This window comes from Ovis canadensis, chromosome 5 (assembly GCF_042477335.2).
Source record: "Ovis canadensis isolate MfBH-ARS-UI-01 breed Bighorn chromosome 5, ARS-UI_OviCan_v2, whole genome shotgun sequence".
NCBI lineage: Eukaryota > Metazoa > Chordata > Mammalia > Artiodactyla > Bovidae > Ovis > Ovis canadensis.
Window position 1 is genome coordinate 11927836 of NC_091249.1, and position 70116 is coordinate 11997951.

Below are 70116 nucleotides of genomic sequence, written 5' to 3' on the forward strand. Positions count from 1 at the left end.
GGTACTTCTGGAGTCTCCCCAGGGGAGTCAGTCCTCGTCTCGAATGCGGGCATGCACTTGTGCTTTCCTCCAGAGCGGTAGCAGGAGTGTCACGCAGTCCGCCGCGTGGATCAAAGGATCTATCGTTTTCCCTCGAGTCTTTCCCACGAGGCTTTCCCACGAGGCTTTCCCACAGGGCTGTACCACGTGCAAACGTGGTGGGAGTCGATCCTCGGCTTGAACGTCAAGGCAGTGCAGGGAAAACAGGTTCCTCTGGAATGGACTGACACATCTAGGGGACTCGTGTAATGGTGGCACGACCCTGGAGTTCCTCTCGCCTTTCCTGTGGAGAGCGCCTCCTCTTGAGATGCGACGGGAACGAGGGAATTCTTTCCCTACGAAACAGGGAAAGGATCCCTCATCTTAAGCTAGGAGGCGGATACGGGGCTCCCCTGGATGTGTGCGGGACCCCATGTGCTTCCTCTCGAGTGGAGACCGGTATGTCGGGGAACTACTTGAGTTGCAGCAAGGGTGTGAAGGACCCTTTGGAAGTTCCAGTGGTTCGATGTGATTAGCCTCGAGAAGCCTCAGCGGAAATGGGCCTCATCTCGCCTGGAGGGCAAAACCTCCTGGATTTTCTCGAGTTGCGGCAGGTGCTCTCGACTTACGACGGGGACCTCAGGGACCCGCTCTGGTGGCCTCAGGAAAGGCCAGTCCCAATGCGAGTTCCTCGGGGGCCTCTCGGGATTCCTCTCCCGTCGATGCCGGGGCTTAAGACCTTGTGTGGAGTCGGGGCCGGAACCTGAGGATTCCTCTCCAGTGCTGACATGGATCTTGGGGTACTTCTGGAGTCTCCCCAGGGGAGTCAGTCCTCGTCTCGAATGCGGGCATGCACTTGCGCTTTCCTCCAGAGCGGTAGCAGCAGTGTCACACAGTCCGCCGCGTGGATCAAAGGATCTATGGTTTTCCCTCGAGTCTTTCCCACGAGGCTGTCCCACGAGGCTTTCCCACAGGGCTGTACCACGTGCACACGTGGTGGGACTCGATCCTCGGCTTGAACGTAAAGGCAGTGCAGGGAAAACAGTTTCCTCTGGAATGGACTGACACATCTGGGGGTCTCTTGGAATGGTGCCACGACCCTGGAGTTCCTCTCGCCTTTCCTGTGTAGAGTGCCTCCTCTTGAGATGCGTCTGGAACGCCGGGAATTCTTTCCCTACGAAACAGGGAAAGGATCCTTCATCTCGAGCTAGGAGGCGGAAACGGGGCTCCCCTGGATGTGTGCGGGACCCCATGTGCTTCCTCTCGAGTGGAGACGGGTATGTCGGGGAACTTCTTGAGTTGCAGCAAGGGTGTGAAGGACCCTTTGGGAGTTCCGGAGGTTAGATGTGATTAGCCTCGAGAAGCCTCAGCGGAAATGAGCCTCATCTCGCCTGGAGGGCAAAACCTCCTGGATTTTCTCGAGTTGCGGCAGGTGCTCTCGACTTACGACGGGGACCTCAGGGACCCGCTCTGGAGGCCTCAGGAAAGGCCAGTCCCCATGCGAGTTCGTCGGGGGCCTCTCGGGATTCCTCTCCCGTCGATGCCGGGGCCTAAGACCTTGTGTGGAGTCGGGGCCGGAACCTGAGGATTCCTCTCCAGTGCTGACATGGATCTTGGGGTACTTCTGGAGTCTCCCCAGGGGAGTCAGTCCTCGTCTCGAATGCGGGCATGCACTTGCGCTTTCCTCCAGAGTGGTAGCAGCAGTGTCACGCAGTCCGCCGCGTGGATCAAAGGATCTATGGTTTTCCCTCGAGTCTTTCCCACGAGGCTTTCCCACGAGGCTTTCCCACAGGGCTGTCCCAGGTGCACACGTGGTGGGAGTCGATCCTCGGCTTGAACGTCAAGGCAGTGCAGGGAAAACAGTTTACTCTGTAATGGACTAACACATCTGGGGGACTCGTGTAATGGTGGCACGACCCTGGAGTTCCTCTCGCCTTTCCTGTGGAGAGCGCCTCCTCTTGAGATGCGACGGGAACGAGGGAATTCTTTCCCTACGAAACAGGGAAAGGATCCCTCATCTCGAGCTAGGAGGCGGAAACGGGGCTCCCCTGGATGTGTGCGGGACCCTCGTGCTTCCTCTCGAGTGGAGACGGGTATGTCGGGGAACTTCTTGAGTTGCAGCAAGGGTGTTAAGGACCCTTTGGAAGTTCCAGTGGTTAGATGTGATTAGCCTCGAGAAGCCTCAGCGGAAATGGGCCTCATGTCGCCTGGAGGGCAAAACCTCCTGGATTTTCTCGAGTTGCGGCAGGTGCTCTCGACTTACGACGGGGACCTCAGGGACCCGCTGTGGTGGCCTCAGGAAAGGCCAGTCCCCATGCGAGTTCCTCGGGGACCTCTCGGGATTCCTCTCCCTTCGATGCCGGGGCCTAAGACCTTGTGTGGAGTCGGGGCCGGAACCTGAGGATTCCTCTCCAGTGCTGACATGGATCTTGGGGTACTTCTGGAGTCTCCCCAGAGGAGTCAGTCCTCGTCTCGAATGCGGGCATGCACTTGCGCTTTCCTCCAGAGTGGTAGCAGCAGTGTCACACAGTCCGCCGCGTGGATCAAAAGATCTATGGTTTTCCCTCGAGTCTTTCCCACGAGGCTTTCCCACGAGGCTTTCCCACAGGGCTGTCCCACGTGCACACGTGGTGGAAGTCGATCCTCGGCTTGAACGTCAAGGCAGTGCAGGGAAAACAGTTTCCTCTGTAATGGACTAACACATCTGGGGGACTCGTGTAATGGTGGCACGACCCTGGAGTTCCTCTCGCCATTCCTGTGGAGAGTGCCTCCTCTCGAGATGCGACGGGAACGCCGGGAATTCTTTCCCTACGAAACAGGGAAAGGATCCTTCATCTCGAGCTAGGAGGCGGAAACGGGGCTCCCCTGGATGTGTGCGGGACCCCATGTGCTTCCTCTCGAGTGGAGACGGGTATGTCGGGGAACTTCTTGAGTTGCAGCAAGGGTGTGAAGGACCCTTTGGAAGTTCCGGAGGTTAGATGTGATTAGCCTCGAGAAGCCTCAGCGGGAATGAGCCTCATCTCGCCTGGAGGGCAAAACCTCCTGGAATTTCTCGAGTTGCAGCAGGTGCTCTCGACTTACTACGGGGACCTCAGGGACCCGCTCTGGAGGCCTCAGGAAAGGCCAGTCCCCATGCGAGTTCCTCGGGGGCCTCTCGGGATTCCTCTCCCGTCGATGCCGGGGCCTAAGTCCTTGTGTGGAGTCGGGGTCGGAACCTGAGGATTCCTCTCCAGTGCTGACATGGATCTTGGGGTACTTCTGGAGTCTCCCCAGGGGAGTCAGTCCTCTTCTCGAATGCGGGCATGCACTTGCGCTTTCCTCCAGAGCGGTAGCAGCAGTGTCACACAGTCCGCCGCGTGGATCAAAGGATCTATGGTTTTCCCTCGAGTCTTTCCCACGAGGCTGTCCCACGAGGCTTTCCCACAGGGCTGTACCACGTGCACACGTGGTGGGAGACGATCCTCGGCTTTAACGTCAAGTCAGTTCAGGGAAAACAGGTTCCTCTGGAATGGACTGACACATCTGGGGGACTCTTGGAATGGTGGCACGACCCTGGAGTTCCTCTCGCCTTTCCTGTGGAGAGCGCCTCCTCTTGAGATGCGACGGGAACGCCGGGAATTCTTTCCCTACGAAACAGGGATAGGATCCCTCATCTCGAACTAGGAGGCGGAAACGGGGCTCCCCTGGAAGTGTGCGGCACCCCACGTGCTTCCTCTCGAGTGGAGACGGGTATGTCGGGGAACTTCTTGAGTTGCAGCAAGGGTGTGAAGGACCCTTTGGAAGTTCCAGTGGTTAGATGTGATTAGCCTCGAGAAGCCTCAGCGGAAATGGGCCTCATCTCGCCTGGAGGGCAAAACCTCCTAGATTTTCTCGAGTTGCGGCAGGTGCTCTCGACTCACGACGGGGACCTCAGGGACCCGCTCTGGTGGCCTCAGGAAAGGCCAGTCCCCATGCGAGTTCCTCGGGGGCCTCTCGGGATTCCTCTCCCGTCGATGCCGGGGCCTAAGACCTTGTGTGGAGTCGGGGCCGGAACCTGAGGATTCCTCTCCAGTGCTGACATGGATCTTGGGGTACTTCTGGAGTCTCCCCAGGGGAGTCAGTCCTCGTCTCGAATGCGGGCATGCACTTGTGCTTTCCTCCAGAGCGGTAGCAGGAGTGTCACGCAGTCCGCCGCGTGGATCAAAGGATCTATCGTTTTCCCTCGAGTCTTTCCCACGAGGCTTTCCCACGAGGCTTTCCCACAGGGCTGTACCACGTGCACACGTGGTGGGAGTCGATCCTCGGCTTGAACGTCAAGGCAGTGCAGGGAAAACAGGTTCCTCTGGAATGGACTGACACATCTGGGGGACTCGTGTAATGGTGGCACGACCCTGGAGTTCCTCTCGCCTTTCCTGTGGAGAGCGCCTCCTCTTGAGATGCGACGGGAACGAGGGAATTCTTTCCCTAGGAAACAGGGAAAGGATCCCTCATCTCGAGCTAGGAGGCGGATACGGGGCGCCCCTGGATGTGTGCGGGACCCCATGTGCTTCCTCTCGAGTGGAGACGGGTATGTCGGGGAACTTCTTGAGTTGCTGCAAGGGTGTGAAGGACCCTTTGGAAGTTCCAGTGGTTAGATGTGATTAGCCTCGAGAAGCCTCAGCGGAAATGAGCCTCATCTCGCCTGGAGGGCAAAACCTCTTGGATTTTCTCGAGTTGCGGCAGGTGCTCTCGACTTACGACGGGGACCTCAGGGACCCGCTCTGGTGGCCTCAGGAAAGGCCAGTCCCCATGCGAGTTCCTCGGGGGCCCCTTGGGATTCCTCTCCCGTCGATGCCGGGGCTTAAGACCTTGTATGGAGTCGGGGCCGGAACCTGAGGATTCCTCTCCAGTGCTGACATGGATCTTGGGGTACTTCTGGAGTCTCCCCAGGGGAGTCAGTCCTCGTCTCGAATGCGGGCATGCACTTGCGCTTACCTCCAGAGCGGTAGCAGCAGGGTCACTCAGTCCGCCGCGTGGATCAAAGGATCTATGGTTTTCCCTCGAGTCTTTCCCACGAGGCTGTCCCACGAGGCTTTCCCACAGGGCTGTCCCACGTGCACACGTGGTGGAAGTCGATCCTCGGCTTGAACGTCAAGGCAGTGCAGGGAAAACAGTTTCCTCTGTAATGGACTAACACATCTGGGGGACTCGTGTAATGGTGGCACGACCCTGGAGTTCCTCTCGCCATTCCTGTGGAGAGTGCCTCCTCTCGAGATGCGACGGGAACGCCGGGAATTCTTTCCCTACGAAACAGGGAAAGGATCCTTCATCTCGAGCTAGGAGGCGGAAACGGGGCTCCCCTGGATGTGTGCGGGACCCCATGTGCTTCCTCTCGAGTGGAGATGGGTATGTCGGGGAACTTCTTGAGTTGCAGCAAGGGTGTGAAGGACCCTTTGGAAGTTCCGGAGGTTAGATGTGATTAGCCTCGAGAAGCCTCAGCGGAAATGAGCCTCATCTCGCCTGGAGGGCAAAACCTCCTGGATTTTCTCGAGTTGCAGCAGGTGCTCTCGACTTACTACGGGGACCTCAGGGACCCGCTCTGGAGGCCTCAGGAAAGGCCAGTCCCCATGCGAGTTCCTCGGGGGCCTCTCGGGATTCCTCTCCCGTCGATGCCGGGGCCTAAGACCTTGTGTGGAGTCGGGGCCGGAACCTGAGGATTCCTCTCCAGTGCTGACATGGATCTTGGGGTACTTCTGGAGTCTCCCCAGGGGAGTCAGTCCTCTTCTCGAATGCGGGCATGCACTTGCGCTTTCCTCCAGAGCGGTAGCAGCAGTGTCACACAGTCCGCCGCGTGGATCAAAGGATCTATGGTTTTCCCTCGAGTCTTTCCCACGAGGCTGTCCCACGAGGCTTTCCCACAGGGCTGTACCACGTGCACACGTGGTGGGAGACGATCCTCGGCTTTAACGTCAAGTCAGTTAAGGGAAAACAGGTTCCTCTGGAATGGACTGACACATCTGGGGGACTCTTGGAATGGTGGCACGACCCTGGAGTTCCTCTCGCCTTTCCTGTGGAGAGCGCCTCCTCTTGAGATGCGACGGGAATGCCGGGAATTCTTTCCCTACGAAACAGGGATAGGATCCCTCATCTCGAACTAGGAGGCGGAAACGGGGCTCCCCTGGAAGTGTGCGGCACCCCACGTGCTTCCTCTCGAGTGGAGACGGGTATGTCGGGGAACTTCTTGAGTTGCAGCAAGGGTGTGAAGGACCCTTTGGAAGTTCCAGTGGTTAGATGTGATTAGCCTCGAGAAGCCTCAGCGGAAATGGGCCTCATCTCGCCTGGAGGGCAAAACCTCCTAGATTTTCTCGAGTTGCGGCAGGTGCTCTCGACTCACGACGGGGACCTCAGGGACCCGCTCTGGTGGCCTCAGGAAAGGCCAGTCCCCATGCGAGTTCCTCGGGGGCCTCTCGGGATTCCTCTCCCGTCGATGCCGGGGCCTAAGACCTTGTGTGGAGTCGGGGCCGGAACCTGAGGATTCCTCTCCAGTGCTGACATGGATCTTGGGGTACTTCTGGAGTCTCCCCAGGGGAGTCAGTCCTCGTCTCGAATGCGGGCATGCACTTGTGCTTTCCTCCAGAGCGGTAGCAGGAGTGTCACGCAGTCCGCCGCGTGGATCAAAGGATCTATCGTTTTCCCTCGAGTCTTTCCCACGAGGCTTTCCCACGAGGCTTTCCCACAGGGCTGTACCACGTGCACACGTGGTGGGAGTCGATCCTCGGCTTGAACGTCAAGGCAGTGCAGGGAAAACAGGTTCCTCTGGAATGGACTGACACATCTGGGGGACTCGTGTAATGGTGGCACGACCCTGGAGTTTCTCTCGCCTTTCCTGTGGAGAGCGCCTCCTCTTGAGATGCGACGGGAACGAGGGAATTCTTTCCCTACGAAACAGGGAAAGGATCCCTCATCTCGAGCTAGGAGGCGGATACGGGGCGCCCCTGGATGTGTGCGGGACCGTCGTGCTTCCTCTCGAGTGGAGACGGGTATGTCGGGGAACTTCTTGAGTTGCAGCAAGGGTGTGAAGGACCCTTTGGAAGTTCCAGTGGTTAGATGTGATTAGCCTCGAGAAGCCTCAGCGGAAATGGGCCTCATCTCGCCTGGAGGGCAAAACCTCCTGGATTTTCTCGAGTTGCTGCAGGTGCTCTCGACTTACGATGGGGACCTCAGGGACCCGCTCTGGTGGCCTCAGGAAAGGCCAGTCCCCGTGCGAGTTCCTCGGGGGCCTCTTGGGATTCCTCTCCCGTCGATGCCGGGGCTTAAGACCTTGTGTGGAGTCGGGGCCGGAACCTGAGGATTCCTCTCCAGTGCTGACATGGATCTTGGGGTACTTCTGGAGTCTCCCCAGGGGAGTCAGTCCTCGTCTCGAATGCGGGCATGCACTTGCGCTTTCCTCCAGAGTGGTAGCAGCAGTGTCACACAGTCCGCCGCGTGGATCAAAGGATCTATGGTTTTCCCTCCAGTCTTTCCCACGAGGCTTTCCCACGAGGCTTTCCCACAGGGCTGTCCCAGGTGCACACGTGGTGGGAGACGATCCTCGGCTTTAACGTCAAGGCAGTTCAGGGAAAACAGGTTCCTCTGGAATGGACTGACACATCTGGGGGACTCTTGGAATGGTGGCACGACCCTGGAGTTCCTCTCGCCTTTCCTGTGGAGAGCGCCTCCTCTTGAGATGCGACGGGAACGCCGGGAATTCTTTCCCTACGAAACAGGGATAGGATCCCTCATCTCGAACTAGGAGGCGGAAACGGGGCTCCCCTGGAAGTGTGCGGCACCCCACGTGCTTCCTCTCTAGTGGAGACGGATAAGTCACGGAACTGCTTGAGTTGCAGCAAGGGTGTGAAGGACCCTTTGGAAGTTCCAGTGGTTAGATGTGATTAGCCTAGAGAAGCCTCAGCGGAAATGGGCCTCATCTCGCCTGGAGGGCAAAACCTCCTGGATTTTCTCGAGTTGCGGCAGGTGCTCTCGACCTACGACGGGGACCACAGGGACCCGCTCTGGTGGCCTCAGGAAAGGCCAGTCCCCATGCGAGTTCCTCGGGGGCCTCTCGGGATTCCTCTGCCGTCGATGCCGGGGCCTAAGACCTTGTGTGGAGTCGGGGCCGGAACCTGAGGATTCCTCTCCAGTGCTGACATGGATCTTGGGGTACTTCTGGAGTCTCCCCAGGGGAGTCAGTCCTCGTCTCGTATGCGGGCATGCACTTGCGCTTTCCTCCAGAGTGGTAGCAGCAGGGTCACGCAGTCCGCCGCGTGGATCAAAGGATCTATGGTTTTCCCTCGAGTCTTTCCCACGAGGCTTTCCCACGAGGCTTTCCCACAGGGCTGTCCCACGTGCACACGTAGTGGGAGTCGATCCTCGGCTTGAACGTCAATGCAGTGCAGGGAAAACAGTTTCCTCTGTAATGGACTGACACATCTGGGGGACTCGTGTAATGGTGGCACGAACCTGGAGTTCCTCTCGCCTTTCCTGTGGAGAGCGCCTCCTCTTGAGATGCGACGGGAACGAGGGAATTCTTTCCCTACGAAACAGGGAAAGGATCCCTCATCTCGAGCTAGGAGGCGGAAACGGGGCTCCCCTGGATGTGTGCGGGACCCTCGTGCTTCCTCTCGAGTGGAGACTGGTATGTCGGGGAACTTCTTGAGTTGCAGCAAGGGTGTGAAGGACCCTTTGGAAGTTCCAGTGGTTAGATGTGATTAGCCTCGAGAAGCCTCAGAGGAAATGGGCCTCATCTCGCCTGGAGGGCAAAACCTCCTGGATTTTCTCGAGTAGCGGCAGGTGCTCTCGACTTACGACGGGGACCTCAGGGACCCGCTCTGGTGGCCTCAGGAAAGGCCAGTCCCCATGCGAGTTCCTCGGGGGCCTCTCGGGATTCCTCTCCCCTCGATGCCGGGGCCTAAGACCTTGTGTGGAGTCGGGGCTGGAACCTGAGGATTCCTCTCCAGTGCTGACATGGATCTTGGGGTACTTCTGGAGTCTCCCCAGGGGAGTCAGTCCTTGTCTCGAATGCGGGCATGCACTTGTGCTTTCCTCCAGAGCGGTAGCAGCAGTGTCACGCAGTCCGCCGCGTGGATCAAAGGATCTATCATTTTCCCTTGAGTCTTTCCCACGAGGCTTTCCCACGAGGCTTTCCCACAGGGCTGTCCCACGTGCACACGTGGTGGGAGTGGATCCTCGGCTTGAACGTCAAGGCAGTGCAGGGAAAACAGGATCCTCTGGAATGGACTGACACATCTGGGGGACTCTTGGAATGGTGGCACGACCCTGGAGTTCCTCTCGGCTTTCCTGTGGAGAGCGCCTCCTCTTGAGATGCGACGGGAACGCCGGGAATTCTTTCCCTACGAAACAGGGAAAGGATCCCTCATCTCGAGCTAGGAGGCGGATACGGGGCTCCCCTCGATGTGTGCGGGACCCTCGTGCTTCCTCTCGAGTGGAGACGGGTATGTAGGGGAACTTCTTGAGTTGCAGCAAGGGTGTGAAGGACCCTTTTGAAGTTCCAGTGGTTAGATGTGATTAGCCTCGAGAAGCATCAGCGGAAATGGGCCTCATCTGGCCTGGAGGGCAAAACCTCCTGGATTTTCCCGAGTTGCGGCAGGTGCTCTCGACTTACGACGGGGACCTCAGGGACCCGCTCTGGTGGCCTCAGGAAAGGCCAGTCCCCATGCGAGTTCCTCGGTGGCCTCTCGGGATTCCTCTCCCGTCGATGCCGGGGCCTAAGACCTTGTGTGGAGTCGGGGCCGGAACCTGAGGATTCCTCTGCAGTGCTGACATGGATCTTGGGGTACTTCTGGAGTCTCCCCAGGGGAGTCAGTCCTCGTCTCGAATGCGGGCATGCACTTGAGCTTTCCTCCAGATCGGTAGCAGCAGTGTCACGCAGTCCGCCGCGTGGATCAAAGGATCTATCGTTTTCCCTCGAGTCTTTCCCACGAGGTTTTCCCACGAGGCTTTCCCACAGGGCTGTACCACGTGCACACGTGGTGGGACTCGATCCTTGGCTTGAACGTCAAGGCAGTGCAGGGAAAACAGGTTCCTCTGGAATGGACTGACACATCTGGGGGTCTCTTGGAATGGTGACACGACCCTGGAGTTCCTCTCGCCTTTCCTGGGGAGAGTGCCTCCTATGAGATGCCACGGGAACGCCGGGAATTCTTTCCCTACGAAACAGGGAAAGGATCCCTCATCTCGAGCTGGAAGGCGGAAACGGGGCTCCCCTGCATGTGTGCGGGACCCCATGTGCTTCCCCTCGAGTGGAGACGGGTATGTCGGGTAACTTCTTGAGTTGCAGCAAGGGTGTGAAGGAACCTTTGGAAGTTCCAGTGGTTAGATGTGATTAGCCTCGAGAAGCCTCAGCGGAAATGGGCCTCATCTCGCCTGGAGGGCAAAACCTCCTGGATTTTCTCGAGTTGCGGCAGGTGCTCTCGACTTACGACGGGGACCTCAGGGACCCGCTCTGGTGTCCTCAGGAAAGGCCAGTCCCCATGCGAGTTCCTCGGGGGCCTCTCGGGATTCCTCTCCCGTCGATGCCGGGGCCTAAGACCTTGTGTGGAGTCGGGGCCGGAACCTGAGGATTCCTCTCCAGTGCTGACATGGATCTTGGGGTACTTCTGGAGTCTCCCCAGGGGAGTCAGTCCTCGTCTCGAATGCGGGCATGCACTTGCGCTTTCCTCCAGAGCGGTAGCAGCAGTGTCACACAGTCCGCCGCGTGGATCAAAGGATCTAAGGTTTTCCCTCGAGTCTTTCCCACGAGGCTTTCCCACGAGGCTTTCCCACAGGGCTGTCCCAGGTGCACACGTGGTGGGAGTCGATCCTCGGCTTGAACGTCAAGGCAGTACAGGGAAAACAGGATCCTCTGGAATGGACTGACACATCTGGGGGACTCTTGGAATGGTGGCACGACCCTGGAGTTCCTCTCGCCTGTCCTGTGGAGAGCGCCTCCTCTTGAGTTGCGACGGGAACGCCGGGAATTCTTTCCCTACGAAACAGGGATCGGATCCCTCATCTCGAACTAGGAGGCGGAAACGGGGCTCCCCTGGATGTGTGCGGGACCATCGTGCTTCCTCTCGAGTGGAGACGGGTATGTCGCGGAACTGCTTGAGTTGCAGCAAGGGTGTGAAGGACCCTTTGGAAGTTCCAGTGGTTAGATGTGATTAGCCTCGAGAAGCCTCAGCGGAAATGGGCCTCATCTCGACTGGAGGGCAAAACCTCCTGGATTTTCTCGAGTTGCGGCTGCTGCTCTCGACTTACGACGGGGACCTCAGGGACCCGCTCTGGTGGCCTCAGGAAAGGCCAGTCCCCATGCGAGTTCCTCGGGGGCCTCTCGGGATTCCTCTCCCGTCGATGCCGGGGCCTAAGACCTTGTGTGGATTCGAGGCCGGATCCTGAGGATTCCTCTCCAGTGCTGACATGGATCTTGGGGTACTTCTGGAGTCTCCCCAGGGGAGTCAGTCCTTGTATCGAATGCGGGCATGCACTTGCGCTTTCCTCCAGAGTGGTAGCAGCAGTGTCACGAATTCCGCCGCGTGGATCAAATGATCTATGGTTTTACCTCGAGTCTTTCCCACGAGGCTTTCCCACGAGGCTTTCCCACAGGGCTGTCCCACGTGCACACGTGGTGGGACTCGATCCTCGGCTTGAACGTCAAGGCAGTGCAGGGAAAACAGGTTCCTCTGGAATGGACTGACACATCTGGGGGTCTCTTGGAATGGTGACACGACCCTGGAGTTCCTCTCGCCTTTCCTGGGGAGAGTGCCTCCTATGAGATGCGACGGGAACGCCGGGAATTCTTTCCCTACGAAAAAGGGAAAGGATCCCTCATCTCGAGCTAGGAGGCGGAAACGGGGCTCCCCTGGATGTGTGCGGGACCCCATGTGCTTCCTCTCGAGTGGAGACGGGTATGTCGGGTAACTTCTTGAGTTGCAGCAAGGGTGTGAAGGACCCTTTGGAAGTTCCAGTGGTTAGATGTGATTAGCCTCGAGAAGCCTCTGCGGAAATGGGCCTCATCTCGCCTGGAGGGCAAAACCTCCTGGATGGTCTCGAGTTGCGGCAGGTGCTCTCGACTTACGACGGGGACCTCAGGGACCGGCTCTGGTGGCCTCAGGAAGGCCAGTCCCCATGCGAGTTCCTCGGGGGCCTCGCGGGATTCCTCTGCCTTCGATGCCGGGCCTAAGACCTTGGGTGGAGTCGGGACCGGAACCTGAAGATTCCTCTCCAGTGCAGACATGGATCTTGGGGTACTTCTGGAGTCTCCCCAGGGGAGTCAGTCCTTGTCTCGAATGCGGGAATGCCCTTGCACTAACCTCCAGAGCGGTAGCAGCAGTGTCACGCAGTCCGCCGCGTGGATGAAAGGATCTATGGTTTCCCTCGAGTCTTTCCCACGAGGCTTTCCCACGAGGCTTTCCCACGAGGCTTTCCCACAGGGCTGTCCCACGTGCACACGTGGTGGGAGTCGATCCTCGGCTTGAACGTCAAGGCAGTGCAGGGAAAACAGGTTCCTCTGGAATGGACTGACACATCTGGGGGACTCTTGGAATGGTGGCACGACCCTGGAGTTCCTCTCGCCTTTCCTGTGGAGAGCGCCTCCTCTTGAGATGCAACGGGAACGCCGGGAATTCTTTCTCTACGAAACAGGGAAAGGATCCCTCATCTCGAGCTAGGAGGAGGAAACGGGGCTCCCCTGGATGTGTGCGGGAGCCTCGTGCTTCCTCTCGAGTGGAGACGGGTATGTCGGAGAACTTCTTGAGTTGCAGCAAGGGTGTGAAGGACACTTTGGAAGTTTCAGTGGTTAGATGTGATTAGCCTCGAGAAGCCTCAGCGGAAATGGGCCTCATCTCGCCTGGAGGGCAAAACCTCCTGGATTTTCTCGAGTTGCGGCAGGTGCTCTCGACTTATGACGGGGACCTCAGGGACCCGCTCTGGTGGCCTCAGGAAAGGCCAGTCCCCATGCGAGTTCCTCGGGGGCCTCTCGGGATTCATCTCCCGTCGATGCCGGGGCCTAAGACCTTGTGTGGAGTCGGGGCCGGAACCTGAGGATTCCTCTCCAGTGCTGACATGGATCTTGGGGTACTTCTGGAGTCTCCCCAGGGGAGTCAGTCCTCGTCTCGAATGCGGGCATGCACTTGCGCTTTCCTCCAGAGCGGTAGCAGCAGTGTCACGCAGTCCGCCGCGTGGATTAAAGGATCTATGGTTTTCCCTCGAGTCTTTCCCACGAGGCTTTCCCACGAGGCTTACCCACAGGGCTGTCCCACGTGCACACGTGGTGGGAGTCGATCCTCGGCTTGAACGTCAAGGCAGTGCAGGGAAAACAGGTTCCTATGGAATGGACTGACACATCTGGGGGACTCGTGGATTGGTGGCACGACCCTGGAGTTCCTCTCGCCTTTCCTGTGGAGAGCGCCTCCTCTTGAGATGCGACGGGAACGCCGGGAATTCTTTCCCTACGAAACAGGGAAAGGATCCCCCATCTCGAGCTAGGAGGCGGAAACGGGGCTCCCCTGGATGTGTGCGGGACCCTCGTGCTTCCTCTCGAGTGGAGACGGGTATGTCGGGGAACTTCTTGAGTTGCAGCAAGGGTGTGAAGGACCCTTTGGTAGTTCCAGTGGTTAGATGTGATTAGCCTTGAGAAGCCTCAGCGGAAATGGGCCTCATCTCGCCTGGAGGGCAAAACGTCCTGGATTTTTTCGAGTTACGGCAGGTGCTCTCGACTTACGACGGGTACCTCGGGGACCCGCTCTGGTGGCCTCAGGAAAGGCCAGTCCCCATGCGAGTTCCTCGGGGGCCTCTCGGGTTTCCTCTCCCGTCGATGCCGGGGACTAAAACCTTGTGTGGAGTCGGGGCCGGAACCTGAGGATTCCTCTCCAGTGCTGACAAGGATCTTGGGGTACTTCTGCAGTCTCCCCAGGGGAGTCAGTCCTCGTCTCGAATGAGGGCATGCACTTGCGCTTTCTTCCAGAGCGGTAGCAGCAGTGTCACGCAGTCCGCCGCGTGGATTAAAGGATCTATGGTTTTCCCTCGAGTCTTTCCCACGAGGCTTTCCCACGAGGCTTTCCCACAGGGCTGTCCCACGTGCACACGTGGTGCGAGTCGATCCTCGGCTTGAACGTCAAGGCAGTGCAGGGAAAAAAGGTTCCTCTGGAATGGACTGACACATCTGGGGGACTCTTGGAATGGTGGAACGACCCTGGAGTTCTTCTCGCCTTTCCTGTGGAGAGCGCCTCCTCTTGAGATGCGACGGGAACGCCGTGAATTCTTTCCCTCCGAAACAGGGAAAGGATCCCTCATCTCGAGCTAGGCGGCGGAAACGGGGCTCCCCTGGATTTGTGCGGGACCCTCGTGCTTCCTCTCGAGTGGAGAAGGTTATGTCGGGGAACTTCTTGAGTTGCAGCAAGGGTGTGAAGGACTCTTTCGAAGTTCCAGTGGTTAGATGTGATTAGCCTCGAGAATCCTCAGCGGAAATGGGCCTCATCTCGCCTGGAGGGCAAAACCTCTTGGATTTTCTCGAGTTGCGGCAGGTGCTCTCGACTTACGACGGGGACTTCGGGGATCCGCTCTGGTGGCCTCAGGAAAGGCCAGTCCCCATGCGAGTTCCTCGGGGGCCTCTCGGGATTCCTCTCCCGTCGATGCCGGGGCCTAAGACCTTGTGTGGAGTCGGGGCCCGAACCTGAGGATTCCTCTCCAGTGCTGACATGGATCTTGGGGTATTTCTGGAGTCTCCCCAGGGGAGTCAGTCCTCGTCTCGAATGCGGGCATGCACTTGCGCTTTCCTCCAGAGCGGTAGCAGCAGTGTCACGCAGTCCGCCGCGTGGATCAAAGGTTCTATGGTTTTCCCTCGAGTCTTTCCCACGAGGCTTTCCCACGAGGCTTTCCAACAGGGCTGTCCCACGTGCACACGTGGTGGCAGTCGATCCTCGGCATGAACGTCAATGCAGTGCAGGGAATACAGGTTCCTCTGGAATGGACTGACACATCTGGTGGACTCTTGGAATGGTGGCACGAACCTGGAGTTCCTCTAGCCTTTCCTGTGGAGAGCGCCTCCTCTTGAGATGCGACGGGAACGCCGGGAATTCTTTCCCTACGAAAAAGGGAAAGGATCCCTCATCTCGAGCTAGGAGGCGGAAACGCGGCTCTCCTGGATGTGTGCGGGACCCTCGTGCTTCCTCTCGAATGGAGAAGGGTATGTCGGGGAACTTCTTTAGTTGCAGCAAGGGTGTGAAGGACCCTTTGGAAGTTCCAGTGGTTAGATGTGATTAGCCTCGAGAAGCCTCAGCGGAAATGGGCCTCATCTCGCCTGGAGGGCAAAACCTCCTGGATTTTCTCGAGTTGCGGCAGGTGCTCTCGACTTACGACGGGGACCTCGGGGACCCGCTCTGGTGGCCTCAGGAAAGGCCAGTCCCCATGGAGTTCCTCGGGGCCTCTCGGGATTCCTCTCCCGTCGATGCCGGGGCCTAAGACCTTGTGTGGAGTCGGGGCCAGAACCTGAGGATTCCTCTCCAGGGCTGACATGGATCTTGGGGTACTTCTGGTGTCTCCCCAGGGGAGTCAGTCCTCGTCTCGAATGCGGGCAGGCACTTGCGCTTTCCTCCAGAGCGGTAGCAGCAGTGTCAGGCAGTCCGCCGCGTGGATTAAAGGATCTATGGTTTTCCCTCGAGTCTTTCCCACGAGGCTTTCCCACGAGGCTTTCCCACAGGGCTGTCCCAGGTGCACACGTGGTGGGAGTCGATCCTCGGCTTGAACGTCAAGGCAGTGCAGGGAAAACAGGTTCCTCTGGAATGGACTGACACATCTGGGGGACTCTTGGAATGGTGGCACGACCCTGGAGTTCCTCTCGCCTTTCCTGTGGAGAGCGCCTTCTCTTGAGATGCGACGGGAACGCCGGGAATTCTTTCCCTACGAAACAGGGAAAGGATCCCTCATCTCGAGCTAGGAGGCGGAAACGGGGCTCCCCTGGATGTGTTCGGGACCCTCGTGCTTCCTCTCGAGTGGAGACGGGTATGTCGGGGAACTTCTTGAGTAGCAGCAAGGGTGTGAAGGACCCTTTGAAAGTTCCAGTGGTTAGATGTGATTAGCCTCGAGAAGCCTCAGCGGAAATGGGCCTCATCTCGCCTGGAAGGCAAAACCTCCTGGATTTTCTCGAGTTGCGGCAGGTGCTCTCGACTTAAGACGGGGACCTTAGGGACGCGCTCTGGTGGCCTCAGGAAAGGCCAGTCCCCATGCGAGTTCCTCGAGGGCCTCTCGGGATTCCTCTCCCGTCGATGCCGGGGCCTAAGACCTTGTGTGGAGTCGGGACCGGAACCTGAGGATTCCTCTCCAGGGCTGACATGGATCCTGGGGTACTTCTGGAGTCTCCCCAGGGGAGTCAGTCCTCGTCTCGAATGCGGGCAGGCACTTGCGCTTTCCTCCAGAGTGGTAGCAGCAGTGTCACGCAGTCCGCCGCGTGGATCAAAGGATCTATGGTTTTCCCTCGAGGCTTTCCCACGATGCTTCCCACAGGGCTGTCCCACGTGCACACGTGGTGGGAGTCGATCCTCGGCTTGAACGTCAAGGCAGTGCAGGGAATACAGGTTCCTCTGGAATGGACTGACACATCTGGGGGACTCTTGAAATGGTGGCACGACCCTGGAGTTCCTCTCGCCTTTCCTGTGGAGAGCGCCTCCTCTTGAGATGCGATGGGAACGCCGGGAATTCTTTCCCTACGAGACAGGGAAAGGATCCCTCATCTCGAGCTAGGCGGCGGAAACGGGGCTCCCCTGGATGTGTGCAGGACCCTCGTGCTTCCTCTCGAGTGGAGACGGGTATGTCGGGGAACTTCTTGAGTTGCAGCAAGGGTGTGAAGGACCCTTTGGAAGTTCCAGTGGTTAGATGTGATTAGCCTCGAGAAGCCTCAGCGGAAATGGGCCTCATCTCGCCTGGAGGGCAAAACCTCCTGGATTTTCTCGAGTTGCGGCAGGTGCTCTCGACTTACGACGGGGACCTCAGGGACCCGCTCTGGTGGCCTCAGGAAAGGCCAGTCCCCATGCGTGTTCCTCGGGGGCCTCTCCGGATTCCTCTCCTGTCGATGCCGGGGCCTAAGACCTTGTGTGGAGTCAGGGCCGGAACCTGAGGATTCCTCTCCAGTGCTGACATGGATCTTGGGGTACTTCTGGAGTCTCCCCAGGGCAGTCAGTCCTCGTCTCGAATGCGGGCATGCACTTGCGCTTTCCTCCAGAGCGGTAGCAGCAGTGTCACGCAGTCCGCCGCGTGGATCAAAGGATCTATGGTTTTCCCTCGAGTCTTTCCCACGAGGCTTTCCCACGAGGTTTTCCCACAGGGCTGTCCCACGTGCACACGTGGTGGGAGTCGATCCTCGGCTTGAACGTCAAGGCAGTGCAGGGAAAACATTTTCCTCTGGAATGGACTGACACATCTGGGGGACTCTTGGAATGGTGGCACGACCCTGGAGTTCCTCTCGCCTTTCCTGTGGAGAGCGCCTTCTCTTGAGATGCGACGGGAACGCCGGGAATTCTTTCCCTACGAAACAGGGAAAGGATCCCTCATCTCGAGCTAGGAGGCGGAAACGGGGCTCCCCTGGATGTGTGCGGGACCCTCGTGCTTCCTCTCGAGTGGAGACGGGTATGTCGGGGAACTTCTTGAGTTGCAGCAAGGGTGTGAAGGACCCTTTGGAAGTTCCAGTGGTTAGATGTGATTAGCCTCGAGAAGCCTCAGCGGAAATGGGCCTCATCTCGTCTGGAGGGTAAAACCTCCTGGATTTTCTCGAGTTGCGGCAGGTGATCTCGACTTACGACGGGGACCTCAGGGACCCGCTCTGGTGGCCTCAGGAAAGGCCAGTCCCCATGCGAGTTCCTCGGGGGCCTCTCGGGATTCCTCTCCCTTGGATGCCGGGGCCTAAGACCTTGTGTGGAGTCGGGGCCGGAACCTGAGGATTCCTCTCCAGTGCTGACATGGATCTTAGGGTACTTCTGGACTCTCCCCAGGGGAATCAGTCCTCGTCTCGAATGCGAGCATGCACTTGCGCTTTCCTCCAGAGCTTTAGCAGCAGTGTCACGCAGTCCGCCGCGTGAATCAAAGGATCTATGGTTTTCACTCGAGTCTTTCCCACGAGGCTTTCCCACGAGGCTTTCCCACAGGGCTGTCCCACGTGCACACGTGGTGGGAGTCGATCCTCGGCTTGAACGTCAAGGCAGTGCAAGGAAAAAAGTTTCCTCTGGAATGGACTGACACATCTGGGGGTTCTTGGAATGGTGGAACGACCCTGGAATTCCTCTCGCCTTTCCTGTGGAGAGCGCCTCCTCTTGAGATGCGACGGGAACGCCGGGAATTTTTTCCCTATGAAACAGGAGAAGGATCCCTCATCTCGAGCTAGGCGACGGAAACGGGGCTCCCCTGGATGTGTGCGCGACCCTCGTGCTTCCTCTCGAGTGGAGATGGGTATGTCGGGGAACTTCTTGAGTTGCAGCAAGGGTGTGAAGGACCCTTTGGAAGTTCCAGTGTTTAGATATGATTAGCCTCGAGAAGCCTCAGCGGAAATGGGCCTCATCTCGCCTGGAGTGCAAAACCTTCTGGAATTTCTCGAGTTGCGGCAGGTGCTCTCGACTTACGACGGGGACCTCAGGGACTCGCTCTGGTGGCCTCAGGAAAGGCCAGTCCCCATGCGAGTTCCTCGGGGGCCTCTCGGGATTCCTCTCCCGTCGATGCCGGGGCCTAAGACCTTGTGTGGAGTCGGGGCCGGAACCTGAGGATTCCTCTCCAGTGCTGACATGGATCTTGGGGTACTTCTGGAGTTTAACCAGCGGAGTCAGTCCTCGTCTCGAATGCGGGCATGCACTTGCGCTTTCCTCCAGAGCGGTAGCAGCAGTGTCACGCAGTCCGCCGCGTGGATCAAAGGATCTATGGTTTTCCCTCGAGTCTTTCCCACGAGGCTTTCCCACGAGGCTTTCCCACAGGGCTGTCCCACGTGCACACGTGGTGGGAGTCGATCCTCGGCTTGAACGTCAAGGCAGTGCAGGGAAAACAGGTTCCTCTGGAATGGACTGACACATCTGGGGGACTCTTGGAATGGTGGCACGACCCTGGAGTTCCTCTCGCCTTTCCTGTGGAGAGAGCCTCCTCTTGAGATGCGACGGGAACGCCGGGAATTCTTTCCCTACGAAACAGGGAAAGGATCTGTCATCTCGAGCTAGGAGGCGGAAACGGGGCTCCCCTGGATGTCTGCGGGACCCTCGTGCTTCCTCTCGAGTGGAGACGGGTATGTCGGGGAACTTCTTGAGTTGCAGCAAGGGTGTGAAGGACCCTTTGAAAGTTCCAGTGGTTAGATCTGATTAGCCTCGAGAAGCCTCAGCGGAAATGGGCCTCATCTCGCCTGGAGGGCAAAACCTCCTGGATTTTCTCGAGTTGCGGCAGGTGCTCTCGACTTACGACGGGGACCTCAGGGACCCGCTCTGGTGGCCTCAGGAAAGGCCAGTCCCCATGCGAGTTCCTCGGGGGCCTCTCGGGATTCCTCTCCCGTCAATGCCGGGGCCTAAGACCTTGTGTGGATTCGGGGCCGGAACCTGAGGATTCCTCTCCAGTGCTGACATGGATCTTGGGGTACTTCTGGACTCTCCCCAGGGGAGTCAGTCCTCGTCTCGAATGCGGGCATGCACTTGCGCTTTCCTCCAGAGCGGTAGCAGCAGTGTCACGCAGTCCGCCGCTGGATCAAAGGATCTATGGTTTTCCCTCGAGTCTTTCCCACGAGGCTTTCCCACGAGGCTTTCCCACAGGGCTGTCCCACGTGCACACGTGGTGGGAGTCGATCCTCGGCTTGAACGTCAAGGCAGTGCAGGGAAAACAGGTTCCTCTGGAATGGACTGACACATCTGGGGGACTCTTGGAATGGTGGCACGACCCTGGAGTTCCTCTCGCCTTTCCTGTGGAGAGCGCCTTCTCTTGAGATGCGATGGGAACGCCGGGAATTCTTTCCCTACGAAACAGGGAAAGGATCCGTCATCTCGAGCTAGGAGGCGGAAACGGGGCTCCCCTGGATGTGTGCGGGACCCTCGTGCTTCCTCTCGAGTGGAGACGGGTATGTCGGGGAACTTCTTGAGTTGCAGCAAGGGTGTGAAGGACCCTTTGGAAGTTCCAGTGGTTAGATGTGATTAGCCTCGAGAAGCCTCAGCGGAAATGGGCCTCATCTCGCCTGGAAGGCAAAACCTCCTTGATTTTTTCGAGTTGCGGCAGGTGCTCTCGACTCACGACGGGGACCTTAGGGACGCGCTCTGGTAGCCTCAGGAAAGGCCAGTCCCCATGCGAGTTCCTCGAGGGCCTCTCGGGATTCCTCTCCCGTCGATGCCGGGGCCTAAGACCTTGTGTGGAGTCGGGGCCGGAACCTGAGGATTCCTCTCCAGGGCTGACATGGATCCTGGGGTACTTGTGGAGTCTCCCCAGGGGAGTCAGTCCTCGTCTCGAATGCGGGCATGCACTTGCGCTTTCCTCCAGAGCGGTAGCAGCAGTGTCACCCAGTCCGCCGCGTGGATCAAAGGATCTATGGTTTTCCCTCGTGTCTTTCCCACGAGGCTTTCCCACGAGGCTTTCCCACAGGGCTGTCCCACGTGCACACGTGGTGGGAGTCGATCCTCGGCTTGAACGTCAAGGCAGTGCAGGGAAAACAGGTTCCTCTGGAATGGACTGACACATCTGGGGGACTCTTGGAATGGTGGCACGACCCTGGAGTTCCTCTCGCCTTTCCTGTGGAGAGCGCCTTCTCTTGAGATGCGACGGGAACGCCGGGAATTCTTTCCCTTCGAAACAGGGAAAGGATCCCTCATCTCGAGCTAGGAGGCGGAAACGGGGCTCCCCTGGATGTGTGCGGGACCCTCGTGCTTCCTCTCGAGTGGAGACGGGTATGTCGGGGAACTTCTTGAGTTGCAGCAAGGGTGTGAAGGACCCTTTGGAAGTTCCAGTGGTTAGATGTGATTAGCCTCGAGAAGCCTCAGCGGAAATGGGCCTCATCTCGCCTGGAAGGCAAAACCTCCTGGATTTTCTCGAGTTGCGGCAGGTGCTCTCGACTTACGACGGGGACCTTAGGGACGCGCTCTGGTGGCCTCAGGAAAGGCCAGTACCCATGCGAGTTCCTCGAGGGCCTCTCGGGATTCCTCTCCCGTCGATGCCGGGGCCTAAGACCTTGTGTGGAGTCGGGGCCGGAACCTGAGGATTCCTCTCCAGGGCTGACATGGATCCTGGGGTACTTGTGGAGTCTCCCCAGGGGAGTCAGTCCTCGTCTCGAATGCGGGCATGCACTTGCGCTTTCCTCCAGAGCGGTAGCAGCAGTGTCACCCAGTCCGCCGCGTGGATCAAAGGATCTATGGTTTTCCCTCGTGTCTTTCCCACGAGGCTTTCCCACGAGGCTTTCCCACAGGGCTGTCCCACGTGCACACGTGGTGGGAGTCGATCCTCGGCTTGAACGTCAAGGCAGTGCAGGGAATACAGGTTCCTCTGGAATGGACTGACACATCTGGGGGACTCTTGAAATGGTGGCACGACCCTGGAGTTCCTCTCGCCTTTCCTGTGGAGAGCGCCTCCTCTTGAGATGCGATGGGAACGCCGGGAATTCTTTCCCTACGAGACAGGGAAAGGATCCCTCATCTCGAGCTAGGAGGCGGAAACGGGGCTCCCCTGGATGTGTGCAGGACCCTCGTGCTTCCTCTCGAGTGGAGACGGGTATGTCGGGGAACTTCCTGAGTTGCAGCAAGGCTGTCAAGGACCCTTTGGAAGTTCCAGTGGTTAGATGTGATTAGCCTCGAGAAGCCTCAGCGGAAATGGGCCTCATCTCGCCTGGAGGGCAAAACCTCCTGGATTTTCTCGAGTTGCGGCAGGTGCTCTCGACTTACGACGGGGACCTCAGGGACGCGCTCTGGTGGCCTCAGGAAAGGCCAGTCCCCATGCGAGTTCCTCGGGGGCCTCTCGGGATTCCTCTCCCGTCAATGCCGGGGCCTAAGACCTTGTGTGGAGTCGGGGCCGGAACCTGAGGATTCCTCTCCAGGGCTGACATGGATCTTGGGGTACTTCTGGAGTTTAACCAGCGGAGTCAGTCCTCGTCTCGAATGCGGGCATGCACTTGCGCTTTCCTCCAGAGCGGTAGAAGCAGTGTCACGCAGTCCGCCGCGTGGATCAAAGGATCTATGGTTTTCCCTCGTGTCTTTCCCACGAGGCTTTCCCATGAGGCTTTCCCACAGGGCTGTCCCACGTGCACACGTGGTGGGAGTCGATCCTCGGCTTGAACGTCAAGGCAGTGCAGGGAAAACAGGTTCCTCTGGAATGGACTGACACATCTGGGGGACTCTTGAAATGGTGGCACGACCCTGGAGTTCCTCTCGCCTTTCCTGTGGAGAGCGCCTCCTCTTGAGATGCGCGGGAACGCCGGGAATTCTTTCCCTACGAGACAGGGAAAGGATCCCTCATCTCGAGCTAGGAGGCGGAAACGGGGCTCCCCTGGATGTGTGCGGGACCCTCCTGCTTCCTCTCGAGTGGAGACGGGTATGTCGGGGAACTTCTTGAGTTGCAGCAAGGGTGTGAAGGACCCTTTGGAAGTTCCAGTGGTTAGATGTGATTAGCCTCGAGAAGCCTCAGCGGAAATGGGCCTCATCTCGTCTGGAGTGTAAAACCTCCTGGATTTTCTCCAGTTGCGGCAGGTGATCTCGACTTACGACGGGGACCTCAGGGACCCGCTCTGGTGGCCTCAGGAAAGGCCAGTCCCCATGCGAGTTCCTCGGGGGCCTCTCGGGATTCCTCTCCCTTGGATGCCGGGGCCTAAGACCTTGTGTGGAGTCGGGGCCGGATCCTGAGGATTCCTCTCCAGTGCTGACATGGATCTTGGGGTACTTCTGGACTCTCCCCAGGGGAGTCAGTCCTCGTCTCGAATGCGGGCATGCACTTGCGCTTTCCTCCAGAGCGGTAGCAGCAGTGTCACGCAGTCCGCCGCGTGGATCAAAGGATCTATGTTTTTCCCTCGAGTCTTTCCCACGAGGCTTTCCCACGAGGCTTTCCCACAGGGCTGTCCCACGTGCACACGTGGTGGGAGTCGATCCTCGGCTTGAACGTCAAGGCAGTGCAGGGAAAACAGTTTCCTCTGGAATGGACTGACACATCTGGGGGACTCTTGGAATGGTGGCACGACCCTGGAGTTCCTCTCGCCTTTCCTGTGGAGAGCGCCTTCTCTTGAGATGCGATGGGAACGCCGGGAATTCTTTCCCTACGAAACAGGGAAAGGATCCCTCATCTCGAGCTAGGAGGCGGAAACGGGGCTCCCCTGGATGTGTGCGGGACCCTCGTGCTTCCTCTCGAGTGGAGACGGGTATGTCGGTGAACTTCTTGAGTTGCAGCAAGGGTGTGAAGGACCCTTTGGAAGTTCCAGTGGTTAGATGTGATTAGCCTCGAGAAGCCTCAGCGGAAATGGGCCTCATCTCGCCTGGAAGGCAAAACCTCCTGGATTTTCTCGAGTTGCGGCAGGTGCTCTCGACTTACGACGGGGACCTTAGGGACGCGCTCTGGTGGCCTCAGGAAAGGCCAGTACCCATGCGAGTTCCTCGAGGGCCTCTCGGGATTCCTCTCCCGTCGATGCCGGGGCCTAAGACCTTGTGTGGAGTCGGGGCCGGAACCTGAGGATTCCTCTCCAGGGCTGACATGGATCCTGGGGTCCTTGTGGAGTCTCCCCAGGGGAGTCAGTCCTCGTCTCGAATGCGGGCATGCACTTGCGCTTTCCTCCAGAGCGGTAGCAGCAGTGTCACGCAGTCCGCCGCGTGGATCAAAGGATCTATGGTTTTCCCTCGCGTCTTTCCCACGAGGCTTTCCCACAAGGCTTTCCCACAGGGCTGTCCCACGTGCACACGTGGTGGGAGTCGATCCTCGGCTTGAACGTCAAGGCAGTGCAGGGAAAACAGGTTCCTCTGGAATGGACAGACACATCTGGGGGACTCTTGGAATGGTGGCACACCCTGGAGTTCCTCTCGCCTTTCCTGTGGAGAGCGCCTCCTCTTGAGATGCGACGGGAATGCCGGGAATTCTTTCCCTACGAAACAGGGAAAGGATCCCTCATCTCGAGCTAGGAGGCGGAAACGGGGCTCCCCTGGATGTGTGCGGGACCCCACGTGCTTCCTCTCGAGTGGAGACTGGTATGTCGGGGAACTTCTTGAGTTGCAGCAAGGGTGTGAAGGACCCTTTGGAAGTTCCAGTGGTTAGACGTGATTAGCCTCGAGAAGCCTCAGCGGAAATGGGCCTCATCTCGCCTGGATGGCAAAACCTCCTGGATTTTCTCGAGTTGCGTCAGGTGCTCTCGACTTACGACGAGGACCTCAGGGACCCGCTCTGGTGGCCTCAGGAAAGGCCAGTCCCCATGCGAGTTCCTCGGGGGACTCTCGGGATTCCTCTCCTGTCGATGCCGGGGCCTAAGACCTTGTGTGGAGTCGGGGCCGGAACCTGAGGATTCCTCTCCAGTGCTGACATGGATCTTGGGGTACTTCTGGAGTTTCCCCAGGGGAGTCAGTCCTCGTCTCGAATGCGGGCATGCACTTGCGCTTTCCTCCAGAGCGGTAGCAGCAGTGTCACGCAGTCCCCTGCGTGGATCAAAGGATCTATGGTTTTCCCTCTAGTCTTTCCCACGAGGCTTTCCCACGAGGTTTTCCCACAGGGCTGTCCCACGTGCACACGTGGTGGGAGTCGATCCTCGGCTTGAACGTCAAGGCAGTGCAGGGAAAAGAGGTTCCTTTGGAATGGACAGACACATCTGGGGGACTCTTGGAATGGTGGCACGACCCTGCAGTTCCTCTCGCCTTTCCTGTGGAGAGCGCCTCCTCTTGAGATGCGACGGGAATGCCGGGAATTCTTTCCCTACGAAACAGGAAAAGGATCCCTCATCTCGAGCTAGGAGGCGGAAACGGGGCTCCCCTGGATGTGTGCGGGACCCCACGTGCTTCCTCTCGAGTGGAGACGGGTATGTCGAGGAACTTCTTGAGTTGCAGCAAGGGTGTGAAGGACCCTTTGGAAGTTCCAGTGGTTAGATGTGATTAGCCTCGAGAAGCCTCAGCGGAAATGGGCCTCATCTCGCCTGGAGGGTAAAACCTCCTGGATTTTCTCGAGTTGCGGCAGGTGCTCTCGACTTACGACGGGCACCTCAGGGACCCGCTCTGGTGGCCTCAGGAAAGGCCAGTCCCCATGCGAGTTCCTCGGGGGCCTCTCGGGATTCCTCTCCCGTCGATGCCGGGGCCTAAGACCTTGTGTGGAGTCGGGGCCGGAACCTGAGGATTCCTCTCCAGTGCTGACATGGATCTTGGGGTACTTCTGGAGTCTCCCCAGGGGAGTCAGTCCTCGTCTCGAATGCGGGCATGCACTTGCGCTTTCCTCCAGAGCGGTAGCAGCAGTGTCACGCAGTCCGCCGCGTGGATCAAAGGATCTATGGTTTTCCCTCGAGTCTTTCCCACGAGGCTTTCCCACGAGGCTTTCCCACAAGGCTGTCCCACGTGCACACGTGGTGGGAGTCGATCCTCGGCTTGAACGTCAAGGCAGTGCAGGGAAAACAGCTTCCTCTGCAATGGACTGACACATCTGGGGGACTCTTGGAATGGTGGCACGACCCTGGAGTTCCTCTCGCCTTTCCTGTGGAGAGCGCCTCCTCTTGAGATGCGACCGAAACGCCGGGAATTCTTTCCCTATGAAACAGGGGAAGGATCCCTCATCTCGAGCTAGGCGGCGGAAACGGGGCTCCCGTGGATGTGTGCGCGACCCTCGTGCTTCCTCTCGAGTGGAGACGTGTATGTCGGGGAACTTCTTGAGTTGCAGCAAGGGTGTGAAGGACCCTTTGGAAGTTCCAGTGGTTAGACGTGATTAGCCTCGAGAAGCCTCAGCGGAAATGGGCCTCATCTCGCCTGGAGGGCAAAACCTCCTGGATTTTCTCGAGTTGCGGCAGGTGCTCTCGACTTACGAGGGGGACCTCAGGGACCCGATATGGCGGCCTCAGGAAAGGCCAGTCCCCATGCGAGTTCCTCGGGGGCCTCTCGGGTTTCCTCTCCCGTCGATGCCGGGGCCTAAGACCTTGTGTGGAGTCGGGGCCCGAACCTGAGGATTCCTCTCCAGTGCTGACATGGATCTTGGGGTACTTCTGGAGTCTCCCCAGGGGAGTCAGTCCTCGTCTCGAGAGCATGCATGCACTTGCGCTTTCCTCCAGAGCGGTAGCAGCAGTGTCACGCAGTCCGCCGCGTGGATCAAAGGATCTATGGTTTTCCCTCGAGTCTTTCCCACGAGGCTTTCCCACGAGGCTTTCCCACAGGGCTGTCCCACGTGCACACGTGGTGGGAGTCGATCCTCGGCTTGAACGTCAAGGCAGTGCAGGGAAAACAGGTTCCTCTGGAAAGGACTGACACATCTGGGGGACTCTTGGAATGGTGGCACGACCCTGGAGTTCCTCTCGCCTTTCCTGTGTAGAGCGTCTCCTCTTGAGATACGACGTGAATGCCGGGAGTTCTTTCCCTACGAAACAGGGAAAGGATCCCTCATCTCGAGCTAGGAGGCGTAAACGGGGCTCCCCTGAATGTCTGCGGGACCCCACGTGCTTCCTCTCGAGTGGAGACGGGTATGTCGGGGAACTTCTTGAGTTGCAGCAAGGGTGTGAAGGACCCTTTGGAAGTTCCAGTGGTTAGACGTGATTAGCCTCGAGAAGCCTCAGAGGAAATGGGCCTCATCTCTCCTGGAGGGCAAACCCTCCTGGATTTTCTCGAGTTGCGTCAGGTGCTCTCGACTTACGACGGGGACCTCAGGGACCCGCTCTGGTGGCCTCAGGAAAGGCCAGTCCCCATGCGAGTTCCTCGGGGGCCTCTCGGGATTCCTCTCCCGTCGATGCCGGGGCCTAAGACCTTGTGTGGAGTCGGGGCCCGAACCTGAGGCTTCCTCTCCAGTGCTGACATGGATCTTGGGGTACTTCTGGAGTCTCCCCAGGGGAGTCAGTCCTCGTCTCGAATGCGGGCATGCACTTGCGCTTTCCTCCAGAGAGGTAGCAGCAGTGTCACGCAGTCCGCCGCGTGGAGCAAAGGATCTATGGTTTTCCCTCGAGTCTTTCCCACGAGGCTTTCCCACGAGGCATTCCCACAGGGCTGTCCCACGTGCACACGTGGTTGGAGTCGATCCTCGGCTTGAACGTCAAGGCAGTGCAGGGAAAACAGGTTCCTCTGAAATGGACTGACCCATCTGGGGGACTCTTGGAATGGTGGAACGACCCTGGAGTTCGTCTCGCCTTTCCTGTGGAGAGCGCCTCCTCTTGAGATGCGACGGGAACGCCGGGAATTCTTTCCCTACGAGACAGGGAAAGGATCCCTCATCTCGAGCTAGGAGGCGGAAACGGGGCTCCCCTGGATGTGTGCAGGACCCTCGTGCTTCCTCTCGAGTGGAGACGGGTATGTCGGGGAACTTCTTGAGTTGCAGCAAGGGTGTCAAGGACCCTTTGGAAGTTCCAGTGGTTAGATGTGATTAGCCTCGAGAAGCCTCAGCGGAAATGGGCCTCATCTCGCCTGGAGGGCAAAATCTCCTGGATTTTCTCGAGTTGCGGCAGGTGCTCTCGACTTACGACGGGGACCTCAGGGACGCGCTCTGGTGGCCTCAGGAAAGGCCAGTCCCCATGCGAGTTCCTCGGGGGCCTCTCGGGATTCCTCTCCCGTCAATGCCGGGGCCTAAGACCTTGTGTGGAGTCGGGGCCGGAACCTGAGGATTCCTCTCCAGGGCTGACATGGATCTTGGGGTACTTCTGGAGTTTAACCAGCGGAGTCAGTCCTCGTCTCGAATGCGGGCATGCACTTGCGCTTTCCTCCAGAGCGGTAGCAGCAGTGTCACGCAGTCCGCCGCGTGGATCAAAGGATCTATGGTTTTCCCTCGTGTCTTTCCCACGAGGCTTTCCCACGAGGCTTTCCCACAGGGCTGTCCCACGTGCACACTTGGTGGGAGTCGATCCTCGGCTTGAACGTCAAGGCAGTGCAGGGAAAACAGGTTCCTCTGGAATGGACTGACACATCTGGGGGACTCTTGGAATGGTGGCACGACCCTGGAGTTCCTCTCGCCTTTCCTGTGGAGAGCGCCTTCTCTTGAGATGCGACGGGAACGCCGGGAATTCTTTCCCTTCGAAACAGGGAAAGGATCCCTCATCTCGAGCAAGGAGGCGGAAACGGGGCTCCCCTGAATGTGTGCGGGACCCTCGTGCTTCCTCTCGAGTGGAGACGGGTATGTCGGGGAACTTCTTGAGTTGCAGCAAGGGTGTGAAGGACCCTTTGAAAGTTCCAGTGGTTAGATGTGATTAGCCTCGAGAAGCCTCAGCGGAAATGGGCCTCATCTCGCCTGGAAGGCAAAACCTCCTGGATTTTCTCGAGTTGCGGCAGGTGCTCTCGACTTACGACGGGGACCTTAGGGACGCGCTCTGGTGGCCTCATGAAAGGCCAGTACCCATGCGAGTTCCTCGAGGGCCTCTCGGGATTCCTCTCCCGTCGATGCCGGGGCCTAAGACCTTGTGTGGAGTCGGGGCCGGAACCTGAGGATTCCTCTCCAGGGCTGACATGGATCCTGGGGTACTTGTGGAGTCTCCCCAGGGGAGTCAGTCCTCGTCTCGAATGCGGGCATGCACTTGCGCTTTCCTCCAGAGCGGTAGCAGCAGTGTCACGCAGTCCGCCGCGTGGATCAAAGGATCTATGGTTTTCCCTCGCGTCTTTCCCACGAGGCTTTCCCACGAGGCTTTCCCACAGGGCTGTCCCACGTGCACACGTGGTGGGAGTCGATCCTCGGCTTGAACGTCAAGGCAGTGCAGGGAAAAGAGGTTCCTCTGGAATGGACAGACACATCTGGGGGACTCTTGGAATGGTGGCACACCCTGGAGTTCCTCTCGCCTTTCCTGTGGAGAGCGCCTCCTCTTGAGATGCGACGGGAATGCCGGGAATTCTTTCCCTACGAAACAGGGAAAGGATCCCTCATCTCGAGCTAGGAGGCGGAAACGGGGCTCCCCTGGATGTGTGCGGGACCCCACGTGCTTCCTCTCGAGTGGAGACTGGTATGTCGGGGAACTTCTTGAGTTGCAGAAAGGGTGTGAAGGACCCTTTGGAAGTTCCAGTGGTTAGATGTGATTGGCCTCGAGAAGCCTCAGCGGAAATGGGCCTCATCTCGCCTGGATGGCAAAACCTCCTGGATTTTCTCGAGTTGCGTCAGGTGCTCTCGACTTACGACGAGGACCTCAGGGACCCGCTCTGGTGGCCTCATGAAAGGCCAGTCCCCATGCGAGTTCCTCGGGGGACTCTCGGGATTCCTCTCCTGTCGATGCCGGGGCCTAAGACCTTGTGTGGAGTCGGGGCCGGAACCTGAGGATTCCTCTCCAGTGCTGACATGGATCTTGGGGTACTTCTGGAGTTTCCCCAGGGGAGTCAGTCCTCGTCTCGAATGCGGGCATGCACTTGCGCTTTCCTCCAGAGCGGTAGCAGCAGTGTCACGCAGTCCCCTGCGTGGATCAAAGGATCTATGGTTTTCTCTCGAGTCTTTCCCACGAGGCTTTCCCACGAGGTTTTCCCACAGGGCTGTCCCACGTGCACACGTGGTGGGAGTCGATCCTCGGCTTGAACGTCAAGGCAGTGCAGGGAAAAGAGGTTCCTCTGAAATGGACAGACACATCTGGGGGACTCTTGGAATGGTGGCACGACCCTGGAGTTCCTCTCGCCTTTCCTGTGGAGAGCGCCTCCTCTTGAGATGCGACGGGAATGCCGGGAATTCTTTCCCTACGAAACAGGAAAAGGATCCCTCATCTCGAGCTAGGAGGCGGAAACGGGGCTCCCCTGGATGTGTGCGGGACCCCACGTGCTTCCTCTCGAGTGGAGACGGGTATGTCGAGGAACTTCTTGAGTTGCAGCAAGGGTGTGAAGGACCCTTTGGAAGTTCCAGTGGTTAGATGTGATTAGCCTCGAGAAGCCTCAGCGGAAATGGGCCTCATCTCGCCTGGAGGGTAAAACCTCCTGGATTTTCTCGAGTTGCGGCAGGTGCTCTCGACTTACGACGGGCACCTCAGGGACCCGCTCTGGTGGCCTCAGGAAAGGCCAGTCCCCATGGGAGTTCCTCGGGGGCCTCTCGGGATTCCTCTCCCGTCGATGCCGGGGCCTAAGACCTTGTGTGGAGTCGGGGCCGGAACCTGAGGATTCCTCTCCAGTGCTGACATGGATCTTGGGGTACTTCTGGAGTCTCCCCAGGGGAGTCAGTCCTCGTCTCGAATGCGGGCATGCACTTGCGCTTTCCTCCAGAGCGGTAACAGCAGTGTCACGCAGTCCCCTGCGTGGATCAAAGGATCTATGGTTTTCCCTCGAGTCTTTCCCACGAGGCTTTCCCACGAGGCTTTCCCACAAGGCTGTCCCACGTGCACACGTGGTGGGAGTCGATCCTCGGCTTGAACGTCAAGGCAGTGCAGGGAAAACAGCTTCCTCTGCAATGGACTGACACATCTGGGGGACTCTTGGAATGGTGGCACGACCCTGGAGTTCCTCTCGCCTTTCCTGTGGAGAGCGCCTCCTCTTGAGATGCGACCGAAACGCCGGGAATTCTTTCCCTATGAAACAGGGGAAGGATCCCTCATCTCGAGCTAGGCGGCGGAAACGGGGCTCCCGTGGATGTGTGCGCGACCCTCGTGCTTCCTCTCGAGTGGAGACGTGTATGTCGGGGAACTTCTTGAGTTGCAGCAAGGGTGTGAAGGACCCTTTGGAAGTTCCAGTGGTTAGACGTGATTAGCCTCGAGAAGCCTCAGCGGAAATGGGCCTCATCTCGCCTGGAGGGCAAAACCTCCTGGATTTTCTCGAGTTGCGGCAGGTGCTCTCGACTTACGAGGGGGACCTCAGGGACCCGATATGGCGGCCTCAGGAAAGGCCAGTCCCCATGCGAGGTCCTCGGGGGCCTCTCGGGTTTCCTCTCCCGTCGATGCCGGGGCCTAAGACCTTGTGTGGAGTCGGGGCCCGAACCTGAGGATTCCTCTCCAGTGCTGACATGGATCTTGGGGTACTTCTGGAGTCTCCCCAGGGGAGTCAGTCCTCGTCTCGAGAGCATGCATGCACTTGCGCTTTCCTCCAGAGCGGTAGCAGCAGTGTCACGCAGTCCGCCGCGTGGATCAAAGGATCTATGGTTTTCCCTCGAGTCTTTCCCACGAGGCTTTCCCACGAGGCTTTCCCACAGGGCTGTCCCACGTGCACACGTGGTGGGAGTCGATCCTCGGCTTGAACGTCAAGGCAGTGCAGGGAAAACAGGTTCCTCTGGAAAGGACTGACACATCTGGGGGACTCTTGGAATGGTGGCACGACCCTGGAGTTCCTCTCGCCTTTCCTGTGTAGAGCGCCTCCTCTTGAGATGCGACGGGAATGCCGGGAGTTCTTTCCCTACGAAACAGGGAAAGGATCCCTCATCTCGAACTAGGAGGCGGAAACGGGGCTCCAATGGATGTGTGCGGGACCCCACGTGCTTCCTCTCGAGTGGAGACCAGTATGTCGCGGAACTGCTTGAGTTGCAGCAAGGGTGTGAAGGACCCTTTGGAAGATCCAGTGGTTAGATGTGATTGGCCTCGAGAAGCCTCAGCGGAAATGGGCCTCATCTCGCCTGGAGGGCAAAACCTCCTGGATTTTCTCGAGTTGTGGCAGGTGCTCTCGACTTACGACGGGGACCTCGGGGACCCACTCTGGTGGCCTCAGGAAAGGCCAGTCCCCATGCTACTTCCTCGGGGGCCTCTTGGGATTTCTCTCCCGTCGATGCCGGGGCCTAAGACATTGTGTGGAGTCGGGGCCGGAACCTGAGGATTCCTCTCCAGTGCTGACATGGATCTTGGGGTACTTCTGGAGTCTCCCCAGGGGAGTCAGTCCTCGTCTCGAATGAGGGCATGCACTTGCGCTTTCCTCCAGAGCGGTAGCAGCAGTGTCACGCAGTTCGCCACTGGATCAAAGGATCTATGGTTTTCCCTCGAGTCTTTCCCACGAGGCTTTCCCACGAGGCTTTCCCACAGGGCTGTCCCACGTGCACACGTGGTGGGAGTCGATCCTCGGCTTGAACGTCAAGGCAGTGAAGGGAAAAGAGGTTCCTCTGGAATGGACTGACCCATCTGAGGGACTCTTGGAATGGTGGAACGACCCTGGAGTTCCTCTCGCCTTTCCTGTGGAGAGCGCCTCCTCTTGAGATGCGACGGGAACGCCGGGAATTCTTTCCCTACGAAACACAGAAAGGATCCCTCATCTCGAGCTAGGAGGCGGAAACGGGGCTCCCCTGGATGTGTGCGGGACGCCACGTGCTTCCTCTCGAGTGGAGACGGGTATGTCGGGGAACTTCTTGAGTTGCAGCAAGGGTGTGAAGGACCCTTTGGAAGTTCCAGTGGTTAGACGTGATTAGCCTCGAGAAGCCTCAGCGGAAATGGGCCTCATCTCGCCTGGAGGGCAAAACCTCCTGGATTTTCTCGAGTTGCGGCAGGTGCTCTCGACTTACGAGGGGGACCTCAGGGACCCGATATGGCGGCCTCAGGAAAGGCCAGTCCCCATGCGAGTTCCACGGTGGCCTCTCGGGATTCCTCTCCCGTCGATGCCGGGGCCTAAGATCTTGTGTGGAGTCGGGGCCGGAACCTGAGGATTCCTCTCCAGTGCTGACATGGATCTTGGGGTACTTCTGGAGTCTCCCCAGGGGAGTCAGTCCTCGTCTCGAATGCGGGCATGCACTTGCGCTTTCCTCCAGAGCGGTAGCAGCAGTGTCACGCAGTCCGCCGCGTGGATCAAAGGATCTATGGTTTTCCCTCGAGTCTTTCCCACGAGGCTTTCCCACGAGGCTTTCCCACAGGGCTGTCCCACGTGCACACGTGGTGGGAGTCGATCCTCGGCTTGAACGTCAAGGCAGTGCAGGGAAAACAGGTTCCTCTGGAATGGACTGACACATCTGGGGGACTCTTGGAATGGTGGCACGACCCTGGAGTTCCTCTAGCCTTTCCTGTGGAGAGCGCCTCCTCTTGAGATGCGACGGGAACGCCGGGAATTCTTTCCCTACGAAACAGGGAAAGGATCCCTCATCTCGAGCTAGGAGGCGGAAACGGGGCTCCCCTGAATGTCTGCGGGACCCCACGTGCTTCCTCTCGAGTGGAGACGGGTATGTCGGGGAACTTCTTGAGTTGCAGCAAGGGTGTGAAGGACCCTTTGGAAGTTCCAGTGGTTAGACGTGATTAGCCTCGAGAAGCCTCAGCGGAAATGGGCCTCATCTCTCCTGGAGGGCAAACCCTCCTGGATTTTCTCGAGTTGCGTCAGGTGCTCTCGACTTACGACGGGGACCTCAGGGACCCGCTCTGGTGGCCTCAGGAAAGGCCAGTCCCCATGCGAGTTCCTCGGGGGCCTCTCGGGATTCCTCTCCCGTCGATGCCGGGGCCTAAGACCTTGTGTGGAGTCGGGGCCCGAACCTGAGGCTTCCTCTCCAGTGCTGACATGGATCTTGGGGTACTTCTGGAGTCTCCCCAGGGGAGTCAGTCCTCGTTTCGAATGCGGGCATGCACTTGCGCTTTCCTCCAGAGCGGTAGCAGCAGTGTCACGCAGTCCGCCGCGTGGATCAAAGAATCTATGGTTTTCCCTCGAGTCTTTCCCACGAGGCTTTCCCACGAGGCTTTCCCACAGGGCTGTCCCACGTGCACACGTGGTTGGAGTCGATCCTCGGCTTGAACGTCAAGGCAGTGCAGGGAAAACAGGTTCCTCTGAAATGGACTGACCCATCTGGGGGACTCTTGGAATGGTGGAACGACCCTGGAGTTCGTCTCGCCTTTCCTGTGGAGAGCGCCTCCTCTTGAGATGCGACGGGAACGCCGGGAATTCTTTCCCTACCAAACAGGGAAAGGATCCCTCATCTCGAGCTAGGAGGCGGAAACGGGGCTCCCCTGCATGTGTGCGGGACCCCACGTGCTTCCTCTCGAGTGGAGACGGGTATGTCGGGGAACTTCTTGAGTTGCAGCAAGGGTGTGAAGGACCCTTTGGAAGTTCCAGTGGTTAGACGTGATTAGCCTCGAGAAGCCTCAGCGGAAATGGGCCTCATCTCGCCTGGAGGGCAAAACCTCCTGGATTTTCTCGAGTTGCGGCATGTGCTCTCGACTTATGAGGGGGACCTCAGGGACCCGATCTGGCGGCCTCAGGAAAGGCCACTCCCCATGCGAGTTCCTCGGGGGCCTCTCGGAATTCCTCTCCCGTCGATGCCGGGGCCTAAGACCTTGTGTGGAGTCGGGGCCCGAACCTGAGGATTCCTCTCCAGTGCTGACATGGATCTTGGGGTACTTCTGGAGTCTCCCCAGGGGAGTCAGTCCTCGTCTCGAATGCGGGCATGCACTTGCGCTTTCCTCCAGAGCGGTAGCAGCAGTGTCACGCAGTCCGCCGCGTGGATCAAAGGATCTATGGTTTTCCCTCGAGTCTTTCCCACGAGGCTTTCCCACAGGGCTGTCCCACGTGCACACGTGGTGGGAGTCGATCCTCGGCTTGAACGTCAAGGCAGTGCAGGGAAAACAGGTTCCTCTGGAATGGACTGACACATCTGGGGGTCTCTTGGAAAGGTGCCACAACCCTGGAGTTCCTCTCGCCTTTCCTGTGGAGAGCGCCTCCTCTTGAGATGCGACGGGAACGCCGGGAATTCTTTCCCTACTAAACAGGGAAAGGATCCCTCATCTCGAGCTAGGAGGCGGAAACGGGGCTCCCCTGGATGTGTGCGGGACCCCACGTGCTTCCTCTCGAGTGGAGACGGCTATGTCGGGGAACTTCTGGACTTGCAGCAAGGGTGTGAAGGACCCTTTGGAAGTTCCAGTGGTTAGATGTGATTAGCCTCGAGAAGTCTCAGCGGAAATGGGCCTCATCTCGCCTGGAGGGCAAAACCTCCTGGATTTTCTCGAGTTGCGGCAGGTGCTCTTGACTTACGACGGGGACCTCAGGGCCCCGTCTGGTGGCCTCAGGAAAGGCCAGTCCCCATGCGAGTTCCTCGGGGGCCTCTCGGGATTCCTCTCCCGTCGATGCCGGGGCCTAAGACCTTGTGTGGAGACGCTGCCGAAAGCTGAGGATTCCTCTCCAGGGCTGACATGGATCTTGGGGTACTTCTGGAGTCTCCCCAGGGGAGTCATTCCTCGTCTCGAATGCGGGCATGCACTTGCGCTTTCCTCCAGAGCGGTAGCAGCAGTGTCACGCAGTCCGCCGCGAGGATCAAAGGATCTATGGTTTTCCCTCGAGTCTTTCCCCCGAGGCTTTCCCACGAGGCTTTCCCACAGGGCTGTCCCACGTGCACACGTGGTGGGAGTCGATCCTCGGCTTGAACGTCAAGGCAGTGCAGGGAAAACAGGTTCCTCTGGAATGGACTGACCCATCTGAGGGACTCTTGGAATGGTGGCACGACCCTGGAGTTCCTCTCGCCTTTCCTGTGGAGAGCGGCTCCTCTTGAGATGCGACGGGAACGCCGGGAATTCTTTCCCTACGAAACAGGGAAAGGATAACACATCTCGAGCTAGGAGGCGGAAACGGGGCTGCCCTGGATGTGTGCGGGACCCTCGTGCTTCCTCTCGAGTGGAGACGGGTATGTTGGGGAACTTCTTGAGTTGCAGCAAGGGTGTGAAGGACCCTTTGGAAGTTCAAGTGGTTAGATGTGATTAGCCTCGAGAAGGCTCAGCGGAAATGGGCCTCATCTCTCCTGGAGGGCAAAACCTCTTGGATTTTCTCGAGTTGCGGCAGGTGCTCTCGACTTACGAAGGCGACCTCAGGGACCCGCTCTGGTGGCCTCAGGAAAGGCCAGTCCCCATGCGAGTTCCTCGGTGGCCTCTCGGGATTCCTCTCCCGTCGATGCCGGGGCCTAAGACCTTGTGTGGAGTCGGGGCCCGAACCTGAGGATTCCTCTCCAGTGCTGACATGGATCTTGGGGTACTTCTGGAGTCTCCCCTGGGGAGTCAGTCCTCGTCTAGAATGCGGGGATGCACTTGCGCTTTCCTCCAGAGCGGTAGCAGCAGTGTCACGCAGTCCGCCGCGTGGATCAAAGGATCTATGGTTTTCCCTCGAGTCTTTCCCACGAGGCTTTCCCACGAGGCTTTCCCACAGGGCTGTCCCACGTGCACACGTGGTGGGAGTCGATCCTCGGCTTGAACGACAAGGCAGTGCAGGGAAAACAGGTTCCTCTGGAATGGACTGACACATCTGGGGGACTCTTGGAATGGTGGCACGACCCTGGAGTTCCTCTCGCCTTTCCTGTGGAGAGCCCTTCCTCTTGAGATGCGACGGGAACGCCGGGAATTCTTACCCTACGAAACAGGCAAAGGATCCATCATCTCGAGCAAGGAGGCGGAAACGGGGCTCCCCTGGATGTGTGCGGAACTCTCGTGCTTCCTCTCGAGTGGAGACGGGTATGTCGGGGAACTTCTTGAGTTGCAGCAAGGGTGGGAAGCACCCTTTGGAAGTTCCAGTGGTTAGATGTGATTAGCCTGGAGAAGCCTCAGCAGAAATGGGCCTCATCTCGCCTGGAGGGTAAAATCTCCTGGATTTTCTCGAGTTGCGGCAGGTGCTCTCGACTTACGACGGGAACCTCAGGGACCCGCTCTGGAGGCCTCAGGAAAGGCCAGTCCCCATGCGAGTTCCTCGGGGGCCTCTCGGGATTCCTCTCCCGTCGATGCCGGGGCCTAAGACCTTGTGTGGAGTTGGGGCCGCAACCTGAGGATTCCTCTCCAGTGCTGACATGGATCTTGGGGTACTTCTGGAGTCTCCTCAGGGGAGTCAGTCCTCGTCTCGAATGCGGGCATGCACTTGCGCTTTCCTCCAGAGCGGTAGCAGCAGTGTCACGCAGTCCGCCGCGTGGATTAAAGGATCTATGGTTTTCCCTCGAGTCTTTCCCACGAGGCTTTCCCACGAGGCTTTCCCACAGGGCTGTCCCACGTGCACACGTGGTGGGAGTCGATCCTCGGCTTCAACGTCAAGGCAGTGCAGGGAAAACAGGTTCCTCTGGAATGGACTGACACATCTGGGGGACTCTTGGAATGGTGGCACGACCCTGGAGTTCCTCTCGCCTTTCCTGTGGAGAGCGCCTCCTCTTGAGATGCGACGGGAACGCCGGGTATTCTTTCCCTACGAAACAGGGAAAGGATCCCTCATCTCGAGCTAGGAGGTGGAAACGGGGCTCCCCTGGATGTGTGCGGCACCCTCGTGCTTCCTCTCGAGTGGAGACGGATACGTCGGGGAACTTCTTGAGTTGCAGCAAGGGTGTGAAGGACCCTTTGGAAGTTCCAGTGGTTAGATGTGATTAGCCTCGAGAAGCCTCAGCGGAAATGGGCCTCATCTCGCCTGGAGGGCAAAACCTCCTGGATTTTCTCGAGTTGCGGCAGGTGCTCTCGACTTACGAAGGGGACCTCGGGGACACGCTCTGGTGGCCTCAGGAAAGGCCAGTCCCCATGCGAGGTCCTCGGGGGCCTCTCGGGATTCCTCTCCCGTCGATGCCGGGGCCTAAGACCTTGTGTGGAGTCGGGGCCGGAACCTCAGGATTACTCTCCAGTGCTGACATGGATCTTGGGGTACTTCTGGAGTCTCCCCAGGGGAGTCAGTCCTCGTCTCGAATGCGGGCATGCACTTGCGCTTTCCTCCAGAGCGGTAGCAGCAGGGTCACGCAGTCCGCCGCGTGGATCAAAGGATCTATGGTGTTCCCTCGAGTCTTTCCCACGAGGCTTTCCCACGAGGCTTTCCCAGAGGGCTGTCCCACGTGCACACGTGGTGGGAGTCGATCCTCGGCTTGAACGTCAAGGCAGTGCAGGGAAAATAGGTTCCTCTGGAATGGACTGACACATCTGGGGTACTCTTTGAATGGTGGCACGACCCTGGAGGTCCTCTCGACTTTCCTGTGGAGAGCGCCTCCTCTTGAGATGCGACGGAAACGCCAGGAATTCTTTCCTTACGAAACAGGGAAAGGATCCCTCATCTCGAGCTAGGAGGTGGAAACGGGGCTCCCCTGGATGTGTGCGGCACCCTCGTGCTTCCTCTCGAGTGGAGACGGATATGTCGGGGAACTTCTTGAGTTGCAGCAAGGGTGTGAAGGACCCTTTGGAAGTTCCAGTGGTTAGATGTGATTAGCCTCGAGAAGCCTCAGCGGAAATGGGCCTCATCTCGCCTGGAGGGCAAAACCTCCTGGATTTTCTCGAGTTGCGGCAGGTGCTCTCGACTTACGACGGGGACCTCGGGGACACGCTCTGGTGGCCTCAGGAAAGGCCAGTCCCCATGCGAGGTCCTCGGGGGCCTCTCGGGATTCCTCTCCCGTCGATGCCGGGGCCTAAGACCTTGTGTGGAGTCGGGGCCGGAACCTGAGGATTCCTCTCCAGTGCTGACATGGATCATGGGCTACTTCTGGAGTCTCCCCAGGGGAGTCAGTCCTCGTCTCGAATGCGGGCATGCACTTGCGCTTTCCTCCAGAGCGGTAGCAGCAGTGTCACGCAGTCCGCCGCGGGGATCAAAGGATCTATGGTTTTCCCTCGAGTCTTTCCCACGAGGCTTTCCCACGAGGCTTTCGCACAGGGCTGTCCCACGTGCACACGTGGTGGGAGTCGATCCTCGGCTTGAACGTCAAGGAAGTGCAGGGAAACAGGTTCCTCTGGAATGGACTGACACATCTGGGGGACTCTTGGAATGGTGGCACGACCCTGGAGTTCCTTTCGCCTTTCCTGTGGAGAGCCCCTTCTCTTGAGATGCGACGGGAACGCCGGGAATTCTTTCCCTACGAAACAGGGAAAGGATCCTTCATCTCGAGCTAGGAGGCGGAAACGGGGCTCCCCTGGATGTGTGCGGGACCCTCGTGCTTCCTCTCGAGTGGAGACGGGTATGTCGGGGAACTTCTTGAGTTGCAGCAAGGGTGTGAAGGGCCCTTTGGAAGTTCCAGTGGTTAGATATGATTAGCCTCGAGAAGCCTCAGCGGAAATGGGCCTCATCTCGCCTGGAGGGCAAAACCTCCTGGATTTTCTCGAGTTGCGGCAGGTGCTCTCGACTTACGACGGGGACCTCGGGGACCCGCTCTGGTGGCCTCAGGAAAGGCCAGTCCCCATGCGAGTTCCTCGGGGGCCTCTCGGGATTCCTCTCCCGTCGATGCCGGGGCCTAAGACCTTGTGTGGAGTCGGGGCCGGAACCTGAGGATTCCTCTCCAGTGCTGACATGGATCTTGGGGTACTTCTGGAGTCTCCCCAGGGGAGTCAGTCCTCGTCTCGAATGCGGGCATGCACTTGCGCTTTCCTCCAGAGCGGTAGAAGCAGTGTCACGCAGTCCGCCGCGGGGATCAAAGGATCTATGGTTTTCCATCGAGTCTTTCCCACTAGGCTTTCCCACGAGGCTTTCCCACAGGGCTGTCCCACGTGCACACGTGGAGGGAGTCGATCCTCGGCTTGAACGTCAAGGCAGTGCAGGGAAAACAGGTTCCTCTGGAATGGACTGACACATCTGGGGGACTCTTGGAATGGTGGCACGACCTTAAAGTTCCTCTCGCCTTTCCTGTGGAAAGCGCCTCCTCTTGAGATGCGACGGGAACGCCGGGAATTCTTTCCCTACGAAACAGGGAAAGGATCCCTCATCTCGAGCTAGGCGGCGGAAACGGGGCTCCCCAGGATGTGTGCGCGACCGTCGTGCTACCTCTCGAGAGGAGACAGTTATGTCGGGGAACTTCTTGAGTTGCAGCAAGGGTGTGAAGGACCCTTTGGAAGTTCCAGTGGTTAGATGTGATTAGCCTCAAGAAGCCTCAGCGGAAATGGGCCTCATCTCGCCTGGAGGGCAAAACCTCCTGGATTTTCTCGAGTTGCGGCAGGTGCTCTCGACTTACGACTGAGACCTCAGGGACCCGCTCTGGTGGCCTCAGGAAAGGCCAGTCCCCATGCGAGTTCCTCGGGGGCCTCTCGGGATTCCTCTACCTTGGATGCCGGGGCCTAAGACCTTGTGTGGAGTCGGGGCGGGAACCTGAGGCTTCCTCTCCAGTGCTGACATGGATCTTGGGGTACTTCTGGAGTCTCCCCAGGGGAGTCAGTCCTCGTCTCGAATGCGGGCATGCACTTGCGCTTTCCTCCAGAGCGGTAGCAGCAGTGTCACGCAGTCCGCCGCGTGGATCAAAGGATCTATGGTTTTCCCTCGAGTCTTTCCCACGAGGCTTTCCCACGAGGCTTTCCCACAGGGCTGTCCCACGTGCACACGTGGTGGAAGTCGATCCTCGGCTTGAACGTCAAGGCAGTGCAGGGAAAACAGGTTCCTCTAGCATGGACTGACACATCTGGGGGACTCTTGGAATGGTGGCACGACCCTGGAGTTCCTGTCGCCTTTTCTGTGTTGAGCGCCTTCTCTTGAGATGCGACGGGAACGCCGGGAATTCTTTCCCTACGAAACAGGGAAAGGATCCCTCATCTCGAGCTAGGAGGCGGATACGGGGCTCCCCTGGATGTGTTCGGGACCCTCGTGCTTCCTCTCGAGTGGAGACGGGTATTTCGGGCAACTTCTTGAGTTGCAGCAAGGGTGTGAAGGACCCTTTGGAAGTTCCAGTGGTTAGATGTGATTAGCCTCGAGAAGCCTCAGCGGAAATGGTCCTCATCTCGCCTGGAGGGCAAAACCTCCTGGATTTTCTCGAGTTGCGGCAGGTGCTCTCCACTTACGACGGGGACCTCAGGGACCCGCTCTGGTGGCCTTAGGAAAGGCCAGTCCCCATGGGAGTTCCTCGGGGGCCTCTCGGGATTCCTCTCCCGTCGATGCCGGGGCCTAAGACCTTGTGTGGAATCGGGGCCGGAAGCTGAGGATTCCTCTCCAGTGCTGACATGGATCTTGGGGTACTTCTGGAGTCTACCCAGGGGAGTCAGTCCTCGTCTCGAATGCGGGCATGCACTTGCGCTTTCCTCCAGAGCGGTAGCAGCAGTGTCACGCAGTCCGCCGCGTGGATCAAAGGATCTACGGTTTTCCCTCGAGTCTTTCCCACGAGGCTTTCCCACGAGGCTTTCCCATAGGGCTGTCTCACGTGCACACGTGGTGGGAGTCGATCCTCGGCTTGAACGTCAAGGCAGTGCAGGGAAAACAGGTTCCTCTGGAATGGACTGACACATCTGGGGGACTCTTGGAAGGGTGGCACGACCCTGGAGTTCCTCTCGCCTTTCCTGTGGAGAGCGCCTTCTCTTGAGATGCGACGGGAACGCCGGGAATTCTTTCCCTACGAAACAGGGAAAGGATCCCTCATCTCGAGCTAGGAGGCGGAAACGGGTCTCCCCTGGATGTGTGCGGGACCCTCGTGCTTCCTCTCGAGTGGAGACGTGTATGTCGGGGAACTTCTGGACTTGCAGCAAGGGTGTGAAGGACCCTTTGGAAGTTCCAGTGGTTAGATGTGATTAGCCTCGAGAATCCTCAGCGGAAATGGGCCTCATCTCGCCTGGAGGGCAAAACCTCCTGGATTTTCTCGAGTTGCGGCAGGTGCTCTAGACTTAGGACGGGGACCTCGGGGACCCGCTCTGGTGGCCTCAGGAAAGGCCAGTCCCCATGCGAGTTCCTCGGGGGCCTCTCGGGATTCCTCTCCCGTCGATGCCGGGGCCTAAGACCTTGTGTGGAGTCGGGGCCGGAACCTCAGGATTCCTCTCCAGTGCTGACATGGATCTTGGGGTACTTCTGGAGTCTTCCCAGGGGAGTCAGTCCTGGTCTCGAATGCGGGCATGCACTTGCGTTTTCCTCCAGAGCGGTAGCAGCAGTGTCACGCATTCCGCCGCGTGGATCAAAGGATCTATGGTTTTCCCTCGAGTCTTTCCCATGAGGCTTTCCCACGAGGCTTTCCACAGGGCTGTCCCACGTGCACACGTGGTGGGAGTCGAACCTCGGCTTGAACGTCAAGGCAGTGCAGGGAAAACAGGTTCCTCTGGAATGGACTGACACATATGGGGGACCCTTGGAATGGTGGCACGACCCTGGAGTTCCTCTCGCCTTTCCTGTGGAGAGCGCCTCCTCTTGAGATGCGACGGGAACGCCGGGAATTCTTTCCCTACGAAACAGGGAAAGGATCCCTCATCTCGAGCTAGGAGGCGGATACGGGCCTCCCCTGGATGTGTGCGGGACCCTCGTGCTTCCTGTCGAGTGGAGACGGGTATGTCGGGGAACTTCTTGAGTTGCAGCAAGGGTGTGAAGGACCCTTTGGAAGTTCCACTGGTTAGATGTGATTAGCCTCGATAAGCCTCAGCGGAAATGGGCCTCATCTCGCCTGGAGCGCAAAACCTCCCGGATTTTCTCGAGTTGCGGCAGGTGCTCTCGATTTACGACGGGGACCGCGGGGACCCGCTCTGGTGGCCTCAGGAAAGGCCAGTCCCCATGCGAGTTCCTCGGGGGCCTCTCGGGATTCCTCTCCCGTCGATGCCGGGGCCTAAGACCTTGTGTGGAGTCGGGGCCGGAACCTCAGGATTCCTCTCCAGTGCTGACATGGATCTTGGGGTACTTCTGGAGTCTTCCCAGGGGAGTCAGTCCTGGTCTCGAATGCGGGCATGCACTTGCGTTTTCCTCCAGAGCGGTAGCAGCAGTGTCACGCATTCCGCCGCGTGGATCAAAGGATCTATGGTTTTCCCTCGAGTCTTTCCCATGAGGCTTTCCCACGAGGCTTTCCACAGGGCTGTCCCACGTGCACACGTGGTGGGAGTCGAACCTCGGCTTGAACGTCAAGGCAGTGCAGGGAAAACAGGTTCCTCTGGAATGGACTGACACATATGGGGGACCCTTGGAATGGTGGCACGACCCTGGAGTTCCTCTCGCCTTTCCTGTGGAGAGCGCCTCCTCTTCAGATGCGACGGGAACGCCGGGAATTCTTTCCCTACGAAACAGGGAAAGGATCCCTCATCTCGAGCTAGGAGGCGGATACGGGCCTCCCCTGGATGTGTGCGGGACCCTCGTGCTTCCTGTCGAGTGGAGACGGGTATGTCGGGGAACTTCTTGAGTTGCAGCAAGGGTGTGAAGGACCCTTTGGAAGTTCCACTGGTTAGATGTGATTAGCCTCGATAAGCCTCAGCGGAAATGGGCCTCATCTCGCCTGGAGCGCAAAACCTCCCGGATTTTCTCGAGTTGCGGCAGGTGCTCTCGATTTACGACGGGGACCGCGGGGACCCGCTCTGGTGGCCTCAGGAAAGGCCAGTCCCCATGCGAGTTCCTCGGGGGCCTCTCGGGATTCCTCTCCCGTCGATGCCGGGGCCTAAGACCTTGTGTGGAGTCGGGGCCGGAAGCTGAGGCTTCCTCTCCAGTGCTGACATGGATCTTGGGGTACTTCTGGAGTCTCCCCAGGGGAGTCAGTCCTCGTCTTGAATGCCGGCATGCACTTGCGCTTTCCTCCAGAGCGGTAGCAGCAGTGTCACGCAGTCTGCCGCGTGGATCAAAGGATCTATGATTTTCCCTCGAGTCTTTCCCACGAGGCTTTCCCACGAGGCTTTCCCACAGGGCTGTCCCACGTGCACACGTGGTGGGAGTCGATCCTCGGCTTGAACGTCAAGGCAGTGCAGGGAAAACAGGTTCCTCTGGAATGGACTGACACATCTGGGGGATTCTTGGAATGGTGGCACGACCTTGGAATTCCTCTCGCCTTTCCTGTGGAGAGTGCCTCCTCTTGAGATGCGACGGGAACGCCGGGAATTCTTTCCCTACGAAACAGGGAAAGGATCCCTCATCTCGAGCTAGGAGGCGGAAACGGGGCTCCCCTGGATGTGTGCGGGACTCTCGTGCTTCCTCGGGAGTGGAGACGGGTATGTCGGGAAACTTCTTGAGTTGCAGCAAGGGTGTGAAGGACCCTTTGGAAGTTCCGGAGGTTAGATGTGATTAGCCTCGAGAAGCCTCAGCGGAAATGGGCCTCATATGGCCTGGAGGGCAAAACCTCCTGGATTTTCTCGAGTTGCGGCAGGTGCTCTCGACTTACGACGGGGACCTCAGGGACCCGCTCTGGTGGCCTCAGGAAACTCCAGTCCCCATGGGAGTTCCTCGGGGGCCTCTCGGGATTCCTCTCCCGTCGATGCCGGGGCCTAAGACCTTGTGTGGAGTCGGGGCCGGAAGCTGAGGATTCCTCTCCAGTGCTGACATGGATCTTGGGGTACTTCTGGAGTCTACCCAGGGGAGTCAGTCCTCGTCTCGAATGCGGGCATGCACTTGCGCTTTCCTCCAGAGCGGTAGCAGCAGTGTCACGCAGTCCGCCGCGTGGATCAAAGGATCTATGATTTTCCCTCGAGTCTTTCCCACGAGGCTTTCCCACGAGGCTTTCCCACAGGGCTGTCCCACGTGCACACGTGGTGGGATTCGATCCGCGGCTTGAACGTCAAGGCAGTGCAGGGAAAACAGGTTCCTCTGGAATGGACTGACACATCTGGGGGACTCTTGGAATGGTGGCACGACCCTGGAGTTCCTCTCGCCTTTCCTGTGAAAAGCGCCTCCTCTTGAGATGCGACGGGAACGCCGTGAATTCTTTCCCTACGAAAGAGGGAAAGGATCCCTGATCTCGAGCTAGGAGGCGGAAACGGTGCTCCCCTGGATGTGTGCGGGACCCTCGTGCTTCCTCTCGAGTGGAGACGGGTATGTCGGGGAACTTCTTGAGTTGCAGCAAGGGTGTGAAGGACCCTTTGGAAGTTCCAGAGGTTAGATGTGATTAGCCTCGAGAAGCCTCAGCGGAAAAGAGCCTCATCTCGCCTGGAGGGCAAAACCTCCTGGATTTTCTCGAGTTGCGGCAGGTGCTCTCGACATACGATGGGGACCTTGGGGACAAGCTCTGGTGGCCTCAGGAAAGGCCAGTCCCCATGCGAGTTCCTCGGGGGCCTCTCGGGATTCCTCTCCCGTCGATGCCGGGGCCTAAGACCTTGTGTGGAGTCGGGGCGGGAACCTGAGGATTCCTCTCCAGTGCTGACATGGATCTTGGGGTACTTCTGGAGTCTCCCCAGGGGAGTCAGTCCTGGTCTCGAATGCGGGCATGCACTTGTCCTTTCCTCCAGAGCGGTAGCAGCAGTGTCAAGCAGTCCGCCGCGTGGATCAAAGGATCTATGATTTTCCCTCGAATCTTTCCCACGAGGCTTTCCCACGAGGCTTTCCCACAGGGCTGTCTCACGTGCACACGTGGTGGGAGTCGATCCTCGGCTTGAACGTCAAGGCAGTGCAGGGAAAACAGGTTCCTCTGGAATGGACTGACACATCTGGGTGACTCTTGGAAGGGTGGCACGACCCTGGAGTTCCTCTCGCCTTTCCTGTGGAGAGCGCCTCCTCTTGAGATCGACGGGAACGCCGGGAATTCTTTCCCTACGAAACAGGGAAAGGATCCCTCATCTCGAGCTAGGCGGCGGAAACGGGGCTCCCCTGGATGTGTGCGGGACCCTCGTGCTTCCTCTCGAGTGGAGACTAGTATGTCGGGGAACTTCTTGAGTTGCAGCAAGGGTGTGAAGGACCCTTTGGAAGTTCCAGTGGTTAGATGTGATTAGCCTCAAGAAGCCTCAGCGGAAATGGGCCTCATCTCGCCTGGAGGGCAAAACCTCCTGGATTTTCTCGAGTTGCGGCAGGTGCTCTCGACTTTCGACGGGGACCTCAGGGACCCGCTCTGGAGGCCTCAGGAAAGGCCAGTCCCCATGCGAGTTCCTCGGGGGCCTCTCGGGATTCCTCTCCCGTCGATGCAGGGGCCTAAGACCTTGTGTGGAGTCGGGGCCGGAACCTCAGGATTCCTCTCCAGTGCTGACATGGATCTTGGCGTACTTCTGGAGTCTCCCCAGGGGAGTCAGTCTTCGTCTCGAATGCGGGCATGCACTTGCCCTTTCCTCCAGAGCGGTAGCAGCAGTGTCACGCAGTCCGCCGCGTGGATCAAAGGATCTATGGTTTTCCCTCGAGTCTTTCCCACGAGGCTTTCCCACGAGGCTTTCCAACAGGGCTGTCCCACGTGCACACGTGGTGGGAGTCGATCCTCGGCTTGAACGTCAAGGCAGTGCAGGGAAAACAGGTTACTCTGGAATGGACTGACACATCTGGGGGACTCTTGGAATGGTGGCACGACCCTGGAGTTCCTCCCGACTATCCTGTGGAGAGCGCCTCCTCTTGAGATGCCACGGGAACGCCGGGAATTCTTTCCCTACGAAATAGGGAAAGGATCCCGCATCTCGAGCTAGGAGGCGGAAACAGGGCTCCCCTGAATGTGTGCGGGACCCTCGTGCTTCCTCGTGAGTGGAGACGGGTATGTCGGGGAACTTCTTGAGTTGCAGCAAGGGTGTGAAGGACCCTTTGGATGTTCTAGAGGTTAGATGTGATTAGCCTCGAGAAGCCTCAGCCGAAATGGGCCTCATCTCGCCTGGAGGGCAAAACCTCCTGGATTTTCTCGAGTTGCGGCAGGTGCTCTCGACTTACGACGGGGACCTCGGGGACCCGCTCTGGTGGCCTCAGGAAAGGCCAGTCCCCATGCGAGTTCCTCGGGGGCCTCTCGGGATTCCTCTCCCGTCGATGCCGGGGCCTAAGACCGTGTGTGGAGTCGGGGCCGGAACCTGAGGATTCCTTTCCAGTGCTGACATGGATCTTGGGGTACTTCTGGAGTCTCCCCAGGGGAGTCAGTCCTCGTATCGAATGCGGGCATGCACTTGCGCTTTCCTCCAGAGCGGTAGCAGCAGTGTCACGCAGTCCGCCGCGTGGATCAAAGGATCTATGGTTTTCCCTCGAGTCTTTCCCACGAGGCTTTCCCACGAGGCTTTCCCACAGGGCTGTCCCACGTGCACACGTGGTGGGAGTCGATCCTCGGCTTGAACGTCAAGGCAGTGCAGGGAAAACAGGTTCCTCTGGAATGGACTGACACATCTGGGGGACGCTTGGAATGGTGGCACGACCCTGGAGGTCCTCTCGCCTTTCCTGTGGAGAGCGCCTCCTCTGGAGATGCGCCGAGAACGCCGGGAATTCTTTCCCTAGGAAACAGGCGGAAACGGGGCTCCCCTGGATGTGTGCGGGACCCTCGTGCTTCCTCTCGAGTGGAGACGGGTATGTCGGGGAACTTCTTGAGTTGCAGCAAGGGTGTGAAGGACCCTTTGGAAGTTCCAGAGGTTAGATGTGATTAGCCTCTAGAAGCCTCAGCGGAAATGGGCCTCATCTCGCCTGGAGGGCAAAACCTCCTGGATTTTCTCGAGTTGCGGCAGGTGCTCTCGACTTACGACGGGGACCTCGGGGACAAGCTCTGGCGGCCTCAGGAAAGGCCAGTCCCCATGCGAGTTCCTCGGGGGCCTCTCTGGATTCCTCTCCCGTCGATGCCGGGGCCTAAGACCTTGTGTTGAGTCGGTGCCGGAACCTGAGGTTTCCTGTCCAGTGCTGACATGGATCTTGGGGTACCTCTGGAGTCTCCACAGGGGAGCGAGTCCTCGTCTCGAGAGGGGGCACGTACGTGCCCTTTCCTCCCGATTTGTAGCCGCAGTGTCACCCTTCCCATCTCGTGAATTATGGGATCTGTGGCTTTTCCTCGAGGATTTACCACGAGGCTTTACCAAGAGGCTTTCCCTCAGGGCTGTCCCACGAGGCTTTCGCACAGGGCTGTCCCACGTGCCACCTTGGTGGCAGTCGATCCTTGGCGTGAAAGTCGAGGCAGTTCAGGGAAAACAGGTTCCTCTGGAATGGACTGAGACATCTGGGGGACTCTTGCAATGGTGGCACGACGCTGGCGTACCTCTCGCCTTTCCTGTGAAGAGGGCCTCCTCTTGAGATGCGACGGGAACGCCCAGAATTCTTTCCTGACCAACCAGAGAAAGGACCCCTCATCACGAGCTTCGAGCGGAAACGGGGCTCCTCTGGATGTGGGCGGGACCCTGGTGCTTCCTCTCGAGGGGAGACGGGTATATCGGGGAACTTCGTGAGTTGCAGCAGGGCTGTGAAGTGCCTTTTGGAAGTTCCAGACGCTAGATGTGATTAGCCTCGAGAAGTCTCAGCCGAAATGGGCCTCATCACGCCTGGAGGGGAGAACCTCCTGGATTTTCTCGAGTTTTGGCAGGTGCTCTCGACTTACGATGGGGACCTCAGGGACCCGCTCTGGTGGCCTCAGGAAAGGCCAGTCCCTATGCCAATTGCTCGGGGGCCTCTCAGGATTCCTCTCCCTTCGATGCCGGGGCCTTTGACCATGTGTGGAGTCGGGGCCAGAAACTGAGGATTCCTCTCCAGTGCTGACATGGATCTTGGGGTATTTCTGGAGTCTCCCAAGGGGAGTAAGTCCTCGTCTCGAATGGGGGCATGCACGTGCGCTTTCCTCCAGAGCGGTAGCAGCAGTGTCACTCTTCCTGTCGAGTGGATCAAGGGATCTGTGGCTTTCCCTCGAGGCTTTCCCAAGAGGCTTTCCCACTGGGGTGTCCCACGTGCCACCGTGGTGGGAGTCGATCCTCGGCATTAAAGTCGAGGCAGTGCAGGGAAAACAGGTTCCTCTGGAATGGACAGAAACATCTGGGGGACTCCTGAAATGGTGGCACGACCCTGGAGTTCCTCTCGCCTTTCATGTGGAGAGCGCCTCCTGTTGAGATGCGACGGGAACGCCCAGAATTCTTTCCTGAACATGCAGCGAAAGAATCCCTCATCTCAATCTACGAGGCGGAAACGGGGCTCTTTGGATGTATGCGGGACCCTTGTGCTTCCTCTATAGTGCAGACGGGTATGTCGGGGTACTTCTTGAGTTACAGCAAGGGTGTGAAGGACCTTTTGGTAGTTCCAGACGTTAGGTGTGATTAGCCTAGGGAAGCCTCAGCGGAAATGGGCCTCATCTCGCCTGGAGGGCAAAACCTCCTGGATTTTCTCGAGTTGCGGCAGGTGCTCTCGACTTACGACGTGGACCTCAGGGACCCGCTCTGGTGGCCTCAGGACTGGCCAGTCCCCATGCGAGTTGCTCAGGGGCCTCTCAGGATTCCGCTCCCTTCGATGCCAGAGCCTAACACCTTGTGTGGAGTCGGGTCCGGAACCTGAGGATTCCTCTCCACTGTTGACATGGATCATGGGGTACTTCGGGAGTCTTCGCAGGGGAGTAAGTCCTCGTCTCCAATGGGGGCATGCACGTTCGCTTTCCTCCAGAGTGATAGCAGCAGTGTCACGCTTCCTGTCCCGTGGATCAAGGGATCTGTGGCATTCCCTCGACGCCTTCCCATGAGGCTTTCCTACGAGGCTTTCCCATAGGGCTGTCCCACGTGCCACCGTGGTGGGAGGCGATCCTCAACATGAAGGTCGAGGCAGTGCAGGGAGAAAAGGTTCCTCTGGAATGGACTGAGTCATCTGAGGGACCCTTGGTATGGTGGCACGACCCTGGAGTTCCTCTCGCCTTTCCTGTGGAGAGCGCCTCCTCTTGAGATGCGACGGGAACGCCCAGATTTCTTTCCCGAAAGAGCAGTGACAATATCCCTCAGCTCGAGCTACGAGGCGGAAACTGCTCCTCTGGATGTGGGCGGGACCCTCGTGCTTCCTCTGGAGGGGAGAAGGGTATGTCGGGGAACTTCTTGAGTTGCAGCCAGGGTCTGATGGACCCTTTGGAAGTTCCAGAGGTTCGATGTGATTAGCCTCGAGTCGCCTCAGCTGAAATGGGCCTCAACTAACCTGAGGGGAAAAACCTCCTGGAATTTCTGGAGTTGTGGCAGGTGCTCTCGTCTTACAGTGGTGACCTAAGGACCCGCTCTGGTGGCCTCAGGACTGGCCAGTCCCCATTCGATTTGTTCGGGGGCCTCTCGGGATTTCTCTCCCGTCGATGCCGGGGCCTAAGAACTTGTGTTGAGTCGGAGCCAGTACCTGAGCTTTCCTCTCCAGTGGTGACATGGATCTTGGGGTACTTTTGGAGTCTCCCGAGGGGAGCGAGTCCTCGTCTCGAGATGGGGCATGCAAGTGCGCTTTCCTCCCAATTTGTAGCAGCAGTGTCACGCTTCCCATTTAGTGAGTCATGGGGTCTGTGGCTTTCTCTCGAGGATTTTCCAAGAGGCTTTCCCACGAGGCTTTCCCACAGGGCTGTCCCAGGTGCCACCGTGGTGTGAGTCGATCCTCGGCATGAAAGTCGAGTCAGTGCAGGGAAAACAGGTTCCTCTGGAATTTACTGAGACATCTGGCAGACTCTGGGAAAGGTAGCACGACCCTGGAGTTCCTCTCGCCTTTCCTATGGGGAGCACCTCCTCTTGAGATGCGACTGGAACGCCGGGAATTCTTTTCTGACCAAGCGGGGAAAGGATCCCTCATCTCGAGCTACGAGGCGGAAACGGAGCTCCTGTGGATTTTCCTGGGATTGTCGTGCTTCTTCTAGAGTGGAGACGGGTATATCAGGGAACTTCTTGAGTTGCAGCAAGGATGTGAAGGACCTTTTGGAAGTTCCAGAGGTTAGGTGTGATTAGCCTCGAGAAGCCGCAGCGCACATGGGCCTCATCTAGCCTGGAGGGGAGATCCTCCTGGATTTTCCCGAGTTGCGGCAGGTGCTCTAGTGTTACGACGGAGACCTAAGGGACCCGCTCTGGTGGCCTCAGGCCTGGCCAGACCCCATTCGAGCTTCTCGGGGACCTCTTGGGATTCCTCTCCCATCGATGCCAGGGCCTAAGACCCCGTGTGGAGTTGGGCACGGAAACTGAGGATTCCTCTCCAGTGCTGACATGGTTCTTGGGGTACTTCTGGACTCTCCCCAGGGAAGTCAGTCCTTGTCTCGAATGGGGGCATGCACGTGCGCTTTCCTGCAGAGCAGTAGCAGCAGTGTCACGCTTCCCGTCGCGTTGTTCATAGGATCTGTGGCTTTCCCTCGGGGTTTTCCCACAAGGCTTTCCCATGAGGCTTTCCCACAGGGCTGTCCCATGTGCCACCGTGGTGTGCGTGGATCTGCAGCGTGAAAGTCGAGGCAGTGGAGGGAAAACACCTTCCTCTGGAATGGACTGGGACATCTGGGGGACTCTGGGAATGGTGGCACGACCCTGGAGTTCCTCTCGCCTTTCCTGTGGAGAGCGCCTGCTCTTGAGATGCGACGGGAACGCCGGGAATTCTTTCCCGACCAAGCAGGGAAAGGATCCCTCATCTCGAGCTACGAGGTGGAAACGGGGCTCCTCTGGATGTGGACCGAACCTCGTGCTTTCTTTCGACTGGAGACGGGTATGTCGGGGAACTTCTTGAGTTGCAGTAAGGGTGTCAAGGACCCTTTGGAAGTTCCAGTGGTTAGATGTGATTAGCCTCGAGACGCCTCATCCAAAATGGGCCACATCTCGCCTGGAGGGTTGAACCTCCTTGTTTTCTCGAGTTGCGGCTTGTGCTCTCGACTTACGACGGGGACCTCATGGACCCGCTCTGTTGGCCTCAGGATAGGTCATTCCCCATGCGAGTTGCTCGGTGGCCTCTGAGGATTCCTCGCCCGTCAATGCAGGCGCCTAAGACCTTGTGTGGTGTCGGACCAGAACCTGAGGATTCCTCTCCCGGGCTGACATGGATCTTGGCGTACTTCTGGAGTCTCCCAAGGGGCGTCAGTCCTCGTCTCGAGTGGGGTCATGCCCGTGTGCTTTCCTCCCTAGCAATAGCAGCAGTGTCTCGCTTCCCGTCTCGTGGATCAAGGGATCTGTGTCTTTCCCTCGAGGCTTTTCCATGGGGCTTTCCCACAGGGCTATTCCACGTGCCACCATGCAGTGCTGGGAAAACAGGAACCTCCTTCCCACATAGGGGGTACACTGTCCCCTTGGGCGTGTATCTCCAGGGCATTCACGCTTGGGGGTTGCCCACGGATGTTGGCCTCAAGCTCCACATGAGAAAAGCTCCTAATGGCATTAGCTGCCGGTCCAGACGCTGGCCCCTCAGGTCTCTGGCCGGAGCCTTGGGCTCCAGGCAACTCAAAGCCCTCGGGGCTGGCGCTCTGGGACTGCTGTAGGGAAAGGACGCCAGGAGCCCACGGAGGAGTTGGGGAGGCGCAGGGGCATATGGAGGCGAGGACAGCGTGGGATCCAGGTGGAGGCGCTGGAGAGAGCGTCCGTTGTCCCGGAATGCCTCGGAGGAGCCAGCGGGGGACAGTCCAGGCCCAGGGACCTGTGGTATGTGAAAAGGTGGGAAACCCCAGAACAAGGCAGGCTGGGAAAGGGGGCGTGGGCGGCCAATTCAAAGGGACCTAGGGGGCGTTTCCTGGGCGGTGAGCTCCCTTGGCACTGCTGAGGGCCCCTGATTGATCCACCCGGGGTTGATCCCACCATCCGCTGCGAGGGAGGGCCACAAACCAAAGCCCCCGAACTGCCCACCCACCCCGACGGGGATCTTGGCGGTCCGGGGCACAGCTGTGCCCGGGAAAAGCCCACTCACTCCACGGGACTCCGTCCAGGGTCTCTGCTTGGAAAGAGGCCAGGGGCGGCCCCCTCCATCTAAGCACCCAAACCCTATTGACGTCAATGGGGGCGGAGACGCCTCCCGCTCTCCAGAGTCCTGGGCTACTGGGTCCCCGCCCACTCGGCCAGCAGTCTGCAGCGCTCCCGTGTGCCTCTCCCACCATGGCTTCGTCTGGCTCCTCCAGCACCTCAAGCGGTACGTTTGCCCTCGGTCCCTGGGGTCGGATCACGTCTCAGGGGATTTGCGGGTGGCCCGGGCAAGGGCTCTCGGCCCACGTGTCGACCCCCCCTCCCGCCCGAGAACGGCGGGGACCCATCGGCCGGGCCCGGGGTTCCCAGGCGTCAGGTGTGCCCAAAGTTGGAGGGCGTGGCATCGTTCGTTCATCTTGCTCCTTTGGCACACACATGGCTTCTCCGTTCTCTTTTCTGGGAAGACAGTGTTGTTTTAGGGGGCGCGCTGCGGGGGTCGGGGGCCGGTGGGAGCGGGTGCTGTGCTGGGATGAGGCCCTTTATCCTCACATCTTCCTGTGGGAACGGGAGTCGGGGAGCTCTGTGGCCTTGCCGCCTTCAGTGGCTTCCTCTGCACAGGGGCCTAGTGCCTTCTGCCTTCTGTCAGGCGTTACGGGGTTTGGGCTTCGCTTTGGCGGCCTTGGCCTTGGCCCTGGCCTGGGCCTTGGCCTTACCCTTGGCGTTGCCCTTGCCCTTGCCCTTGGCCTTGGGCTTGGCCTTCCCTAGGCCTTGACCTTGGCCTTACCTTGTCCTTGGCCTTACCTTGTCCTTGCCCTTAAACTTAAACTTGACCTTGACTTTGACCTTGACCTTGACCTTGAACTTGAGCTTGACTTTAACCTTGAACTTGAACTTGACTTTGAACTTGACCTTGACCTTGACCTTGACCTTGAACTTGACTTTGACCTTGAACTTGACTTTGAACTTGAACTTGAACTTGACCTTGACCTTGAACTTGAACTTGACCTTGACTTTGTCCTTGAACTTGAACTTGACCTTGAACTTGAACTTGAACTTGAACTTGACCAACAACGGCAGACCAGATTTGCTCAGAGCACTGGAGGTCCAGAGGCAGGGCTGTGTATCTCCCCTTCCCTTTGTGATCATTGCAAAGACATTCCTAGCTGATAGCGGGAGTGCCCATGAAGAAGCAAGCAGTGGGAATGTGTTTGACACGACTGTGTGCTTCAACTCCACAAGGGGCCTTTCCTCTCGAAGTAGGCCCCATGTCCCCTTGGGGAGGGTGTCATGCCTCTTTTCTCCACTCTGCCAAAGGGTGGAGCAAAGCTCGCTCTGTCAGAGGTACAAAAACAGCAATTGAATGGATTTTCAAGCTCTTGCTAGGCTGCACCCTTTCAGGGCCCACTTTACTGAAACAGGTGCTCTGTGGCCCCCGGTTGGGTATGCAGGTTCACAAACAGGGTGAGATCCTGTCCAAGCCAACAATTTTCCTGAAAGACCTAGGCTCACTAAAGCTCTCCTCCAGAGCAAAGGGGATAGAGGAGATGTATGGAGGAGTCTTTGCCTTTCCCTGTGAGTGTGGGGCTACTCCCTACGGCCCCAAGCTCAGGGATAACTGCCTCTAAGAAAGGAATGGCAAGAAGCGCTAATCTTGGAGGTTGGGACAGGGAGTTCGCAGCATGTGGGGAAAGAAAGACTTCTTCGGGGAAGAAGAGGCAACCACCGGGGGTGTGTTCGCAAGCCTCTATTTGGAAGGAACACGTTTGCTTATACAACTCAAGACCTCCAGATCTGCTCAGAGGACTGAAGTTCCAGAGACAGGGCCATGTATCTCCCCTTCCCTTTGAGATCCTTGCCAAGACATTCCTAGCAGATTGTCGGAGTGCCCATGAAGAAGCAAGCAGCGGGAGTGTGCTTGACATCACTGGCTGCCTACCTGGGCTCAGCTCCTCAAGGGGCCTTTCTCTCCTGGTAGGCCCTATGTCCCCTTTGGGAGAGGGTTGTGCCCTCTTCCCTCCACACTGCCAAAGGGTGGAGGTGGAGCAAACTCGTTCTCTCCGAGGTAAAAGAAAGACAAATTGGATGGATTTTTAAGCTCTTGCTATGCTGCACCCCTCCAGGACCCACTCGAGCAAAACAGGTGCCCTGTGGCCCCTAGGTCGGGTATGCAGTTTCACACACCGGGTGTGATCCCGTCAAAGCCAAGCATTTTCCTGACAGACCTAGGCTCACTAGAGCTCTCCTCCAGAGGAAAGGGGACAGAAAAGATGTGTGTGTGGAGGTGGTTCTGCCTTTCCAGGTCCCAATCTCAGGGATAACTGCCCCTAAGAAAGGAACTGCTGCTGCTGCTGCTGCTGCTGCTGCTGCTGCTGCTGCTGCTGCTAAGTTGCTTCAGTCGTGTTCGACTCTGTGCGACGCCATAGACGGTAGCCCACTAGGCTCCCCCGTCCCTGGGATTCTCCAGGCAAGAACAGTAAGTGGGTTGCCATTGCCTTCTCCAATGCATGAAAGTCAAAATGAAAGTGCAGTCGCTCAGTCGTGTCCGACCCTCAGCGACCCCATGGACTGCAGCCTACCAGGCTTCTCTGTCCATAGGATTTTCTGAAAGGAACTGCAAGAAGCACTTTTCCAGGAGGCTGGGAAAGGGAGTTCGCAGGATGTGGGGAAAGAGAGCCTCCTTTGGGGAAGAATAGGCGGCCACTTGTTTTGTGTTGCAAACCTCTATTTGGAAGGAACAGGTTAGCTTATACAAAGGGAGACCTCCAGATCTGCTCAGAGGACCGAAGTTGCAGAGGCAGGTCGGTGTATTTTCCCTTCACTTTGCGATCCTTGCAAAGACATTCCTTGCTGCTAGATGACTCAGCAAGGGCCTTTGAGACTGTTGTTTTCTTTCCTAGGTTCAAAGATTCCTTCAGTTCCTAATATAGATATGCTAGAAATGATATGACATCCGTGAAAATCTGATATGTCCTGGTCAAATGCTGTCAGTTATCATTCTAGTTATCATATTAAAGCATTTCAAGTCGCAGCAGTGACCAGATGACATTGTCAATTTCTATTTCATCAGGTTTTAACCATGTCCTCTATGGTTTCACACTGATGCCTTTGCAGAAATACTGCTACTTCAAGATATATGGAAAATACTTTTTTTAAGCTTACTGGTAATTTGTTTGTTTGTTTGCTTGTCTTCTGGTAAGCTGCTACCAGATGGAATTTAGTCTCCTCTCTAGGTTAAGAGAACTAAGTTTTCTTAGAATGCAATTTTTGATCACAGACTATGAGTTTCTCTACCTTTCATTGATTTATAATTGTTTTCATCATCTGTTTTTTTACTTCGGTAAAGTAAATAAGCCTTATTTAAGATTTTGGTACATGTAGGATGGACTAAGCTTTCCCCACTCTTGCAAGTTCCCTTAACCCTTCAGATTCTTCTCATGGGACCAAGATCTCATTTTCCTCCAGAGGGACAATCCAAGCTTTTTATCAGTTGATCTGCCCCTGACATCAGAGTCAAGTTGAGCACGAGTTGGCCTATAATTTAGGCATGAAACTATGACTACATAAAGAAAAGGTGACTTTATGATTCAGGGATGGCCATGATATGCCTTGCACTTCAGAGAAAATGGGTTAAAATGATTTTTTTTCCTTCAAAACTGCACACCCAGTTCTTTCAGCATATGCAATTGAAAACATCTAGTCATTAGGTCAGTTTTCATTCCAATCCCAAAGAAAGGCAATGACAAAGAATATTCAAGCTGCTGCACAATTGCACTCATCTCACACACTAGTAAAGTAATGCTCAAAATTCTCCAAGTTCACATGAACTGTGAACTTCCAGATGTTCAAGAGGGATTTAAAAAATGCAGAGAAACCAGAGATCAAATTGCCAACATCCACTGGATCATTGAAAAAGCAAGAGAGTTCCAGAAAAAAAAACCCATCTATTTCTGCTTTATTGACAATGCCAAAGCCTTTGACTGTGTGGATCACAAGAAACTGGGAAAAATTCTGAAAGAGATGGGAATACCAGACCACCTGACCTGTCTCCTGAGAAACCTGTATGCAGGTCAGGAAGAAACAGTTCGAACTGGACATGGAACAACAGACTGGTTCTAAATAGGAAAAGGAACATGTCAAGGCTGTATATTGTCACCCTGCTTATTTAACTTATATGCAGAGTACAGCATGAGAAACACTGGGCTGGAGGAAGCACACGCTGGAATCAAGGTTGCTGGGAGAAATATCAATAATCTCAGATATTCAGATGACACCACCCTTATGGCAGAAAGTGAAGAAGAGCTAAAGAGTCTCCTGATGAAAGTGAAAGAGGAGAGTGAAAAAGTTAGCTTAAAGCTCAGCATTCAGAAAACTACAATCATTGCATCCAGTCTCATCACTTCATGGCAAATAGATGGGAAAACATTGGAAACAGCAGCAGACTATTTTGGGGGGCTTGGAAATCACTGCAGGTGATGGCTGCCTCCATGAACTTAAAACATATTTATGACTTGGAAGAAAAGTGATGACCAAACTAGACAGCATATTAAAAAGCCGAGACGTTGCTTTGCCAACAAAGATCCATCCGGTCAAGGCTATGGTTTTTCCATATGTCATGGATGGATATGAAAGATGTACTATAAAGAAAGTGACAGCTGAAAATTTGATGCTTTTGAACTGTGGTGTTGGAGAAGATGCTTAGACTACAAGGAGACGCAACCACTCCATCCTAAAGGAAATCAGGTCTGAATATCCATTGGAAGGACTAATACTGAACCTGAAACTCCAATACTTTGGCCACTTGATGTGAAGAGCTGACTCACTTGGAAGTTGCTTTGATTTGCCTATGAGTGTGGGAGCCCTCCCTGGGCAAAGGGCCTCAGGGGTCATTGCCACTGAATCATGACATCCAAGCAAGCGCATTCCAGCTGTGTGACATGCAGGAAGCAGGAGACTGGGAAAACTGTCTTCCTTAGAGGAAGGAAAGTCATCCACAGAGAGTGTGTTTTCAGGCCTCTCTTTGCAGCAAGTGTTTTGCTTCTCAGACATCAGAGCTGCAGGCTTGCTCTGAGGGCCTCAATTCCAGAGTCAGGGCTGTGTGTCTCACTGCACTTTCCAAGCATTGCAGACACATTCCTAGGTTGGAGCAGTGCTTCCCATGAGAAAGAAGCCTCGGGAGTGTGTCTGAGCGGGCTGAGTGCCATGCTAGGGTCACCTAGTCGAGGGCACCTTGCACATCCAATGGGCCCCAGGCGAGTAGCTATGGACTGGCCCCTCGGTTGAGATATCCCAAAGCAGGGAACAAAGCTAGCTCTGTCAGGAGGAGGAAAACAGCAATGGGATGGATTTTCAAGCAGTTGCTAAGTCACACCACGTGAGGGCTCCGCGGGAAAGAAATGCGAATTTTGGCCTCTAGGCCCAGTATCCAGATGTGTGCACAGGATATTTTCCCCACAGGATCCAAGAATGTTCCAGACAGACCTAAGCTCACTAGCTCTCTCCTGCAGAGGAAATGAAATATTGTTGCTGAACCACGAAAAGATGCTGGGATTCTTGGCTTATGGAGGAGAAGAATTCAATCCAGGGCCCAAGACGAGGCTTGATTGCTCAGAGCTTTTGTGCAATCGAGTTTTATTCAAGTAGAAAGGAGATAGAGAAAGCTTCTGACAGAGACATCACAAGGGGCAGAAAGCGTACCCCCTTGCTAGTGTTAGTAATGGAGTTATATACTCTCCAATAAGTTATTACAACGAACAAAAGAATGTCTGGAGGTTGTAAAGACTCACTAGACCTACTCCCATCATTTACATTTTAAGATAACAGGATTAGCCAGAAGGTTTTTCCAGAGACCGTCCTCAAGAAGGATGCATGATTGTTATATAATCCTAAGGAATGTAGAGGGGAAAAAAAGTGTGCCCTTTCTTCCTCCTTGAGAATTCTAGACCCCTCTCTCCTTGGGGACCCTTGAACTTCTTATAAACCTGCCTTGGCAATGACTCTCTCAGAAACATGATTGAACAGCCATTTGGAGCTTCCTTTGACTTTCCCTGGGAGGGAGGGAGCCCTCCCTGAGCACAGGGCCTCAGGGGCCATGGCCAATGAAAACTAATCTCCCAGTAAGTGCTTTTCAGCCCTGTGTGACTCTCAGCCCACAGGAGGCTGAGAAAACTCTCTTCCTTGGAGGAAGGAAAGGCAGCCCAAGAGTGTGTTTTCAGGCCTGTATCTTGCAGCAAGTGTTTGGCTTGTTAGACATAAGACCTGCAGGCCTGCTCCAACAGACTCCATTCCAGAATCAGGGCCTTGTGTCTCCCTGCAGTTTCCTGGCCTCGCAAACACATTCCTAGGTGAGAGCAGTCCTGCCCATGGGGAAGCAGGCTGCGGGAGTGTGTCTGAGGGGGCCAGGTGCCATGCTGGGGTCACCTGGTCGAGGGCACCTTGCACCTCCAATGGACCCCAGGCAAGGAGTTGCAGGCCACCACCTTGCTTCTGAAATCCCAAAGTGGGGAGCAAAGCTCGCTCTGTCAGAGGGAAGAAAACAGCAACAGGATGGATTTTCAAGCAGTTGCTAGGCTGTACTGCGTTAGGGCTCCAAGGAAGAAAAATGCAAATGTTAGCCCCTACGACTGGTATCCAGGTGGGCTCCCAGGATGATTTCCCCGCAGGATCCAAGAACGTTCCAGACAGACCTGGGCTCACTAGCTCCCTCCTGCAGAGGAAACATGATAGAACAGCTGTTTGGAGGTTGCTTTGACTTCCCCTGGGAGGGTAGGACCCCTCCCTGGGTGCAGGGCCTCAGGGGCCATTGCCGCTGAGAAATGCCCTCTAAGCCAGACCTTTCCATCCTTGTATGACTCAGCACGGAGGAGACTGGAAAAGCTGTCTTCCTTGGAGGAAGGAAAGGCAGCCCCAGAGAGTGTGTTTTCACACCTGTATCTCGCAGCAAGCGTTTGCCGTCTCAGACGTCAGACCTCCAGGCCTGCTCCAACGGCCTCAGTTCCAGAGTCAGGGCCGTGTGTCTCCCTGCATTTTGAGCCTTGGGAACACATTCCTAGGTCAGAACAGTCCTGCCCATGGGGAAGGAGGCTGCGGGAGTGTGTCTGAGGGGGTCGGGTGCCATGCTGGGGTCCAATAGACCTGGTACCTCCAATAGACCCCAGGACAACAGCGGTGGGGCTCCCCCTGGCTTCCGAAATGCCAAAGCGAGAAGCAAAGCTAGCTCTATCAGAAGGAAGAAAAGAGCAATTAGATGGATGTTCAGGCTGTTGCTGGGCCGCACCACTTCAGGTTTCCCCCCGAGAGGAGCAGGCGCCCTGTGGCCCCTAGGTCCCATATGCAGGTTAACACACAGGATGTGTCCCCATAGGAGCCAAGAATTTTCCTGACAGACCTAGGCTCACTAGAGCTCTCCTACAGGGCAAAAGGGATAGAACAGACTGTGGGTGTGACTCTGCCTTTCCCAGCGAGCATGGGGCCCTCCCTATGGCCCCGGGCTCCAGGGAAAATTGTCCCTGAAAAATGACCTCCAAGAAGCGCTTTTCCAGCAGGCTGGGATGCAGAGTTCACAGGATGTGGGGAAAGTGATCGTCCTTCAGGGAAGAAGAGGCAGCCACCCAGTGTGTGTTTGCAAGCCTGTATTTGGAAGAAACTGGTTTGCTTCTTCAAGGGGAGACCTCCAGGTCTGCTCAGAGGACCGAAATTCCAGAGGCAGCACCATGCATCTCCCCTGTCCTTTCTGAGCCTTGGAAAGACATTCCTAGCTTATAGCGGTATTGCTCATGAAGAAGCAGGATGCAGGAATGTGTCAGACATGACTGGGTGCCTTCCTGGGTTCAGCTCCGTGAGGGGCCTTTCCACTCAAAGTAGGTCCCATGCCTACTTGGGGAGGAAGTGGGGCCCGCTTGCCTCCAAATTGCCAAAGGCTGGAACAAAGCTAGTTCTATCAGAGGTAAGAAAAGAGCAATTGGATGGATGTGGAAGCTGTTGCTGGGCCGCACTGCTTCAGGCCCCCCACCCCTCCGGCCCCGAGAGAAACAGGCGCCCTGTGGCCCCTCGGTCCTGTAGCAGTTTCACACATAGAATGTGTCCCCATAGGAGCCAAGAATTTTCCTGACAGACCTAGGCTCACTAGAGCTCTCCTACAGAGCAAAGGGGATGGGACAGATGTGTGGCTGTGGCTCTGCCTTTCCCTGGGAGTGTGGAGCCGCTCCCTATGGCCCCGGGCTCCAGGGGAAATTGCCCCTGAATAATGACCTCCAAGAAGCGCTTTTCCAACTGGCTGAGACGTGGAGTTCTCAGGATGCAGGGAAAGCGAGTGTCCCTTCGGGGAAGCAAAGGCAGTCACCTGTTATCATTACTTACTAGAATAGTAGGTACCTTCTCTGGTTGGGCAGAGGCCTTCCCTACCTGATCTGAAAAAGAAAATGAAGTAGCTCGCTGATTTGAGAAATAATTCCCAGACTTGGGTTTCCAACCAGTATAGAATCCGACAATGGCCCTGTCTTTGTAGCCGCGTTAATTAACAGGTATGTGAAGCTCTAAATATCAGTGGAAATTACATACAGCATATAGGCCCCAGTGTTCTGGAATGGTGGAAAGAAACAACCAAACTCTTGAAGAGACTCTTTCAAAATGGATCATAGAGACTGACTGTACATGGATGGGCTTGCTTCTGGCAGACTTACTCATATTACGGGTAACTGCACGTTCCCATAGTTGTTGTCCTTATGAAATTTTCTATGGGAGAACCCCCCACCCCAAATGAGGCAGGTGTTAGCAGATTTGCCACAAGTAAGGAGGTGGGATTTCACAGCAGCTGGAACAATTAGGTAAGGTAATAAATCAGGTAACTAAGTTTGTGTAAAAAAAAATATCATTCCCCCTTGAGGAACAGATTCATGAATTTGTGCTCAGTGATCAGGTGTGGCTCAATGACTGGAAACACAATTCCTTGGCCTGACATCGGAAAGGTCCTTATACTGTTGTTTTAGCCACAATTCTGAAAGAGAAGGGAATACTAGACCACCTAACCTGCCTCTTGAGAAATCTGTATGAAGGTCAGGAAGCAAAAGTTAGAGCAGGACATGGAACAACATACTGGTTCCAAAAAGGAAAAGGAGTATGTCAAGGCTGTATATTGTCACCCTGTTTATTTAACTTATATGCAGACTACATCATGAAAAATGCTGGGATGGAAGATACCTGAGTTGGAATCAAGATTGCCGGAAGAAATAGCAATACACTTAGATATGCAGATGTCACCACCATTATGGCAGAATGGGAAGAGGAACGCGTATGTCGGGGAACTTTTTGAGTTGCAGCAAAGGTGTGAAGGACCCTTTCGAAGTTCCAGAGGTTAGGTGTGGTTAGTCTCGAGATGCCTCAGCAGAAATGGGACTCATGTCGCCTGGAATGGAGAGGCTTCTGGATATTCCCCAGATTCAGCAGGTGCTCTCGAGTTAACACGGGGACTTCAGGGACCCGCTCTGGCGGCCTCAGGAAAGGCCAGTCATCATGCGTGTTGCTAGGGGGCCTCTCGTGATTCCTCTCCCGTTGGTGCTGGGGCCTAAGAGGTTGTGTGGAGTCGGGGCCAGAACCTGAGGATTCCTCACCAATGCGGACATGGATCTTGGGGTAATTATGGAGTCTCCCCAGGGCAGTCAGTCCTCGTCTCGAGAAGGGGCATGCAGGTGCGCTTTCCTCCTGATCTGTAGCAGCAGTGTCACGCTTCCCATCTCGTGAGTCATGGGATCTGTGGCTTTCCCTAAAGGATTTTCCACGAGGCTTTCATACGAGGCTTTACCACAGGGCTGTCCCACCAGGCTTTCGCACAGGGCTGTCCCACGTGCCACCTTGGTGGCAGTCGATGCTCGGCGTGAAAGTCGAGGCAGTGCAGGGAAACCAGGTTCCTCTGGAATGGACTGAGACATCTGGGGGACTCTTGGAGTGGTAGAACGACGCTGGAGATCCTCTCGCCTTTCCTGTGGAGAGCGCCTCCTCTTGAAATGTGACGGGAAGGCCGGGAATTCTTTTCCGACCAAGCAGGGAAAAGATCCCTCATCTCGAGGTACGAGACGGAAACGGGGCCCCTCTAGATGTGGGTGCGACATTAGTGCTTCCTCCTGAGTGGAGACGGGGATGTCGGGGTACTTCTTGAGTTGCAGCAAGGGTGTGAAGGACCTTTTGGAAGTTCCAGAGCTTAGATGTGAATAGCCTTGAGAAGCCTCAGTGGAAATGGGCCTCATATCGCCTGGAGGGCAAAACCTCCTGGATTTTCTCGAGTTGCGGCAGGTGCTCTCGACTTACGAGGGGGACCTCAGGAACCCGCTTCTGTGGCCTAAGGAAAGGCCAGTCCCCATGCGAGTTGCTTGCGGGCCTCTCGGGATTCCGCTTCCTTGGATGCTGGGGCCTAAGACCTTGTGTGGAGGTGTGGCGGGAACCTGAGGATTCCTCTCCAGTGCTGACATGGATCTGGGTTGCTTCTGGAGTCTCCCCAGGGGAGTAAGTCCTCGTCTCGAATCGGGGCATGCACGTGCGCTTTCCTCCAGAATGGTAGCAGCAGTGTCACGCGTCCCGTCGTGTGGATGAAGGGATCTGTGGCTTTCCCTCGAGGCTTTCCCAAGAGGCTTTCACACAGGGCTCTCCCACCTGCCACCGTGGTGGGAGTCGATCCTCGGCGTGAACGTCGAGGCAGTGCAGGGAAAACAGGTTCCTCTGGAATGGACTGAGACATCTGGGGGCTCTCGGAATGGTGGCACGACGCTGGAGTTCCTCACGCCTTTCCTATGGAGAGCGCCTCCTCTTGAAATGCGACAGGAACGCCGGGAATTCTTCCCCGACCAAGCAGCGAAAGGATCCCTCATCTCGAGCTACGAGGTGGAAACGAGGCTCCTCTGGATGTGCCCAGGACCCTCGTGCTTCCTCTAGAGTGGAGACGGGTAAGTCGGGGAACCTCTTGAGTGGCAGCAAGGGCGTGAAGGACCCTTTGTAAGTTCCAGTGGTTAGATGTGATTAGCCTCGAGAAGCATCAGCGGAAATGGGACTCATCTCGCCTGGAGGGCAAAACCTCCTGGATTTTTTCGAGTTGCGGCTGGTGCTCTCGACTTACCACGGGGACCTCAGGGACACGATCTGGTGGCCTCAGGAAAGGCCAGTCCCCATGCAGGTTTCTCGCGGGCATCTTGGGATTCCTCTGCCTTTGATCCCGGGGCCTAAGACCTCGTGTGGAGTCGGGGCCGGAAACTGAGGATTCCTCTACAGTGCTGACATGGATCTTGGGGTACTTCTGGAGTCTCCCCAGGGCAGTCAGTCCTCGTCTCGAATGGGGGCATGCACGTGCGCTTTCCTCCAGAGCGGTAGCAGCAGTGTCACGCATTCTACCGCGTAGATCAAGGGATCTATGGCTTTCCCCCGAAGCTTTCCCACGAGGCTTTCCCACAGGGCTGTCCCACGTGCCACAGTGGTGGGAGTCGATCCTCGGCATGAACGTCGAGGCAGTGCAGGGAAATTACGTTCCTCTGGAATGGACTGACACATCTGGGGGACTCTTGGAATGGTGGCACGACCCTGGAGTTCCTCTCGCCTTTCCTGTGGAGAGCGCCACCTCCTGAGATGCGACGGGAACGCCGGGAATTCTTTCCCTACGAAACAGGGAAAGGATCCCTCATCTCGAGCTAGGAGGAGGAAACGAGGCTCCCCTGGATGTGTGCGGGACCCTCGTGCTGCCTCTCGAGTGGAGCCGGGTATGTCGGGGAACTTCTTGAGTTGCAGCAAGGGTGTGAGGGACCCTTTGGATGTTCCAGTGGTTAGATGTGATTAGCCTCGAGAAGCCTCAGCGGAAATGGGCCTCTTCTCGCCTGGAGAGCAAAACCTCCTGGATTTTCTCGAGTTGCGGCAGGTGCTCTCGACTTACGACGGGGACCTCAGGGACCCGCTCTGGTGGCCTCAGGAAAGGTCAGTCCCCATGCGAGTTCCTCGGGGGCCTCTCGGGATTCCTCTCCCGTCGATGCCGGGGCCTAAGACCTTGTGTGGAGTCGAGGCCGGAACCTGAGGATTCCTCTCCAGTGCTGACATGGATCTTGGGGTACTTCTGGAGTCTCCCCAGGGGAGTCAGTACTCGTCTCGAATGCGGGCATGCACTTGCGCTTTCCTCCAGAGCGGTAGCAGCAGTATCACGCAGTCCGCCGCGTGGATCAAAGGATCTATGGTTTTCCCTCGAGTCTTTCCCACGAGGCTTTCCCACGAGGCTTTCCCACAGGGCTGTCCCTCGTGCACACTTGGTGGGAGTCGATCCTCGGCATGAACGTCGAGGCAGTACAGGGAAAATACGTTCCTCTGGAATGGACTGACACATCTAGGGGACTCTTGGAAAGGTGGCACGACCCTGGAGTTCCTCTGGCCTTTCCTGTGGAGAGCGCCTCCTCTTGAGATGCGACGTGAACGCCGGGAATCATTTCCCTACGAAACAGGGAAAGGATCCCTCATTTCGAGCTAGGAGGCGGAAACGGGGCACACCTGGATGTGTGCGGTACCCTCGTGCTTCCTCTCGAGTGGAGACGTGTATGTCGGGAAACTTCTTGAGTTGCAGCAAGGGTGTGAAGGACCCTTTGGAATTTCCAGTGGTTAGATGTGATTAGCCTCCAGAAGCCTCAGCGGAAATGGGCCTCATCTCGCCTGGAGGGCAAAACCTCCTGGATTTTCTCGAGTTGCGGCAGGTGCTGTCTACGTACGACGGGGACCTCAGGGACCCGCTTTTGTGGCCTCAGGAAAGGCCAGTCCCCATGCGAGTTCCTCGGGGGCCTCTCGGGATTCCTCTCCCGTCGATGCCGGGACCTAAGACCGTGTGTGGAGTCGGGCCCGGAACCTAAGGATTCCTCTCCAGTGCTGACATGGATCTTGGGGTACTTCTGGAGTCTCCCCAGGGGAGTCAGTCCTCCTTTCGAATGCGGGCATGCACTTGCGCTTTCCTCCAGAGCGGTAGCAGCAGTGTCACACATTGTGCCGCCTGGATCAAAGGATCTATGATTTTCTCTCGAGTCTTTCCCATGAGGCTTTCCCACGAGGCTTTCCCACAGGGCTGTCCCACGTGCACACGTGGTGGGAGTCGATCCTCGGCTTGAACGTCGAGGCAGTGCAGGGAAAACAGGTTTCTCTGGAATGGACTGACACATCTGGGGGACTCTTGGAATGGTGGCACGACCCTGGAGTTCCTCTCGCCTTTCCTGTGGAGAGCGCCTCCTCTTGAGATGCGACGGGAACGCCGGGAATTCTTTCCCTACGAAACAGGGAAAGGATCCCTCATCTCGAGCTAGGAGGCGGAAACGGGGCTCCCCTGGATGTGTGCGGGACCCTCGTGCTTCCTCTCGAGTGGAGACGGGTATGTCGGGGAACTTCTGGACTTACAGCAAGGGTGTGAAGGACCCTTTGGAAGTTCCAGTGGTTTGATGTGATTAGCCTCGAGAAGCCTCAGCGGAAATGGGCCTCATCTCGCCTGGAGGGCAAAACCTCCTGGATTTTCTCGAGTTGCGGCAGGTGCTCTCGACTTAGGACGGGGACCTCAGGGACCCGCTCTGGTGGCCTCAGGAAAGGCCAGTCCCCATGCGAGATCCTAGGGGGCCTCTCAGGATTCCTCTCCCGTCGATGCCGGGGCCTAAGACCTTGTGTGGAGTCGGGGCCGGAACCTTAGGATTCCTCTCCAGTGCTGACATGGATCTTGGGGTACTTCTGGAGTCTCCCCAGGGGAGTCAGTCCTCGTTTCGAGCGGGCATGCACTTGCGCTTTCCTCCAGAGCGGTAGCAGAAGTGTCACGCAGTCCGCCGCGTGGATCAAAGGATCTATGGTTTTCCCTCGAGTCTTTCCCACGAGGCTTTCCCACGAGGCTTTCCCACAGGGCTGTCCCACGTGCACACGTGGTGGGAGTCGATCCTCGGCTTGAACGTCAAGGCAGTGCAGGGAAAACAGGTTCCTCTGGAATGGACTGACACATCTGGGGGACTCTTGGAATGGTGGCACGACCCTGGAGTTCCTCTCGCCTTTCCTGTGGAGAGCGCCTCCTCTTGAGATGCGACGGGAACGCCGGGAATTCTTTCCCTACGAAACAGGGAAAGGATCCCTCATCTCGAACTAGGAGGCGGAAACGGGTCTCCCCTGGATGTGTGCGGGACCCTCGTGCTTCCTCTCGAGTGGAGACGGGTATGTCGGGGAACTTCTGGACTTGCAGCAAGGGTGTGAAGGACCCTTTGGAAGTTCCAGTGGTTAGATGTGATTAACCTCGAGAAGCCTCAGCGGAAATGGGCCTCATATGGCCTGGAGGGCAAAACCTCCTGGATTTTCTCGAGTTGCGGCAGGTGCTCTCGACTTACGACGGGGACCTCAGGGACCCGCTCTGATGGCCTCAGGAAAGGCCAGTCCCCATGCGAGTTCCTTGGGGCCTCTCGGGATTCCTCTCCCGTCGATGCCGGGGCCTAAAACCTTGTGTGGAGTCGGGGCCGGAACCTGAGGATTCCTCTCCAGTGCTGACATGGTTCTTGAGGTACTTCTGGAGTCTCCCCAGGGGAGTCAGTCCTCGTCTCGAATGCGGGCATGCACTTGCGCTTTCCTACAGAGCGTTAGCAGCAGTGTCACGCATTCCGCCGCGTGGATCAAGGGATCTATGGCTTTCCCTCGAGGCTTTCCCACGAGGCTTTCCCACAGGGCTGTCCCACGTGCCACCGTGGTGGGAGTCGATCCTCGGCATGAACGTCGAGGCAGTGCAGGGAAAATTCGTTCCTCTGGAATGGACTGACACATCTGGGGGACTCTTGGAATGGTGGCACGACCCTGGAGTTCCTCTCGCCTTTCCTGTGGAGAGCGCCTCCTCTTGAGATGCGACGGGAACACCGGGAATTCTTTCCCTACGAAACACGGAAAGGATCCCTCATCTCGAGCTAGGAGGCTGAAACGGGGCTCTGCTGGATGTGTGCGAGACCCTCGTGCTTCCTCTCGAGTGGAGACGGGTATGTCGGGGAACTTCTTGAGCTGCAGCAAGGGTGTCAAGGACCCTTTGGAAGTTCCAGTGGTTAGATGTGCTTAACCTCGAGAAGCCTCAGCGGAAATGGGCCTCATCTCGCCTGGAGGGCAAAACCTCCTGGATTTTCTCGAGTTGCGGCAGGTGCTCTCGACTTACGACGGGGACCTCATGGACCCGCTCTGGTGGCCTCAGGAAAGGCCAGTCCCCATGCGAGTTCCTCGGGGGCCTCTCGGGATTCATCTCCCGTCGATGCCGGGGCCTAATACCTTGTGTGGAGTCGGGGCCGGAACCTGAGGATTCCTCTCCAGTGCTGACATGGTTCTTGGGGTACTTCTGGAGTCTCCCCAGGGGAGTCAGTCCTCGTCTCGAATGCGGGCATGCACTTGCGCTTTCCTCCATAGCGGTAGCAGCAGTGTCACGCATTCCGCCGCGTGGATCAAGGGATCTATGGCTTTCCCTCGAGTCTTTCCCACGAGGCTTTCCCACGAGGCTTTCCCAGAGGGCTGTCCCACGTGCACACGTGGTGGGAGTCGATCCTCGGCTTCAACGTCAAGGCAGTGCAGGGAAAACAGGTTCCTCTGGAATGGACTGACACATCTGGGGGACTCTTGGAATGATGGCATGACCCTGGAGTTCCTCTCGCCTTTCCTGTGGAGAGCGCCTCCTCTTGAGATGCGACGTGAACGCCGGGAATCATTTCCCTACGAAACAGGGAAAGGATCCCTCATTTCGAGCTAGGAGGCGCAAACGGGGCACCCCTGGATGTGTGCGGGACCCTCGTGCTTCCTCTCGAGTGGAGACGTGTATGTCGGGGAACTTCTTGAGTTGCAGCAAGGGTGTGAAGGTCCCTTTGGAAGTTCCAGTCGTTAGAGGTGAGTAGCCTCCAGAAGCCTCAGCGGAAATGTGCCTCATCTCGCCTGGAGGGCAAAACCTCCTGGATTTTCTCCAGTTGTGGCAGGTGCTGTCTACCTATGACGGGGACCTCAGGGACCCGCTCTTGTAGCCTCAGGAAAGGCCAGTCCCCATGCGAGTTCCTCGGGGGCCTCTCGGGATTCCTCTCCCGTCGATGCCGGGGCCTAAGACCGTGTGTGGTGTAGGGCCCGGAACTTAAGGATTCCTCTCCAGTGCTGACATGGATCTTGGGGTACTTCTGGAGTCTCCCCAGGGGAGTCAGTCCTCGTCTGGAATGCAGGCATGCACTTGCGCTTTCCTCCAGAGCGGTAACAGCAGTGTCACGCAGTCCGCCGCGTGGATCAAAGGATCAATGGTTTTCCCTCGAGTATTTCCCACGAGGCTTTCCCACGAGGCTTTCCCACAGGGCTGTCCCACGTGCACACGTGGTGGGAGTCGATCCTCGGCTTGAACGTCAAGGCAGTGCAGGGAAAACAGGTTCCTCTGGAATGGACTGACACATCTGGGGGACTCTTGGAATGGTGGCACGACCCTGGAGTTCCTCTCACCTTTCCTGTGGAGAGCGCCTCCTCTTGAGATGCGACGGGAACGCCGGGAATTCTTTCCCTACGAAACAGGGAAAGGATCCCTCATCTCGAGCTTGGAGGCGGAAACGGGGCTCCCCTGGATGTGTGCGGGACCCTCGTGCTTCCTCTCGAGTGGACACGGGTATGTCGGGGAACTTCTGGACTTGCAGCAAGGGTGTGAAGGACCCTTTGGAAGTTCCAGTGGTTAGATGTGATTAGCCTCGAGAAGCCTCACTGGAAATGAGCCTCATCTCGCCTGGAGGGCAAAACCTCCTGGATTTTCTCGGATTGCGGCAGGTGCTCTCGACTTACGACGGGGACCTCAGGGACCCGCTCTGGTGGCCTCAGGAAAGACCAGTCCCCACGCGAGTTCCTCGGGGCCCTCTCGGGATTTCTCTCCCGTCAATGCCGGGACCTACGACCTTGTGTGGAGTCGGGGCCGGAACCTGAGGATTCCTCTCCAGTGCTGACATGGATCTTGGGGTACTTCTGGAGTCTCCCAAGGGGAGTCAGTCCTCGTCTGTAATGCAGGCATGCACTTGCGCTTTCCTCCAGAGCGGTAGCAGTAGTGTCACGCAGTCCGCCGCGTGGATCAAAGGATCTATGTTTTTCCCTCGACTCATTCCCACGAGGCTTTCCCACGAGGCTTCCCCACAGGGCTGTCCCACGTGCACACGTGGTGGGAGTCGATCCTCGGCTTGAACGTCAAGGCAGTGCAGGGAAAACAGGTTCCTCTGGAATGGACTGACACATCTGGGGGACTCTTGGAATGGTGGCACGACCCTGGAGTTCCTCTCGCCTTTCCTGTGGAGAGCGCCTCCTCTTGAGATGCGACGGGAACGCCAGGAATTCTTTCCCTACGAAACAGGGAAAGGATCCCTCATCTCGAGTTAGGAGGCGGAAACGGGGCTCCCCTGGATGTGTGCGGGACCCTCGTGCTTCCTCTCGAGTGGACACGGGTATATCGGGGAACTTCTGGACTTGCAGCAAGGGTGTGAAGGACCCTTTGTAAGTTCCAGTGGTTAGATGTGATTAGCCTCGAGAAGCCTCAGCGGAAATGGGCTTCATCTCGCCTGGAGGGCAAAACCTCCTGGATTTTCTCGAGTTGCGGCAGGTGCTCTCGACTTACGACGGGGACCACAGGGCCCCGCTCTGCTGGCGTCAGGAAAGGCCAGTCCCCATACGAGTTCCTCGGGGGCCTCTCGGGATTCCTCTCCCGTCGATGCCGGGGCCTAAGACCTTGTGTGGAGTGTGGGCCGGAACCTGAGGATTCCTTTCCAGTGCTGACATGGATCTTGGGGTACTTCTGGAGTCTCCCCAGGGGAGTCAGTCCTCGTTTCGAATGCGGGCATGCACTTGCGCTTTCC